Here is a 71,812-nt window from a genome sequence, read left to right as displayed (position 1 = left end):
TCCACTGTCCCCATCCCCTCCTGTCCACTGTCGTCCTGTCCCCTCCTGTCGTCCCATCCCCTCGTGTCCACTGTCGTCCCATCCCCTCCTGTCATCCTGTCCCCTCCTGTCCACTGTCGTCCCATCCCCTCCTGTCCACTGTCGTCCCCTCCTGTCCACTTTCGTCCCGTCCCCTCCTGTCCACTGTCCCGTCCCCTCCTGTCCACTGTCCCGTCCCCTCCTGTCCACTGTCCCGTCCCCTCCTGTCCACTGTCCCGTCCCCTCCTGTCCACTGTCCTCATCCCCTCCTGTCCACTGTCCCCATCCCCTCCTGTCCACTGTCCCCGTCCCCTCCTGTCCACTGTCCCCGTCCCCTCCTGTCCACTGTCCCCGTCCCCTCCTGTCCACTGTCCCCGTCCCCTCCTGTCCACAGTCCCTGTCCCCTCCTGGCCACTGTCCCCCTCTCCTCTCCACTGTCCCCCCTCCTGTTCACTGTCCCCCCTCCTGTCTACTGTCTACCCGTCCTGTCCACTGTCCCCCCCTCCTGTTCACTGCCCCCCCCCTCCTGTCCAATGTCCACTGCCCCCCCTCCTGTCCACTGTCCCCCCCCTCCTGTCCACTGTCCCCGCCCCCTCCTGTCCACTGTCCCCCCCTCCTGTCCACTGTCCCCCCCCTCCTGTCCAATGTCCACTGCCCCCCCTCCTGTCCACTGTCCCCCCCCTCCTGTCCACTGTCCCCGCCCCCTCCTGTCCACTGCCCCTGTCCCCTCTTGTCCACTGTCCCCGTCCCCTCCTGTCCACTGTCCCCTTCCCCTCATGTCCACTGTCCCTGTCCCCTCCTGTCCACTGTCTCCCCCCTCTTGTCCACTGTCCTCCCCTCCTGTCCACTGCCCCCCTCCTGTGCACTTTCCCCCCTCCTGTCCACTGTCCCCCCCTCTTGTCCAGTGTCCCCCCTTTCTGTCCACTGCCCCCCTCCTGTCCACTGTCCCCCCCTCCTGTCCACTGTTTCCCCCTCCTGTCCACTGTCACCCCCTCCTGTCCACGGTCGTCCCCCTCCTGTCCACTGTCCCGTCTCCCTCCTGTCCACTGTCCCGTCCCCCTCCTGTCCACTGTCCTGTCCCCCTCCTGTCCACTGTCCTGTCCCCCTCCTGTCCACTGTCCCGTCCCCCTCCTGTCCACTGTCCCATCCCCTCCTGTCCACTGTCCCGTCCCCTCCTTTCTACTGTCCCGTCCCCTCCTGTCCACTGTCCCCATCCCCTCCTGTCCACTGTCCCCCCCTCCTGTCCACTGTCCCCCCTCCTGTCCACTGTCCCCCCTCCTGTCCACTGTCCCCCCCTCCTGTCCACTGTCCCCCCCCTCCTGTCCACTGCCCCCCCTCCTGTCCACTGTCCCCCCCCTCCTGTCCACTGTCCCCGCCCCCTCCTGTCCACTGTCCCCCCCTCCTGTCCACTGTCCCCCCCCTCCTGTCCAATGTCCACTGCCCCCCCTCCTGTCCACTGTCCCCCCCCTCCTGTCCACTGTCCCCGCCCCCTCCTGTCCACTGCCCCTGTCCCCTCTTGTCCACTGTCCCCGTCCCCTCCTGTCCACTGTCCCCTTCCCCTCATGTCCACTGTCCCTGTCCCCTCCTGTCCACTGTCTCCCCCCTCTTGTCCACTGTCCTCCCCTCCTGTCCACTGCCCCCCTCCTGTGCACTTTCCCCCCTCCTGTCCACTGTCCCCCCCTCTTGTCCAGTGTCCCCCCTTTCTGTCCACTGCCCCCCTCCTGTCCACTGTCCCCCCCTCCTGTCCACTGTTTCCCCCTCCTGTCCACTGTCACCCCCTCCTGTCCACGGTCGTCCCCCTCCTGTCCACTGTCCCGTCTCCCTCCTGTCCACTGTCCCGTCCCCCTCCTGTCCACTGTCCTGTCCCCCTCCTGTCCACTGTCCTGTCCCCCTCCTGTCCACTGTCCCGTCCCCCTCCTGTCCACTGTCCCATCCCCTCCTGTCCACTGTCCCGTCCCCTCCTTTCTACTGTCCCGTCCCCTCCTGTCCACTGTCCCCATCCCCTCCTGTCCACTGTCCCCCCCTCCTGTCCACTGTCCCCCCTCCTGTCCACTGTCCCCCCTCCTGTCCACTGTCCCCCCCTCCTGTCCACTGTCCCCCCCCTCCTGTCCACTGCCCCCCCTCCTGTCCACTGTCCCCCCCTCCTGTCCACTGTCCCCCCTCCTTTCCACTGTCCCCCCCTCCTGTCCAATGTCCACTGCCCCCTCCTGTCCACTGTCCCCCCCTCCTGTCCACTGTCCCCCCCTACTGTCCACTGTCACCCCTTACTGTCCACTGTCGTCCCCCTCCTGTCCACTGTCCTGTCCCCCATCTGTCCACTGTCCCGTCCCCCTCCTGTCCACTGTCCCATCCCCCTCCTGTCCACTGTCCCATCCCCCTCCTGTCCACTGTCCCATCCCCTCCTGTCCACTGTCGTCCTGTCCCCTCCTGTCCACTGTCCCCATCCCCTCCTGTCCACTGTCGTCCTGTCCCCTCCTGTCGTCCCGTCCCCTCCTGTCCACTGTCGTCCCATCCCCTCCTGTCATCCCGTCCCCTCCTGTCCACTGTCGTCCCGTCCCCTCCTGTCCACTGTCGTCCCCTCCTGTCCACTTTCGTCCCGTCCCCTCCTGTCCACTGTCCCGTCCCCTCCTGTCCACTGTCCCATCCCCTCCTGTCCACTGTCCATTCCCCTCCTGTCCACTGTCCTCATCTCCTCCTGTCCACTGTCCCCATCCCCTCCTGTCCACTGTCCCCGTCCCCTCCTGTCCACTGTCCCCGTCCCCTCCTGTCCACTGTCCCCATCCCCTCCTGTCCACAGTCCCCGTCCCCTCCTGTCCACTGTCCCCCTCTCCTCTCCACTGTCCCCCCTCCTGTTCACTGTCCCCCCTCCTGTCTACTGTCCCACCGTCCTGTCCACTGTCCCCCCCTCCTGTTCACTGCCCCCCCTCCTGTTCACTGCCCCCCCCCTCCTGTCCATGGTCCCATCCTGTCCACTGTCCCACCCTCCTGTCCACTGTCCCCCCCCTCCTGTCCACTGTCCCCCCCTCCTGTCCACTGTCCCCCCCTCCTGTCCAATGTCCAATGCCCCCCCCTCCTGTCCACTGTCCCCCCCCCTCCTGTCCACTGTCCCCGCCCCCTCCTGTCCACTGTCCCTGTCCCCTCTTGTCCACTGTCCCCGTCCCCTCCTGTCCACTGTCCCCATCCCCTCCTGTCTACTGTCCCTGTCCCCTCCTGTCCACTGTCTCCCCCCTCTTGTCCAAGGTCCCCCCCTCCTGTCCACTGCCCCCCCTCCTGTCCACTTTCCCCCCCTCCTGTCCACTGTCCCCCCTCCTGTCCACTGTCCCCCCCCTCCTGTCCACTGTCCCCCCCTCCTGTCCACTGTCCCCCCCTCCTGTCCACTGTCCCCCACTCCTGTCCACTGTCCCCCCCCTCCTGTCCACTGTCCCCCCTTCCTGTCCAATGTCCACTGCCCCCCTCCTGTCCACTGTCCCCCCCTCCTGTCCACTGTCACCCCCTCCTGTCCACGGTCATCCCCCTCCTGTCCACTGTCCCGTCTCCCTCCTGTCCACTGTCCCGTCCCCCTCCTGTCCACTGTCCCGTCCCCTCCTGCCAATGTACCGTCCCCTCCTGTCCACTGTCCCCATCCCCTCCTGTCCACTGTCGTCCCGTCCCCTCCTGTCGTCCTGTCCCCTCCTGTCTTCTGTCGTCCCATCCCCTCCTGTCATCCCGTCCCCTCCTGTCCACTGTCATCCCCTCCTGTCCACTGTCCCGTCCCCTCCTGTCAACTGTTCTGTCCCCTCCTGTCCACTGTCCCATCCACTCCTGTCCACTGTCCCGTCCCCTCCTGTCCACTGTCCCCGTCCCCTCCTGTCCACTGTCCCTGTCCCCTCCTGTCCACTGTCCCCATCCCCTCCTGTCCACTGTCGTCCTGTCCCCTCCTGTCATCCCGTCCCCTCGTGTCCACTGTCGTCCCATCCCCTCCTGTCATCCTGTCCCCTCCTGTCCACTGTCGTCCCATCCCCTCCTGACCACTGTCGTCCCCTCCTGTCCACTTTCGTCCCGTCCCCTCCTGTCCACTGTCCCGTCCCCTCCTGTCCACTGTCCCGTCCCCTCCTGTCCACTGTCCCGTCCCCTCCTGTCCACTGTCCCGTCCCCTCCTGTCCACTGTCCTCATCCCCTCCTGTCCACTGTCCCCATCCCCTCCTGTCCATTGTCCCCGTCCCCTCCTGTCCACTGTCCCCGTCCCCTCCTGTCCACTGTCCCCGTCCCCTCCTGTCCACAGTCCCTGTCCCCTCCTGGCCACTGTCCCCCTCTCCTCTCCACTGTCCCCCCTCCTGTTCACTGCCCCCCCTCCTGTCCAATGTCCTCTGCCCCCCCTCCTGTCCACTGTCCCCCCCCTCCTGTCCACTGTCCCCGCCCCCTCCTGTCCACTGTCCCCGCCCCCTCCTGTCCACTGCCCCTGTCCCCTCTTGTCCACTGTCCCCGTCCCCTCCTGTCCACTGTCCCCTTCCCCTCATGTCCACTGTCCCTGTCCCCTCCTGTCCACTGTCTCCCCCCTCTTGTCCACTGTCCTCCCCTCCTGTCCACTGCCCCCCCTCCTGTGCACTTTCCCCCTCCTGTCCTCTGTCCCCCCCTCTTGTCCAGTGTCCCCCCTTTCTGTCCACTGCCCCCCTCCTGTCCACTGTCCCCCCCTCCTGTCCACTGTTTCCCCCTCCTGTTCCCTGCCCCCCCTCCTGTCCATGGTCCCCCCTCCTGTCCACTGTCCCCCCCTCCTGTCCACTGTCCCCCCTCCTGTCCACTGTCCCCCCTCCTGTCCACTGTCCCCCCCTCTGTCCACTGTCCCCGCCCCCTCCTGTCCACTGTCGTCGTCCTCCTGTCCACTGTCCCGTCCCCCTCCTATCCACTATCCCGTCCCCCTCCTGTCCACTGTCCCATCCCCTCCTGTCCACTGTCCCGTCCCCTCCTGTCCACTGTCCCGTCCCCTTCTGTCCACTGTCCCCATCCCCTCCTGTCCACTGTCCCCATCCCCTCCTGTCCACTGTCCCCATCCCATCCTGTCCACTGTCCCCGTCCCCTCCTGTCCACTGTCCCCGTCCCCTCCAGTCTACTGTCCCCGTCCCCTCCTGTCCACTGTCCCCGTCCCCTCCTGTCCACTGTCCCCATCCCCTCCTGTCCACTGTCCCATCCCCTCCTGTCCACTGTCGTCCCCCCCCCCTGTCCACTGTCCCATCCCCCTCCTGTCCACTGCCCCCCCCCTCCTGTCCACTGTCCCCCCCCTCCTGTCCACTGCCCCTCCCCTCCTGTCCACTGCCCCCCCTCCTATCCACTGTAGCCCCATCCTGTCCACCCCTCCTGTCCACTGTCCCCCCCTCCTGTCCACTGTCCCCCCCCTCCTGTCCACTGTCCCCCCTCCTGTCCACTGTCCCTCCTCCTGTCCACTGCCCCCCTCCTGTCCACTGTCCCCCCCTCCTGTCCACTGTCCCCCCCTCCTGTCCACTGTCCCCCCCTCCTTTCCACTGTCCCCCCCTCCTGTACACTGTCCCCCCTCCTGTCCACTGTCCCCCCCTCCTGTCCACTGTCCCCCCCTCCTGTCCAATGTCCCCCCCTCCTGTCTACTGTCCCCCCTCCTGTCCAATGTCCACTGCCCCCCCCTCCTGTCCACTGTCCCGGTCCCTCCTGTCCCCTGCCCCCCCCCCCCACTGTCCCCCCTTCCCCACTGTCCCCCTCCTCCTCCCCACTGTCCCCGTCCCCTCCTATCCACCGCCCCCCTCCTCCCCACTGAACCCCCCTCCTGTCTACTGTCCCCCCCGTCCTGTCCACTGTCCCCCCCCTCCGCTCCACTGTCTCCCCCCTCCTGTCCTCTGTCCCCCCTCCTGTCCACTGTCCCATACCCCTCCTGTCCACTGTCCCGTCCCCCTCCTGTCCACTGTCCCATCCACCTCCTGTCCACTGTCCTGTCCCCCTCCTGTCCACTGTCCCACCCCCCTCCTGTCCACTGTACCGTCCCCCTCCTTTCCACTGTCCCGTCCCCTCCTGTCCACTGTCCCGTCCCCTCCTGTCCACTGTCCCCATCCCCTTCTGTCCACTGTCCCCCCGTCCTGTCCACTGTCCCCCCGTCCTGTCCACTGTCCCCCCCTCCTGTCCACTGCCCCCCCTCCTGTCCACTGTCCCCCCTCCTGTCCACTGTCCCCCCCCCTCCTGTCCACTGCCCCTCCCTCCTGTCCACTGTCCCCCCCTCCTGTTCACTGTCCCCCCCCTCCTGTCCACTGTCCCCCCTCCTATCCACTGTCCCCCCTCCTGTCCACTGTCCCCCCCTCCTGTCCACTGTCCCCCCCTCCTGTCCACTGTCATCCCCCTCCAGTCCACTGTCCCGTCCCCCTCCTATCCACTGTCCCATCCCCCTCCTGTCCACTGTCCCGTCCACTCCTGTCCACTGTCCCGTCCCCTCCTGTCCACTGTCCCCATCCCCTCCTGTCCACTGTCACCCCCTCCTGTCCACTGTCCCCCCCTCCTGTCCACTGTCCCCCCCTCCTGTCCACTGTCCCATCCCCCTCCTGTCCACTGTCCCGTCCCCCTCCTGTCCACTGTCCCACCCCCCTCCTGTCCACTGTCCCATCCCCCTCCTTTCCACTGTCCCGTCCCCTCCTGTCCACTGTCCCGTCCCCTCCTGTCCACTGTCCCCATCCCCTGCTGTCCACTGTCCCCCCCTCCTGTCCACAGTCCCCCCCTCCTGTCCACTGCCCCCCCTCCTGTCCACTGTCCCCCCCTCCTGTCCACTGTCCCCCCCCCTCCTGTCCACTGCCCCACCCTCCTGTCCACTGTCCCCCCCTCCTGTCCACTGTCCCCCCTCCTGTCCACTGTCCCCCCCTCCTGTCCACTGTCCCCCCCTCCTGTCCACTGTCGTCCCCCTCCTGTCCACTCTCCCGTCCCCCTCCTATCCACTGTCCCATCCCCCTCCTGTCCACTGTCCCGTCCCCCTCCTGTCCACTGTCCCGTCCACTCCTGTCCACTGTCCCGTCCCCTCCTGTCCACTGTCCCCATCCCCTCCTGTCCACTGTCCCCGTCTCCTCCTGTCCACTGTCCCCGTCCCCTCCTGTCCACTGTCCCGTCCCCTCCTGTCCACTGTCCCCATCCCCTCCTGTCCACTGTCCCCGTCCCCTCCTGTCCACTGTCCCCGTCCCCTCCTGTCCACTGTCCCATCCCCTTCCTGTCCACTGTCCTGTCCCCTCCTGTCCACTGTCCCGCCCCCCTCCTGTCCACTGCCCCCACTCCTGTCCACTGTCCCCCGCCCTCCTGTCCACTGCCCCTCCCCTCCTGTCCACTGTCCCCCCTCCTGTCCAATGTCCCCCCATCCTGTCAAACCCTCCTGTCCACTGTCCCCCCCTCCTGTCCACTGTCCCCCCCCTCCTCTCCACTGTCCCCCCTCCTGTCCACTGTCCCCCCTCCTGTCCACTGCCCCCCCTCCTGTCCACTGTCCCCCTCTCCTGTCCACTGTCCCCCCCTCCTGTCCACTGTCCCCCCCTTCCTGTCCACTGTCCCCCCTCCTGTCCACTGTCCCCCTCCTGTCCACTGTCCCCCCTCCTGTCCACTGTCCCCCCCTCCTGTCCACTGTCCCCCCCTCCTGTCCAATGTCCACTGCCCCCCCTCCTGTCCACTGTCCCCCCCTCCTGTCCACTGTCCCCCCCTCCTGTCCAATGTCCACTGCCCCCCCTCCTGTCGACTGTCCCCCCCTCCTGTCCACTGTCCCCCCCTCCTGTCCACTGTCCCCCCCTCCTGTCCAATGTCCACTGCCCCCCTCTCCTGTCCACTGTCCCCCCTCCTGTCCACTGTCCCCCCTCTCCTGTCCACTGTCCCCCCTCCTGTCCACTGTCCCCCCTCCTTTCCACTGTCACCCCCCTCCTGTACACTGTCCCCCCTCCTGTCCACTGTCCCCCCTCCTGTCCACTGTCCCCCCCCTCCTGTCCACTGTCCCCCCCTCCTGTCCACTGTCCCCCCTCCTGTCCAATGTCCACTGCCCCCCTCCTGTCCACTGTCCCCCCCTCCTGTCCACTGTCCCTGTCCCTCCTGTCCCTCCCCTCCCCACTGTCCCCCCTTCCCCACTGTCCCCCCCTTCCTTCCCACTGTCCCCCCTCCTCCTGTCCACCGTCCCCCCCTCCTCCCCACTGTCCCCCCCTCCTGTCTACTGCCCCCCCCTCCTGTCCACTGTCCCCCCTCCTGTCCACTGTCCCCCCCCTCCTGTCCACTGTCCCCGTCCCCTCCTGTCCACCGCCCCCCTCCCCCCCACTGTCCCCCCTCCTGTCTACTGTCCCCCCGTCCTGTCCACTGTCCCCCCCTCCGCTCCACTGTCTCCCCCCTCCTGTCCACTGTCCCCCCTCCTGTCCACTGTCCCATACCCCTCCTGTCCACTGTCCCGTCCCCCTCCTGTCCACTGTCCCATCCACCTCCTGTCCACTGTCCCGTCACCCTCCTGTCCACTGTCCCACCCCCCTCCTGTCCACTGTCCCGTCCCCCTCCTTTCCACTGTCCCGTCCCCTCCTGTCCACTGTCCCGTCCCCTCCTGTCCACTGTCCCCATCCCCTTCTGTCCACTGTCCCCCCGTCCTGTCCACTGTCCCCCCGTCCTGTCCACTGTCCCCCCCTCCTGTCCACTGCCCCCCCTCCTGTCCACTGTCCCCCCCTCCTGTCCACTGTCCCCCCCCTCCTGTCCACTGTCCCCCCCTCCTGTCCACTGTCCCCCCCCTCCTGTCCACTGTCCCCCCTCCTGTCCACTGTCCCCCCCTCCTGTCCACTGTCATCCCCCTCCAGTCCACTGTCCCGTCCCCCTCCTATCCACTGTCCCATCCCCCTCCTGTCCACTGTCCCGTCCACTCCTGTCCACTGTCCCGTCCCCTCCTGTCCACTGTCCCCATCCCCTCCTGTCCACTGTCACCCCCTCCTGTCCACTGTCCCCCCCTCCTGACCACTGTCCCCCCCTCCTGTCCACTGTCCCATCCCCCTCCTGTCCACTGTCCCGTCCCCCTCCTGTCCACTGTCCCACCCCCCTCCTGTCCACTGTCCCATCCCCCTCCTTTCCACTGTCCTGTCCCCTCCTGTCCACTGTCCCGTCCCCTCCTGTCCACTGTCCCCATCCCCTTCTGTCCACTGTCCCCCCCTCCTGTCCACTGTCCCCCCCTCCTGTCCACTGCCCCCCCTCCTGTCCACTGTCCCCCCCTCCTGTCCACTGTCCCCCCCCCCCTCCTGTCCACTGCCCCACCCTCCTGTCCACTGTCCCCCCCTCCTGTCCACTGTCCCCCCTCCTGTCCACTGTCCCCCCCTCCTGTCCACTGTCCCCCCCTCCTGTCCACTGTCGTCCCCCTACTGTCCACTGTCCCGTCCCCCTCCTATCCACTGTCCCATCCCCCTCCTGTCCACTGTCCCACCCCCCTCCTGTCCACTGTCCCATCCCCCTCCTTTCCACTGTCCTGTCCCCTCCTGTCCACTGTCCCGTCCCCTCCTGTCCACTGTCCCCATCCCCTGCTGTCCACTGTCAAACCCCTCCTGTCCACTGTCCCCCCCTCCTGTCCACTGCCCCCCCTCCTGTCCACTGTCCCCCCTCCTGTCCACTGTCCCCCCCTCCTGTCCACTGCCCCCCCCCCTCCTGTCCACTGCCCCACCCTCCTGTCCACTGTCCCCCCCTCCTGTCCACTGTCCCCGTCCCCTCCTGTCCACTGTCCCCATCCCCTCCTGTCCACTGTCGTCCTGTCCCCTCCTGTCGTCCCGTCCCCTCGTGTCCACTATCGTCCCATCCCCTCCTGTCCACTGTCGTCCCCTCCTGTCCACTTTCGTCCCGTCCCCTCCTGTCCACTGTCCCGTCCCCTCCTGTCCACTGTCCCGTCCCCTCCTGTCCACTGTCCCGTCCCCTCCTGTCCACTGTCCCGTCCCCTCCTGTCCACTGTCCTCATCCCCTCCTGTCCACTGTCCCCATCCCCTCCTGTCCACTGTCCCCGTCCTCTCCTGTCCACTGTCCCCGTCCCCTCCTGTCCACTGTCCCCGTCCCCTCCTGTCCACTGTCCCCGTCCCCTCCTGTCCACAGTCCCTGTCCCCTCCTGGCCACTGTCCCCCTCTCCTCTCCACTGTCCCCCCTCCTGTTCACTGTCCCCCCTCCTGTCTACTGTCTACCCGTCCTGTCCACTGTCCCCCCCTCCTGTTCACTGCCCCCCCCTCCTGTCCAATGTCCACTGCCCCCCCCCTCCTGTCCACTGTCCCCGTCCCCTCCTGTCCACTGTCCCCGTCCCCTCCTGTCCACTGTCCCCGTCCCCTCCTGTCCACTGTCCCCGTCCCCTCCTGTCCACAGTCCCTGTCCCCTCCTGGCCACTGTCCCCCTCTCCTCTCCACTGTCCCCCCTCCTGTTCACTGTCCCCCCTCCTGTCTACTGTCTACCCGTCCTGTCCACTGTCCCCCCCTCCTGTTCACTGCCCCCCCCTCCTGTCCAATGTCCACTGCCCCCCCCTCCTGTCCACTGTCCCCCCCCTCCTGTCCACTGTCCCCGCCCCCTCCTGTCCACTGTCCCCCCCTCCTGTCCACTGTCCCCCCCCTCCTGTCCAATGTCCACTGCCCCCCCCTCCTGTCCACTGTCCCCCCCCTCCTGTCCACTGTCCCTGCCCCCTCCTGTCCACTGCCCCTGTCCCCTCTTGTCCACTGTCCCCGTCCCCTCCTGTCCACTGTCCCCTTCCCCTCATGTCCACTGTCCCTGTCCCCTCCTGTCCACTGTCTCCCCCCTCTAGTCCACTGTCCTCCCCTCCTGTCAACTGCCGCCCTCCTGTGCACTTTCCCCCCTCCTGTCCACTGTCCCCCCCTCTTGTCCAGTGTCCCCCCTTTCTGTCCACTGCCCCCCTCCTGTCCACTGTCCCCCCCTCCTGTCCACTGTTTCCCCCTCCTGTCCACTGTCACCCCCTCCTGTCCACGGTCGTCCCCCTCCTGTCCACTGTCCCGTCTCCCTCCTGTCCACTGTCCCGTCCCCCTCCTGTCCACTGTCCTGTCCCCCTCCTGTCCACTGTCCTGTCCCCCTCCTGTCCACTGTCCCGTCCCCCTCCTGTCCACTGTCCCATCCCCTCCTGTCCACTGTCCCGTCCCCTCCTTTCCACTGTCCCCATCCCCTCCTGTCCACTGTCGTCCCGTCCCCTCCTGTCATCCTGTCCCCTCCTGTCCACTGTCATCCCATCCCCTCCTGTCAACCCGTCCCCTCCTGTCCACTGACGTCCCATCCCCTCTTGTCCACTGTCATCCCCTCCTGTCCACTGTCCCATCCCCTCCTGTCAACTGTACCGTCCCCTCCTGTCCACTGACCCATCCACTCCTGTCCACTGTCCCGTCCCCTCCTGTCCACTGTCCCCGTCCCCTCCTGTCCACTGTCCCCGTCCCCTCCTGTCCACTTTCCCCATCCCCTCCTGTCCACTGTCCCTGTACCCTCCTGTCCACTGTCTCCGTCCCCTCCTGTCCACTGTCCCCGTCCCCTCCTGTCCACTGTCCCCGTCCCCTCCTGTCCACTGTCCCCCCCTCCTGTCCACTGTCCCCCCTCCTGTTCACTGTCCCCCCCTCCTGTCCACTGTCCCCCTGTCCTGTCCACTGTCCCCCTCCTGTTCCCTGCCCCCCTCCTGTCCATGGTCCCCCCTCCTGTCCACTGTCCCCCCCTCCTGTCCACTGTCCCCCCTCCTGTCCACTGTCCCCCCTCCTGTCCACTGTCCCCCCCTCTGTCCATTGTCCCCGCCCCCTCCTGTCCACTGTCGTCGTCCTCCTGTCCACTGTCCCGTCCCCCTCCTATCCACTATCCCGTCCCCCTCCTGTCCACTGTCCCGTCCCCTCCTGTCCACTGTCCCGTCCCCTCCTGTCCACTGTCCAGTCCCCTTCTGTCCACTGTCCCCATCCCCTCCTGTCCACTGTCCCCATCCCCTCCTGTCCACTGTCCCCATCCCATCCTGTCCACTGTCCCCGTCCCCTCCTGTCCACTGTCCCCGTCCCCTCCAGTCTACTGTCCCCGTCCCCTCCTGTCCACTGTCCCCGTCCCCTCCTGTCCACTGTCCCCATCCCCTCCTGTCCACTGTCCCATCCCCTCCTGTCCACTGTTGTCCCCCCCCCCCTCCTGTCCACTGTCCCATCCCCCTCCTGTCCACTGCCCCCCCCTCCTGTCCACTGTCCCCCCCCCCTCCTGTCCACTGCCCCTCCCCTCCTGTCCACTGCCCCCCCTCCTATCCACTATAGCCCCATCCTGTCCACCCCTCCTGTCCACTGTCCCCCCCTCCTGTCCACTGTCCCCCCCCTCCTGTCCACTGTCCCCCCTCCTGTCCACTGTCCCTCCTCCTGTCCACTGCCCCCCTCCTGTCCACTGTCCCCCCCTCCTGTCCACTGTCCCCCCCTCCTGTCCACTGTCCCCCCCTCCTTTCCACTGTCCCCCCCTCCTGTACACTGTCCCCCCTCCTGTCCACTGTCCCCCCCTCCTGTCCACTGTCCCCCCCTCCTGTCCAATGTCCCCCCCTCCTGTCTACTGTCCCCCCTCCTGTCCAATGTCCACTGCCCCCCCCCTCCTGTCCACTGTCGTCCCCCTCCTGTCCACTGTCCCGTCCCCCTCCTATCCACTGTCCCATCCCCCTCCTGTCCACTGTCCCGTCCCCCTCCTGTCCACTGTCCCGTCCACTCCTGTCCACTGTCCCGTCCCCTCCTGTCCACTGTCCCCATCCCCTCCTGTCCACTGTCCCCGTCTCCTCCTGTCCACTGTCCCCGTCCCCTCCTGTCCACTGTCCCGTCCCCTCCTGTCCACTGTCCCCATCCCCTCCTGTCCACTGTCCCCGTCCCCTCCTGTCCACTGTCCCCGTCCCCTCCTGTCCACTGTCCCATCCCCTTCCTGTCCACTGTCCTGTCCCCTCCTGTCCACTGTCCCGCCCCCCTCCTGTCCACTGCCCCCACTCCTGTCCACTGTCCCCCGCCCTCCTGTCCACTGCCCCTCCCCTCCTGTCCACTGTCCCCCCTCCTGTCCAATGTCCCCCCATCCTGTCAAACCCTCCTGTCCACTGTCCCCCCCTCCTGTCCACTGTCCCCCCCCTCCTCTCCACTGTCCCCCCTCCTGTCCACTGTCCCCCCTCCTGTCCACTGCCCCCCCTCCTGTCCACTGTCCCCCTCTCCTGTCCACTGTCCCCCCCTCCTGTCCACTGTCCCCCCCTTCCTGTCCACTGTCCCCCCTCCTGTCCACTGTCCCCCCTCCTGTCCACTGTCCCCCCTCCTGTCCACTGTCCCCCCCCTGTCCACTGTCCCCCCCTCCTGTTCAATGTCCACTGCCCCCCCTCCTGTCCACTGTCCCCCCCTCCTGTCCACTGTCCCCCCCTCCTGTCCAATGTCCACTGCCCCCCCTCCTGTTGACTGTCCCCCCCTCCTGTCCACTGTCCCCCCCTCCTGTCCACTGTCCCCCCCTCCTGTCCAATGTCCACTGCCCCCCTCTCCTGTCCACTGTCCCCCCTCCTGTCCACTGTCCCCCCTCCTTTCCACTGTCACCCCCCTCCTGTACACTGTCCCCCCTCCTGTCCACTGTCCCCCCTCCTGTCCACTGTCCCCCCCCTCCTGTCCACTGTCCCCCCCTCCTGTCCACTGTCCCCCCTCCTGTCCAATGTCCACTGCCCCCCTCCTGTCCACTGTCCCCCCCTCCTGTCCACTGTCCCTGTCCCTCCTGTCCCCTGTCCCTCCCCTCCCCACTGTCCCCCCTTCCCCGCTGTCCCCCCCTTCCTCCCCACTGTCCCCCCCTCCTCCTGTCCACCGTCCCCCCCTCCTCCCCACTGTCCCCCCCTCCTGTCTACTGCCCCCCCCTCCTGTCCACTGTCCCCCCTCCTGTCCACTGTCCCCCCCCTCCTGTCCACTGTCCCCCTCCCCCCCACTGTCCCCCCCTCCTGTCTACTGTCCCCCCGTCCTGTCCACTGTCCCCCCCTCCGCTCCACTGTCTCCCCCCTCCTGTCCACTGTCCCCCCTCCTGTCCACTGTCCCATACCCCTCCTGTCCACTGTCCCGTCCCCCTCCTGTCCACTGTCCCATCCACCTCCTGTCCACTGTCCCGTCCCCCTCCTGTCCACTGTCCCACCCCCCTCCTGTCCACTGTCCCGTCCCCCTCCTTTCCACTGTCCCGTCCCCTCCTGTCCACTGTCCCGTCCCCTCCTGTCCACTGTCCACATCCCCTTCTGTCCACTGTCCCCATCCCCTTCTGTCCACTGTCCCCCCGTCCTGTCCACTGTCCCCCCCTCCTGTCCACTGCCCCCCCTCCTGTCCACTGTCCCCCCCTCCTGTCCACTGTCCCCCCCTCCTGTCCACTGTCCCCCCCTCCTGTCCACTGTCCCCCCCTCCTGTCCACTGTCCCCCCCTCCTGTCCACTGTCCCCCCCTCCTGTCCACTGTCCCCCCCTCCTGTCCACTGTCATCTCCCTCCAGTCCACTGTCCCGTCCCCCTCCTATCCACTGTCCCATCCCCCTCCTGTCCACTGTCCCGTCCACTCCTGTCCACTGTCCCGTCCCCTCCTGTCCACTGTCCCCATCCCCTCCTGTCCACTGTCCCACCCCCCTCCTGTCCACTGTCCCATCCCCCTCCTTTCCACTGTCCTGTCCCCTCCTGTCCACTGTCCCGTCCCCTCCTGTCCACTGTCCCCATCCCCTGCTGTCCACTGTCAAACCCCTCCTGTCCACTGTCCCCCCCTCCTGTCCACTGCCCCCCCTCCTGTCCACTGTCCCCCCTCCTGTCCACTGTCCCCCCCTCCTGTCCACTGCCCCCCCCCCTCCTGTCCACTGCCCCACCCTCCTGTCCACTGTCCCCCCCTCCTGTCCACTGTCCCCGTCCCCTCCTGTCCACTGTCCCCGTCCCCTCCTGTCCACTGTCCCCATCCCCTCCTGTCCACTGTCGTCCTGTTCCCTCCTGTCGTCCCGTCCCCTCGTGTCCACTATCGTCCCATCCCCTCCTGTCCACTGTCGTCCCCTCCTGTCCACTTTCGTCCCGTCCCCTCCTGTCCACTGTCCCGTCCCCTCCTGTCCACTGTCCCGTCCCCCACTGTCCCGTCCCCTCCTGTCCACTGTCCCGTCCCCTCCTGTCCACTGTCCTCATCCCCTCCTGTCCACTGTCCCCATCCCCTCCTGTCCACTGTCCCCGTCCTCTCCTGTCCACTGTCCCCGTCCCCTCCTGTCCACTGTCCCCGTCCCCTCCTGTCCACTGTCCCCGTCCCCTCCTGTCCACAGTCCCTGTCCCCTCCTGGCCACTGTCCCCCTCTCCTCTCCACTGTCCCCCCTCCTGTTCACTGTCCCCCCTCCTGTCTACTGTCTACCCGTCCTGTCCACTGTCCCCCCCTCCTGTTCACTGCCCCCCCCTCCTGTCCAATGTCCACTGCCCCCCCCCTCCTGTCCACTGTCCCCGTCCCCTCCTGTCCACTGTCCCCGTCCCCTCCTGTCCACTGTCCCCGTCCCCTCCTGTCCACTGTCCCCGTCCCCTCCTGTCCACAGTCCCTGTCCCCTCCTGGCCACTGTCCCCCTCTCCTCTCCACTGTCCCCCCTCCTGTTCACTGTCCCCCCTCCTGTCTACTGTCTACCCGTCCTGTCCACTGTCCCCCCCTCCTGTTCACTGCCCCCCCCTCCTGTCCAATGTCCACTGCCCCCCCCTCCTGTCCACTGTCCCCCCCCTCCTGTCCACTGTCCCCGCCCCCTCCTGTCCACTGTCCCCCCCTCCTGTCCACTGTCCCCCCCCTCCTGTCCAATGTCCACTGCCCCCCCCTCCTGTCCACTGTCCCCCCCCTCCTGTCCACTGTCCCTGCCCCCTCCTGTCCACTGCCCCTGTCCCCTCTTGTCCACTGTCCCCGTCCCCTCCTGTCCACTGTCCCCTTCCCCTCATGTCCACTGTCCCTGTCCCCTCCTGTCCACTGTCTCCCCCCTCTAGTCCACTGTCCTCCCCTCCTGTCAACTGCCCCCCTCCTGTGCACTTTCCCCCCTCCTGTCCACTGTCCCCCCCTCTTGTCCAGTGTCCCCCCTTTCTGTCCACTGCCCCCCTCCTGTCCACTGTCCCCCCCTCCTGTCCACTGTTTCCCCCTCCTGTCCACTGTCACCCCCTCCTGTCCACGGTCGTCCCCCTCCTGTCCACTGTCCCGTCTCCCTCCTGTCCACTGTCCCGTCCCCCTCCTGTCCACTGTCCTGTCCCCCTCCTGTCCACTGTCCTGTCCCCCTCCTGTCCACTGTCCCGTCCCCCTCCTGTCCACTGTCCCATCCCCTCCTGTCCACTGTCCCGTCCCCTCCTTTCCACTGTCCCCATCCCCTCCTGTCCACTGTCGTCCCGTCCCCTCCTGTCGTCCTGTCCCCTCCTGTCCACTGTCATCCCATCCCCTCCTGTCAACCCGTCCCCTCCTGTCCACTGACGTCCCATCCCCTCTTGTCCACTGTCATCCCCTCCTGTCCACTGTCCCATCCCCTCCTGTCAACTGTACCGTCCCCTCCTGTCCACTGACCCATCCACTCCTGTCCACTGTCCCGTCCCCTCCTGTCCACTGTCCCCGTCCCCTCCTGTCCACTGTCCCCGTCCCCTCCTGTCCACTTTCCCCATCCCCTCCTGTCCACTGTCCCTGTCCCCTCCTGTCCACTGTCTCCGTCCCCTCCTGTCCACTGTCCCCGTCCCCTCCTGTCCACTGTCCCCGTCCCCTCCTGTCCACTGTCCCCCCCTCCTGTCCACTGTCCCCCCTCCTGTTCACTGTCCCCCCCTCCTGTCCACTGTCCCCCTGTCCTGTCCACTGTCCCCCTCCTGTTCCCTGCCCCCCTCCTGTCCATGGTCCCCCCTCCTGTCCACTGTCCCCCCCTCCTGTCCACTGTCCCCCCTCCTGTCCACTGTCCCCCCTCCTGTCCACTGTCCCCCCCTCTGTCCACTGTCCCCGCCCCCTCCTGTCCACTGTCGTCGTCCTCCTGTCCACTGTCCCGTCCCCCTCCTATCCACTATCCCGTCCCCCTCCTGTCCACTGTCCCGTCCCCTCCTGTCCACTGTCCCGTCCCCTCCTGTCCACTGTCCAGTCCCCTTCTGTCCACTGTCCCCATCCCCTCCTGTCCACTGTCCCCATCCCCTCCTGTCCACTGTCCCCATCCCATCCTGTCCACTGTCCCCGTCCCCTCCTGTCCATTGTCCCCGTCCCCTCCAGTCTACTGTCCCCGTCCCCTCCTGTCCACTGTCCCCGTCCCCTCCTGTCCACTGTCCCCATCCCCTCCTGTCCACTGTCCCATCCCCTCCTGTCCACTGTTGTCCCCCCCCCTCCTGTCCACTGTCCCATCCCCCTCCTGTCCACTGCCCCCCCCTCCTGTCCACTGTCCCCCCCCTCCTGTCCACTGCCCCTCCCCTCCTGTCCACTGCCCCCCCTCCTATCCACTATAGCCCCATCCTGTCCACCCCTCCTGTCCACTGTCCCCCCCTCCTGTCCACTGTCCCCCCCCTCCTGTCCACTGTCCCCCCTCCTGTCCACTGTCCCTCCTCCTGTCCACTGCCCCCCTCCTGTCCACTGTCCCCCCCTCCTGTCCACTGTCCCCCCCTCCTGTCCACTGTCCCCCCCTCCTTTCCACTGTCCCCCCCTCCTGTACACTGTCCCCCCTCCTGTCCACTGTCCCCCCCTCCTGTCCACTGTCCCCCCCTCCTGTCCAATGTCCCCCCCTCCTGTCTACTGTCCCCCCTCCTGTCCAATGTCCACTGCCCCCCCCTCCTGTCCACTGTCGTCCCCCTCCTGTCCACTGTCCCGTCCCCCTCCTATCCACTGTCCCATCCCCCTCCTGTCCACTGTCCCGTCCCCCTCCTGTCCACTGTCCCGTCCACTCCTGTCCACTGTCCCGTCCCCTCCTGTCCACTGTCCCCATCCCCTCCTGTCCACTGTCCCCGTCTCCTCCTGTCCACTGTCCCCGTCCCCTCCTGTCCACTGTCCCGTCCCCTCCTGTCCACTGTCCCCATCCCCTCCTGTCCACTGTCCCCGTCCCCTCCTGTCCACTGTCCCCGTCCCCTCCTGTCCACTGTCCCATCCCCTTCCTGTCCACTGTCCTGTCCCCTCCTGTCCACTGTCCCGCCCCCCTCCTGTCCACTGCCCCCACTCCTGTCCACTGTCCCCCGCCCTCCTGTCCACTGCCCCTCCCCTCCTGTCCAATGTCCCCCCATCCTGTCAAACCCTCCTGTCCACTGTCCCCCCCTCCTGTCCACTGTCCCCCCCCTCCTCTCCACTGTCCCCCCTCCTGTCCACTGTCCCCCCTCCTGTCCACTGCCCCCCCTCCTGTCCACTGTCCCCCTCTTCTGTCCACTGTCCCCCCCTCCTGTCCACTGTCCCCCCTTCCTGTCCACTGTCCCCCCTCCTGTCCACTGTCCCCCCTCCTGTCCACTGTCCCCCCTCCTGTCCACTGTCCCCCCCCTGTCCACTGTCCCCCCCTCCTGTTCAATGTCCACTGCCCCCCCTCCTGTCCACTGTCCCCCCCTCCTGTCCACTGTCCCCCCCTCCTGTCCAATGTCCACTGCCCCCCCTCCTGTTGACTGTCCCCCCCTCCTGTCCACTGTCCCCCCCTCCTGTCCACTGTCCCCCCCTCCTGTCCAATGTCCACTGCCCCCCTCTCCTGTCCACTGTCCCCCCTCCTGTCCACTGTCCCCCCTCCTTTCCACTGTCACCCCCCTCCTGTACACTGTCCCCCCTCCTGTCCACTGTCCCCCCTCCTGTCCACTGTCCCCCCCCTCCTGTCCACTGTCCCCCCCTCCTGTCCACTGTCCCCCCTCCTGTCCAATGTCCACTGCCCCCCTCCTGTCCACTGTCCCCCCCTCCTGTCCACTGTCCCTGTCCCTCCTGTCCCCTGTCCCTCCCCTCCCCACTGTCCCCCCTTCCCCACTGTCCCCCCCTTCCTCCCCACTGTCCCCCCCTCCTCCTGTCCACCGTCCCCCCCTCCTCCCCACTGTCCCCCCCTCCTGTCTACTGCCCCCCCCTCCTGTCCACTGTCCCCCCTCCTGTCCACTGTCCCCCCCCTCCTGTCCACTGTCCCCGTCCCCTCCTGTCCACCGCCCCCCTCCCCCCCACTGTCCCCCCCTCCTGTCTACTGTCCCCCCGTCCTGTCCACTGTCCCCCCCTCCGCTCCACTGTCTCCCCCCTCCTGTCCACTGTCCCCCCTCCTGTCCACTGTCCCATACCCCTCCTGTCCACTGTCCCGTCCCCCTCCTGTCCACTGTCCCATCCACCTCCTGTCCACTGTCCCGTCCCCCTCCTGTCCACTGTCCCACCCCCCTCCTGTCCACTGTCCCGTCCCCCTCCTTTCCACTGTCCCGTCCCCTCCTGTCCACTGTCCCGTCCCCTCCTGTCCACTGTCCCCATCCCCTTCTGTCCACTGTCCCCCCGTCCTGTCCACTGTCCCCCCCTCCTGTCCACTGCCCCCCCTCCTGTCCACTGTCCCCCCCTCCTGTCCACTGTCCCCCCCTCCTGTCCACTGCCCCTCCCTCCTGTCCACTGTCCCCCCCTCCTGTCCACTGTCCCCCCCTCCTGTCCACTGTCCCCCCCTCCTGTCCACTGTCCCCCCCTCCTGTCCACTGTCCCCCCCTCCTGTCCACTGTCATCCCCCTCCAGTCCACTGTCCCGTCCCCCTCCTATCCACTGTCCCATCCCCCTCCTGTCCACTGTCCCGTCCACTCCTGTCCACTGTCCCGTCCCCTCCTGTCCACTGTCCCCATCCCCTCCTGTCCACTGTCACCCCCTCCTGTCCACTGTCCCCCCCCATGACCACTGTCCCCCCCTCCTGTCCACTGTCCCATCCCCCTCCTGTCCACTGTCCCATCCCCCTCCTGTCCACTGTCCCACCCCCCTCCTGTCCACTGTCCCATCCCCCTCCTTTCCACTGTCCTGTCCCCTCCTGTCCACTGTCCCGTCCCCTCCTGTCCACTGTCCCCATCCCCTGCTGTCCACTGTCCCCCCCTCCTGTCCACTGTCCCCCCCTCCTGTCCACTGCCCCCCTCCTGTCCACTGTCCCCCCCTCCTGTCCACTGTCCCCCCCCCTCCTGTCCACTGCCCCACCCTCCTGTCCACTGTCCCCCCCTCCTGTCCACTGTCCCCCCTCCTGTCCACTGTCCCCCCCTCCTGTCCACTGTCCCCCCCTCCTGTCCACTGTCGTCCCCCTCCTGTCCACTGTCCCGTCCCCCTCCTATCCACTGTCCCATCCCCCTCCTGTCCACTGTCCCGTCCCCCTCCTGTCCACTGTCCGTCCACTCCTGTCCACTGTCCCATCCCCTCCTGTCCACTGTCCCCATCCCCTCCTGTCCACTGTCCCCATCCCCTCCTGTTCACTGTCCCCGTCCCCTCCTGTCCACTGTCCCCGTCCCCTCCTGTCCACTGTCCCCATCCCCTCCTGTCCACTGTCCCTGTCCCCTCCTGTCCACTGTCCCCGTCCCCTCCTGTCCACTGTCCCATCCCCTTCCTGTCCACTGTCCTGTCCCCTCCTGTCCACTGTCCCGCCCCCCTCCTGTCCACTGCCCCCCCTCCTGTCCACTGTCCCCCGCCCTCCTGTCCACTGCCCCTCCCCTCCTGTCCACTGTCCCCCCTCCTGTCCAATGTCCCCCCATCCTGTCAAACCCTCCTGTCCACTGTCCCCCCCTCCTGTCCACTGTCCCGTCCCCTCCTGTCCATTGTCCCGTCCCCTCCTGTCCACTGTCCCGTCCCCTCCTGTCCACTGTCATCCCCCCCTCCTGTCCACTGTCCCCCCCCTCCTGTCCACTGTCCCCACCCTCCTGTCCACCCCTCCTGTCCACTGTCCCCCCCTCCCCCTGTCCACTGTCCCCCCTCTCCCTCCCCTTTCCCCCCCTCTCTCCCCCCCCCCCTTTTCCTAGCGGGAAATTTAACTCACGGGCAACGCCGGGTCTCTCAGCTAGTAATAATATAAATGTGTACTTAAATAAATAAAAATAAATAAAAAACTGGCAGCCTGGCAAATACTGACAGTACAGTCAGACAATAGAACATAGAAAAAAAGAATTACCGGCACCTAACAAGTCCATTGAATAAATGTTAATCAGATAAAATCCAAACCATTCAGTGAAGAGTCCCAAAAGTGTCCTTAGGTGAACAGGCAGTGAAGGAGTGAACAGACGACTCTCACCATACAGCAGTGCAATATGTGAAAAAAAGAAGCAAAAAACAAATTATGGTGCAGTATGCCAAATAATGTTGACATAAAAGCATACAGGACTAACAACACACAACAGACATGACACACAAATACAACAACACTAGCAAGGCTATAGACTTAAAACAAAGCTATTTATTAACAACAACTAATGCTGGGTTCCGGAGGGTACAGAGAATAGCACCGAGGTCCAGAGGGGTAAAAGTGAAACCCTACTTACAGGACAATGGATGTAAACAGGCAGTACAGATGGAAATCGCACCGATGCTCCTTAGAGATGGTAACCGGAGCTCCTTTCCAAACGTTCACAAAATGCGGAACTTCCGGGCGGATGTGACGTCACACACCGCGGGGTTTCCAATACCGATGCTCCTCTCTCTCTCTTCTCCCCTTACGGCCTGATCAGCTGCTATACAATGTCCTCCGAAACCAAAAAGCAGCTCTAAAACACAAGAATAACTTCCCAACGCGTTTCATGTGCATGCGCGCACTTCTTCAGGGGTGTGACTACCCCTGACACTCGATAGTATATATACACTTTATCCGTGATTTTAATTGTCTAATTGCATAATTAAAATTTATTTAACACTGCAATTGCCATGGTCATGGTTGCTCAAAAACAAGCCTTACTACACATATAATACAAACATAACAATGAAACAATAAACATAAAACATTAAAACATTTAAAAAATAAGTTAAAACAATAAATAAACAATGGGGCTTACAGAGAATGAACTCAATATATCACATCATAAAAAGGCCTTTAGTTCGAAGTCTATATTCAGCCCTCTTGGAGAGAGTGTTTTTAATTCATAAATCCAGTATGCTTCACGCATACTGGCCTGTTTTAATCTACTCCCACCTCTCGAATTGGCCTGAACCACCTCGATAGCCTGACAGCGTAAACCTTTAGGGTTTTTATTATGACACAAAAGAAAATGGTGAGAGGCACTATGTGTGACCAATCCCTTTTTGATGTTATAAATGTGCTCTTAAATACGTCTCTGGAAAGTTCTCTGAGTTCTGCCAATATACTGCAAGCCACATGGGCATTGAAGCAAGTATATTACAAAAATTGAATGGCAATTTATAAATGTCTTAATGGGATAACTTCTAGAGGTTATATTTGATGTAAATTGTTTGGTATTCACACTATAAGAGCAAGCCGCACATTTCGAACAAGTTAAAAAACCTTTTAAACCCCCTGTCTGTTTCTGTTTTTGTTGCTTAACCGGACAACTCGGGGCTAATTTAGATTTTAAATTATTAGCCTTTGAGAATATGATGTGTGTTTTTTTTTGGGAGAATGTCAGCCAAAACATCATCTTTCAACAGGATGGGCCAATAATGGTTTATAATCTGTTTTATTTTTGGTGCCATCTCATTGTATTGAGTAATAAAAGCAACTTGATTATTACACCTTTCTATTGTGTCCTTTTTCTTATTGTTATATTTGAGTAAAGTATCTCTTTGTATATTATTAACTTGTTCGAATGCCTCATCTAAGAGACTCTCCGAATACTTTCTCTCAATAAATTTACTTTTTAGGTCTTTAGCCTGAATCTTAAAGTCTCATCTTCAGAGCAGTTGCGTTTAAGATGCACCAACTGACCCTTAGGAATATTTCGTAGCTACTGTGGGTTATGCTGACTATCTGCCCGCACGTAATTATTAGCTTGTACTGGCTTGAAAAAAGTTTTAGTGTGAAGTGTATTTTGACTAATATAAATGTGAAGATCCAAAAAATCAATGTGCTCAGTGCTATAATTACAAGTGAATTTAAGATTGTGATGATTACAATTTAAGTAAGTGCAAAAGTCATCCAGTGAGGCTTGACTGCCTGACCAAACAAAAACCACATCATCAATATAGCACCGCCAGAGCACCAGGTTTGCTCCTAGAGGACAGTTGTTCCAAATAAACTCTTCCTCCTAACTGTCCATAAATAAATTAGCATAACTAGGAGCAAACCTCGCGCCCATAGCGGTACCACATTTCTGAATATAATAATGTGAATTAAACGTGAAATAATTGTGCGTCAAAATAAACCAAATGCTATCCACCAAGAAATTCCTTTTAATTAATGAATGATTACTTATATTTTCCAATTTACGAGACATGGCTTGGCAGCCTAGTTGATGATCAATCACAGTATATAAAGATGTAACATCAGCCATAGCCAATATATACCCAGGCTGCCATTTAAGATCTTTCAAAATTTGTAATATATGTGTCGTGTCTCGCAAATAGGATTTAACACCGGTGACTATGGGTTGGAGGTGATGATCAATAAATTGAGAAAGATTAGAAGTGAGTGAAGAAATACCAGAAATAATAGGTCTACCAGGAGGTGAAGTGAGACTTTTATGAATTTTCGGTATAAAATAAAATAAAGGAGTGCGGGGAAACTGAATTAACAAAAAATCAAACTCATCTTGACATATAGCCCCACTATTCAAGCCAGTAGTCAGCAAATCCCCCAGTTCAGCCTTAAAATGCACCAAAGGGTCACCTGTAAGGGGTAGGTATGTGGTGCTATCTCCCAATAATCTCATGGACTCTTGTATATAATAATCCTTGTCCATCACCACTATACCTCCACACTTATCTGCAGATTTAATGACTATTGAGTCATTGTTTTCCAAACTCTGAACAGCCTCCTTCTCTTGAACATTAAAATTGTCATGCCTAATTTTATAAGTTCGACATGAATTTTCCAGTTCCATATTAACCATCTCCACGAAGGAGTTAACCAAATGTCCCTGTGAAAATGTAGGGTAAAAGGTTGATGTTTTCTTAAAGCTCCTATGTGGAGGACTATCTGGGCTGTGTACCTCTCTAAGTAAATTTATTTGGTTGGATACAGCATCCCGTGCAAAGTATTTCTTCAGAGCTAGTTTGCGGGCAAATTTGTGAACATCTATAAACAAATTAAAACTATTTGGCCCGCAAACCGGAGCAAATGTTAGACCCTTATTCAGTACATACTGACTGATATTGAATATGTTCGGATATTCTATCTTTTTCCTTATTCGATTTCTAGCACCTAGCACCTCCTCTTCTCCTTCTGACCCTGTGTTTCTTTTCTTGTAGTTTGGAGGAGGTCGAGGTTCTAGTGGTGGTTTTACAATTTCCACTTCTGGAAAAATATGCTCTCTTTCCTTCCTCCATTCTAAAAAAGAAAAGTTGGTTTTAGTGACCGGTGTAGGGAGAGGTGTATAGGAGATACTCTCTGCATCACTCTCAGACCCTATATCGGACAGCAACGTATATCTGTTGCTGACCGCAATAGGCACTGACTGAGGTAATACCAATGCATCATAGCGTTCTTTCGCTCTCCTTTGTTATAAATAGAGGTTCTTATCATGCAAAGGCAATTTGGCAGGTATAAATGGTGTAGGAACCAACACATTACTATTTGCTTTCTTTGGGCCATTTCTCATTTCTTTATGTATAAATTTACTCCTAATGACCCTAGAATTTTTAGTTCCTGCTGTTGGATTGGAATTCTTATGTTCCACTTTATTCATATGACTCTCTTTAGATTTCTTAGCCCAATCCCTTTGACAGCCTGTGTCATAATCCTGTTTATCTCTGAAGAACTTTTGTTGTTTAGTTTGAACTATTTCTAGTTCTGCCTGATCCAACCTTTTTTTAATAGTCGGTTCCAATGTGAGCAGCTCGTTATTATCCTTATATGGATCTAGCTGAATTTTCATCTCTAAAATCTGATCATCCAATTCAGCCAGGGTCTTTCTTCGCTGATTCACCAATAACTTCATGAGAGCGAATGAGCACTGGTCAAGTATCTCATTCCACTCTTTCATGAAAGTTTCATTGTGTGCATCTGCGGTAGGCTTTTTGCGAACTCTAAGACCCCTTGGAATGTGGTGATTTTCCAAATACTTGCTCAGTGTAGTGGCCTCCCACCATTGTTTGCTTTCTAGCATGAGGGTCTTCTCCAACCGAGCAAGTATTGGGTGAAAATCTTCTGTCGCATTTTCAATAAATTGAACTGAATTGGGATCATTAAAAATATGGTCAACATTGACATTTATACGAGATCTCAGGTGAAATAGAGAACTCATATTAAACCAGTCTCTTGGCATACAAATAATAGACAATAATATAAAAAGCAGCTAACACCAAATTGTACAAAACAAAAACCAACAACGAAAAAAGACGTTGAATATATAGAATAATAATATAAATGTGTACTTAAATAAATAAAAATCTGGCAACCTGGCAAATACTGACAGTACAGTCAGACAATAGAACATAGAAAAAAAGAATTACCGGCGCCTAAAAAGTCCATTGAATAAATGTTAATCAGATAAAATCCAAACCATTCAGTGAAGAGTTCCAAAAGTGTCTTTAGGTGAACAGGCAGTGAAGGGGTGAACAGACGACTCTCACCATACAGCAGTGCAATATGTGAAAAAAAGAAACAAAAAACTAATTATGGTGCAGTATGCCAAATAATGTTGACATAAAAGCATACAGGACTAACAACACACAACAGACATGACACACAAATACAACAAGACTAGCAAGGCTATAGACAACACAAAGCTATTTATTAACAGCAACTAATGCTGGGTTCCGGAGGGTACAGAGAATAGCACCCAGGTCCAGAGGGGTAAAAGTGAAACCCTACTTACAGGACAATGGATGTAAACAGGCAGTACAGATGGAAATCGCACCGATGCTCCTTAGAGATGGTAACCGGAGCATGCACGCACTTCTTCAGGGGTGTGACTACCCCTGACACTCGATAGTATATATACACTTTATCCGTGATTTTAATTGGCTAATTGCATAATTAAAATTTATTTAACACAGCAATTGCCATGGTCAGGGTTGCACAAAAACAAGCCTTACTACACATATAATACAAACATAACAATGAAACAATAAACATAAAACATTAAAACATTTAAAAAATAAGTTAAAACAATTAATAAATGATGGGGCTTACAGAGAATGAACTCAATATATCACATCATAAAAAGGCCTTTAGTTCGAAGTCTATATTCAGCCCTCTTGGAGAGAGTGTTTTTAATTCATAAATCCAGTATGCTTCACGCATACTGGCCTGTTTTAATCCACTCCCACCTCTCGAATTGGCCTGAACCACCTCGATAGCCTGATAGCGTAAACCTTTAGGGTTTTTATTATGACACAAAAGAAAATGGTGAGAGACACTATGTGTGACCAATCCCCAACTACTCGGAAGTGGCAGCCCCTTTAACGGGCCTCACAAAAGTGTGCCCCTACACAAGTGGTATGGTCAAAGGAGTGTCAGAGAGCCTTTGAGGACATAAAAAGGTGTCTATCAGAGGGTCCCGACTTTAGAAGCCCAGACTTCAACATGCCTTTTGTAGTGCAAACGGATGCATCAGAGATAGGGCTAGGGGCAGTGTTGTCACAACAGTTTGAGGGAGTTGAACACCCTATCCTTTTCCTGAGTAGGAAAAAAAACTACTCAGTGATTGAGAAGGAGTGCCTCGCAGTAAAGTGGGCAATCGAGGCTTTAAGGCATTACCTGGCAGGAGTCCATTTTACTCTCGTGACGGACCATGCTCCACTGAAGTGGTTAAATAGTATGAAAGATTCCAATGCTAGGTTAACTAGGTGGTATATGGCCCTCCAACCCTTCTCACTTGAGATTCAGCACAGGCCGGGAAAAGAGAACGCAAATGCTGATTTCTTATCTAGAGAAGGGGTGGATGGTCGGGCTTCAGCCGTGCATAGCCCCAGCCACACACTAACAGGGGAGGAATGTGACAGGGTAAATAAAAGCCACCAGCTATATGCCTGGCAGACATATGTTTGGTCTGCAGTGCGGCAGTGATGAGGTTAACTTCAGCTGGGAAGCTCATGGCAATTAGTTGAATCTCAGCTGCCTAATCAAGGTGTGTTAAAAACTCCAGGATGTGCACACATGCAGCCTAGCTGGTCAGGAGACAGGAGTGAAGTACTGAAGTAGATTACTGCTATAAGGTCTGTCTTTTTGTATGCTGTCTGAAGCAGGGAAATACCCTGAAACTCTGGAGAGAGAACAGCTTGATTTAAGGACTGTTTTGCAAAGTACATGTTTTATGAACTGTTGTGTTTGCCATGCTGAAGAGAAGCTATTTTGTTTGCCATGCTGAAGACACGGAATTTTGTTTTGTCTGCTGAAGAAAAGCTATTTTTGTTTTGGGTGCTGTATGTTTTTAAGGCTAAATAAATAAGCCTTGTCAAGAGACCCCGCGTGTGTAGTTGCATGTACCCTGCAACAGTCGCCTTTTTATTCTTGCATCCCAAATGCATAACCTTACATTTATCTGTATTAAACCTCATCTGCCATTTACCTGCCCACGTTTCCAGTCTCTCCAAGTGCTTCTGAAGAGAAATTACATCCTGCTCTGATTCTATTACCTTACACAATTTAGTATCATCAGCAAAGATGGAGACTTTGCTCTCGATCCCAACCTCAAAGTCATTAATAAGCAAGTTTAAAAGCAGGGGTCCCAGTACCGATCCCTGAGGTACTCCACTCACGACTTTAGCCCAACCTGAAAAAGTTCCATTTATGACAACCCTCTGTTATCTGTCCTTTAACCAGTTTTCAATCAAGGTGCATATATTATTACTGAGTCCAATTTGCTTTATTTTGTACACCAACCTCTTGTGTGAAACCGTATCAAAAGCCTTTGCAAAATCTAAGTAGACCACATCAACTGCATTACCCTGGTCTAAATTCCTACTGACCTCCTCAAAGAAACAAATAAGGTTAGTTTGGCAAGATCTATCCTTCATAAATCCATGCTGACTATTACTAATAATTTTGTTTTCCATTAGGTATTCCTGAATATTATCCCGTATTAAACCTTCACGCAGTTTCCCTACTATTGAAGTCAGGCTTACAGGTCTGTAATTTCCCGGTTGTGATCTAGCTCCCTTTTTAAATATAGGCACCACATCTGCTTTACGCCAATCTTGTGGTAATGAGCCTGTGGAAATGGAGTCCTTGAATATTAAATATAATGGTTTGGCTATTACTGAGCTTAACTCCTTCAGAACTCTTGGATGTATGCCATCGGGGCCAGGTGCCTTATTTACTTAAATTTTTTCAAGTCGCTTATGAACTTCTTCCTCAGTTAACCAATTGTTCATTAATATGGAGGTTGTGGCTTCCTCCTGCGGCACTACTATTGAACTTGATTCTTCCCTGGTAAACACAGAGGCAAAGAATTTGTTTAATACCTCAGCTTTTTCCTTATCTCCAATAGTCTGCCTACCCATCTCACACTGAAAGGGTCCTATATTTTCTTTTCTCATTTTTTTGTTATTAAGGTACTTAAAGAACTTTTTAGGGTTGACCTTACTTTCTATTGCAATCCTTTTTTCCTTATCCATTTTTGCTAATTTGATTGCCCTTTTGCAATTTTTGTTACATTCCTTATAATTCTGATACGATGTCTCTGTCCCTTCTGACTTAAAGAATCTAAACGCCTTCCTCTTCTTGTCCATTTCCTCCCCTACCTGTTTATTTAGCCACATTAGTTTTGACTTATTTCTTTTATACTTATTACCCAAGGGTATACACTGATAAGTGTGCTTTTCTAACAATGTTTTAAAGACTGCCCATTTATCTTCTACATTTTTCCCTGCAAAAACATCATCCCATTGTATTACTACTAGATTATACCTCAGTTTATTAAAATCTGCCTTTCTAAAGTTTAAGGTCTTTGTTGAACCCAAGAAATCTATTTTTTGATCATTTATTTCAAATGAGACCATGTTATGATCACTGTTACCCAAATGTTCCAGGACTTGAATATTTGTTATTACTTCTACATTGTTTGATGTGACCAGATCCAGTATTGCCCCTCTCCTGGTTGGTTCCTCAATAATTTGGGTCATATAATTGTCTTTAAGCACCCCCAAAAACCTGTTTCCTTTTGTTATAATGCTAATCTCATTGCCCCAGTCTATGTCTGGATAATTAAAATCCCCCATTATGCAAACATGACCCAGTTTTGATGCCTTCTCCATTTGCAAAAATATTTTTGGGTTAATAACTGGGTTACTTATATACTCCTATCTTAATCCCAAACGATTGAGGCCAATTGAAAAGGGGTGTGTTAATTTTTTCAATCAGCCTCAATCATTTGGGATTAAGATAGAGGTATATAAGTAACCCAGTTTGCTCCATGCCCTATACTTCTTGAAAAGGGACCTACCCGTCCGAAACGCGTAGGAGATTTTTGTTCCCCTCCTGGGGTGATGTTTTTATCCATGATGTACTGAAATAAATAGAATTTACTTTTTTCACCACGTGACTCCCTGGCAGTGCGCTATTTGCTCCTTTTTCTCTTTACCCCTGCTAGTATACCCAGTACTTTCCTTTCCTTCTGGTTCTAACTGCACACACTTTAAACAACCAGCACTTCAAACCTGTGATTGGGACACGGTAATTGTTCACCAATAACTGAACTGCCATGTTAGGAATGTGGTCCTGCATTTATATAATTGCTTGCACCCCTCATTCCTGTGCTTGTCGTGACCGTAACAACTAATGAGCTGCTATTCGACTGAATATCTCATTATCCAACCCCAGTATGTGTAAATATTTCTGTAATGTTATTTGCTTGATGTATTGTCTGTTCTGCTCATAATAAATAAACTCATTCAGTTTACTATATCCTAATCTTGTTCAATCTGGCCCGGTTATTATATATAAATTCTGTTCTTTCGTGACATCTGGGTTCTCACAGAAATCTAATTCAGAACATAGTTGGCTTAGGTTCTCTTGGGCACAGGATGATGTTCCAGAAGATATGTGGAAACAAGAAAACAAAGAACATATAGTGTACTGTAATATGTTCAAGAAAAACACAGCTTGCTGATACCCCTATAGAGTTTAAATGCACACTTTGGTCATCTTGGGTGTGAAAAACGGGCTGGTGCAGGGGTGGGGGTGTGAAAAACGGGCTGGTGCAGGGGTGGGGGAGTGGGTGTGAAAAACGGGCTGGTGCAGGGGTGGGGGGGGGTGTTTGTGAAAAACGGGCTGGTGCAGGGGTGGGGGGAGGGGGGTGGGTGTGAAAAACGGGCTGGTGCAGGGGTTGGTTGGGGGGGGGTGGGTGTGAAAAACGGGCTGGTGCAGGAGTGGAGGGGTGGGTGTGAAAAACGGGCTGGTGCATTGTGAAAAAAATGCTGGTGGGGGGGTGGGTGTGATAAACGGGCTGGTGCAGGGGTGGGGGGGTTGGTGTGAAAAACGGGCTGGTACATTGTGAAAAACGGGCTGGTGCAGGGGTGGGGGGGTGGGTATGAAAAACGGGCTGGTGCATTGTGAAAAATGGGCTGGGGCAGGGGTGGGGGGGGGGGGGGGGGTGGGTGTGATAAACGGGCTGGTGCAGGGGTGGGGGGGTTGGTGTGAAAAACGGGCTGATGCATTTGTGAAAAACGGGCTGCTGGTGGGGGGGGCAAACGGAGTGGTGTGGGGAGAAGGGGTGGGGAGAGAGAGAAGGCAGAAGGGGGAGAAGGGAGAGAGAGGGGGGGAGAAGGGAGAGAGGGGGGCAGAAGAGGGAGAGAGGGGGGAGAAGGGAGAGAGGGGGAGAAGTGAGAGTGGGGGGGCAGAAGGGAGAGAGGGGGAGAAGGGAGAGAGAGGGGGGAGAAGGGAGAGAGGAGGGGGGGCAGAAGGGAGAGAGGGGGGGAGAAGGGAGGGGGGGGAGAAGGGAGAGAGGGGGGGCAGAAGGGAGAGAGGGGGGGCAGAAGGGAGAGAGAGGGGGGAGAAGGGAGAGAGAGGGGGGGCAGAAGGGAGAGAGAGGGGGCAGAAGGGAGAGAGAGGGGGGGCAGAAGGGAGAGAGGGAGAGAAGGGAGAGAGGGGGGGCAGAAGGGAGAGAGGGGGGGGGTGAAGGGAGAGAGTGGGGGAGAAGGGATAGAGGGGGGGAAAGGAGAGAGAGGGGGGTGGGTGTGAAAAATGGGCTGGTGCAGGGGTGGGGGGGGGGGGGGGGGTGGGAAAAATGGGCTGCTGTTGGGGGGGGCAAACGGAGTGGTGTGGTGGGGGGAGAAGGGGTGGGGGGAGAGAGAGGAGGCAGAAGGGGGAGAAGGGAGAGAGAGTGGGGGAGAAGGGAGAGAGTGGGAGAGAAGGGAGAGAGGGGGGCAGAAGGGAGAGAGGGGGGAAAGGGAGAGAGAGTGGGGGAGAAGTGAGAGAGAGGGGGGCAGAAGGGAGAGAGAGGGGGGGCAGAAGGGAGAGAGAGGGGGGCAGAAGGGAGAGAGAGGGGGGAGAAGGGAGAGAGAGGGGGGCAGAAGGGAGAGAGGGGGGAGAAGGGAGAGAGGGGGGGGGAGAAGGGAGAGGGAGGGCGGGAGGTATGAGGAGGGGAGGGGTGAGGTATGAGGAGGGGGAGATGTAATGTTTTTTTCTGTATCACAATAAGAAAACAGTTAAGTAAAAGTTGCGCGCTAAAAGATATTTTTTCGTGGTAGGTGCGTTCGGGGGGGGGGGTGCGCTATGGGTTTGGGGGGGAGGGTGTGCTATGGGTTCGGGGGGGGCCTGCTCCTTTCATTTGTCCCGGGCCCCATGATTTCTGTTGGCGGCCCTGTGGGTGATGTGAGGTGCAGGGGGGAGAGGGTGATGGGTGATGTGAGGTGCAGGGGGGGAGGGTGATGGGAGGTGCAGGTGGGTGATTGGAGGTGCAGGGGGGGTGACTTGAGGTGCAAGGGGGGGTGATTGGAGGTACAAGGGTGGTAATTGGAGGTGCAAGGGGGGTGATTTGAGGTGCAAAGGGGGTGATTGGAGGTGCATGGGGAGTGATTTGAGGTGCAAGGGGGGTGATTTGAGGTGCAAGGGGGGTGATTTGAGGTGCAAGGTGGGAGAGTGATGTGAGGTGCAAAGGGGGAAAGTGATGTGAGGTGCAAGGGGGGAGAGTGATGTGAGGTGCAAGGGGAGAGAGTGATGTGAGGTGCAGGGGTAGAGTGATGGGAGGTGCAAGGGGGGAGAGTAATGTGAGGTGCAAGGGGGGAGAGTGATGTGAGGTGCAAGGGGGGAGAGTGATGTGAGGTGCAAGGGGGAGGGTGATGTGAGGTGCAGGGGGGGTGTGATGTGTATGCTTTGCAGGTGGGTATTGTGTGTTTGATGTGGAGGGGGAGTATTATGTGTGTGGGTGAGTGGGAGAGATGGGGGTATGAGAGATAGATGGGGAGTATCGCAAAGGTTGATATTGAGGGGTTCTGGGGGAGATATGAGGATAATGATGAAGGGTGCTGAGGGAGATATGAGGATGATGATGAGGGGTGCTAGGGGAGATATGAGGATGATGATGATGAGGTACTGGAGGAGAGATGATGGTGATGGTGATGATGATGATTTTACCCGTGCGGCCCAATTTTTTTTTCCTTGGAGCAGTTCGGCCCTTCTCAATTTACGAGTTGTGCAGGCCTGCCTTAAAGAATATATGTATCATTTCATTTTTGTTATGTGAAAGAACCTGCCCTGCCAATTGCAAAAGGGCTGGAGGCCTCTGTGACTGGATACACACAGCACTGCACCCTGCAGACTTCTCAAGAAGCTTTCCCACGCCCTGGCACTGTTGATCACCGATCTGTTAAAACGTACGAGCCCGGGAAACGAAAGAAATGAAACGAAAAGCAAGCAAGGTTTCAAATCCTTTGTCTCGTTTATTAAGCATAGGGTAAAGATTTTTATACAGAAAAAGAAAGTATTGGTTAGAAGTGTAACCTGGGCGTCACTTAGATTAGAGGCGGGATTTAGGGGCAGGACATGTTAGTGGAATGATCTTGGGGCGTAATTCTCCCAAGACAGGCACTGTCTGAAATACATAGCTTTCTCATTGTCTACGTTATCAACACCCTTGATTTCTCTAGCAACTATGTAGGGTGATGCTGCCTTTCCCCGAGAACTAGTCTATTGCTACTGATTAAAATAGCAAAAAGCTGACAGCATAAGAAAATGTATCTCAGCAAAAGGCTGACTACGTGATTTTAACAAACCAGTACAGACAAAATGGATGGTTTAACACAAATGCAGCTTCTGGCCTTACCTACTGTCCCTAACAATATGTATTACAAGATTATGTAATTTTAGTGACACGCAAGCCATCCCATAAAGGAACCTATGTTTTAGTTTTTAGGGTATAAATGTTATACCATATTACCTGTTAGAGGGCTTTTGTTGTGAAGCTGTCTCCGCTGTGTGCACACTGAATAAACTCATTTGATAACTGAATGTTTTGTTGTAACATTTTTACAGCTTTCACAGTTTTGGTAGCAGATGATGATTTCAAATATCTCGGATGCAGAGCACCTGGACAGGCCACTCCTCAGTCACTCAAACCTGAGCGCTCATATGAATCAAGGTAATGGCTGCCTATTACAAAAATGCCTGATTAAATTGTTTGAGTGATGTGTAGAGAGCTTGGTTTTAAAGGGTGTCTTCTCTGAGTGACGGAAAACCTGTAGTTTCAAGTGAGTTTATTATTCTCTGTTCCTGTATTCATTTTAAAGTGTAAGAGTTGTTAAGAGTTGTTAGGGGCTAAAGTGAGAGTCCCGCTAAAAGCTTTGGTGTTTTGGTGATGAGAAGGAGTGTTTGTATGCTTAGGGGATTGTCTTCAGACCGTCCTGGGTTGTGATTTATCTTTTGTTGTCTGAACAGGACGGGTCACTGATTGTATATTTGCTCTGTTTTGTCATTAACATACCAAGTGAGTTCATTCATGGATATCTGTTTAAAAAGGTTTTATTTGTATCTCTCTGTATCCATGTTATAAAAGTACAAGGTTTATCAGGACTCGGTTGGACCCGCTGAAGTAATTCAAGTTTTTTCTTTGGTATAGTTATGATGAGAAAATATGATTGGGGAACAGTCTTGTGACATGTCCTTAACTGCATATTTACACTTTTCAGATCAATAAAATGCCATAAGAGTTGTACGTAATCAGCTTGCGCTGATTAGTGTATCAGGAGAATTGTACATTATCAATTAAATTTGATTATTGTATCTGGAGAATTGTACATTATCAATTAAATTTGATTATTGTAACGCTGAATTGTACATTATCAATTACATTTGATTATTGTAACGCTGAATTGTACTTTATCAATTACATTTTATTATTGTAGCAGGAGAATAATGAGAAACCAAAATTCTCAAAATGTTGTATGTCTGCAGACAAAAATAATAAAGAATGAATACAGAGAACAAAAAGAGACAATAAAAATATATTTTGTTGGCCAGTGAATGGCACTGTTTGTACTATTATCAACTATTTGCGCATATGTTTAAATGAAAGAGGGGTCTTTTTCTGTGGGATTGAGAAGCTCAGGGAGCGCCGTCTCGTGTATTTTTGGATCCCACAGGGAAACATACCTTACGTTAATATGGGCCAAAATAATTCTGTTGAGGGACAGGAGGGTCCCGCTGCATTTATTTTAACCATTGCCAGGACAGAAATTAATATAATAACAAGTGAAATAGAAAGTGAATAGGAAAGAAATAGCAAGTGAATTTGCCGATAGATAATCAAGGCATATGATGGTGTTGAGGAAGTAGGTAATGAGGGTTATTTTTATGAAAGGTTTATATGCAGAAATTGGGATGCAAGTAGAGACTGTGTATATTTTTTGGAAGGGACAGAAAGTGTTATAATTGTAAAAAGACATTTTGCCAGTAATTGCAGCTCTAAGAGAGAGAATCTATAGAAGAAGAGAACGAAAAAGAATGGACATATGATTGCGTGGATTCGCCATCCTGGTGGTCACAGACCGTCTCCTCACCCCAACAAGCCTTCCATGACGGATACCCAGGATGCGCGGTTTCATGGTCCCAGTACGCACGCGCGCGGACCTTGTGCACTCTGTTCAACCGCCCGCGGGTATTCGGGTCCCGCCCCCATCGCTGTCACATGATGTGGACGTTCGTCCAGCCTCCCTGCTGACACGCGACTCAGTCTCCACCCCCTGTCTTCCGTGACATGCGCAGGTTGGCGCGCGACTGGTCCCGCTCCCTCTTGTCCCAGGAATCGGCGTGGGAGTGATGCGTGCTCTAAACTCCACCCCCTGGCCTCCGTGACGCTCGCAAGCAGTTCCACCCTCAACCCCGATTAGGCTACATCATAGGGCACAACTGTGTGCACCAGCAGCCAATCGACTCTCACTTCCTGGTTCCTCCTTGGCTGGCTATTGGAGGCTCCTCCTATTTATACCCTCAGTCTACAATCATTCATTGCTGAGCATAGTCATTGTGACGCCGTGCCTTTCAACATCCTTGTTCCTGAAACCTTGTCTTGCCTTGCCTTGTATGCTGATTAACCTCTTGTTGCCTGAACCCTGCTAGCTCCTTGGACTCCGCTTCTCTCCACTCCTGATCCGGCTTGTACGACTATTCTCCTGTCTCCAGTCCTGACCTTGGCTAAGTACTCCAAGGATCCGACATTCTCCTATCCTGAACCTGGCTACGTACCCCGACTATCCGATACTCTCCAATCCTGAACCTGGCTAAGAACTACGACGATCCGAAACTCTCCGCTCCTGGACTTGGCAAGTACCTTAACCAATCTCCAATCTATAACCCTGACCTGGCTTGAATGACTACTCTACATCCTAGGCGCGCTCGCGTGGCTGTGGGTCGGCGTTATCCAATCCCCAACCTCAGCACCGCTGTCGCGCTTCGTTTGTGGTGAGCTACGCGTTACAATGATAAAGTAGCCCTGTAACTGGTAAAAATTTAAAAAGTTTGTTTGTACTGGCCAGACGAATATGTTTTTTTAAAGAAATAGAAATGATCGATGCCGCTGCCTCTCAAAAAACAGGGACTCACCAGGAAAAAATAAAACTGAAGTTTATTCTAATCACATTAAAAATGAACACTCAGGACAAACAAAAATAGAGCAACCTCCTCCCACATGTTTCGGGCATGCACTGCCCTTTCTCAGGGAGTATAAGGTAAGTCATGGGAGGGGACTATTTAAACCCTCACACAGACTAATGAAGCAGATGGAATACACCTGATGAATTAAGTGCATAATAGGATTGCATTGGAAACTTAGAATCTACCCAGCGTGATAGAGTTCATAATCAGTATACAGCAAGACATTGTTGGATCATGTCACCTTAATTGCATAAAAATACATATGCATTGCATTTAGAAAATCGCATATAGAAAATCAATTATGTATCACCAAATAGTTGCCCATAGTGGTATATAACAACATATGGTCATAAATATTGTTTAAATGGTGATTTGTAAATTGAATGGTTACTTAGTATTGTATTGTATGTCTTTATTTATATAAATATAAATTTATTAGTATAATTGATTAACACTATAATTCTTTATATATAAATATTTATAGTGTAAACATACAGTAGGTTTAGCTATGTTATCTATATTCTGCGATACCCATCAGAGTCTAGAATTCAAGCTGAAATATAGGCTTAAATGTGGCAACCATAATGAAACAATGGATTGTTCAAAAATGATTTACAATGATATTAGTTGATAGATATAAATGATTAATATAGTATGATCATATTTTCATTATAAAAGTTATATAATTAATCCTGATAACTTGATTAAATTGAATCATAATATAAGAACCAAAACTAAATCAGATAAAAAACGAGACAGAGAGAAGGGAAGGGGGGGGGGGGCAGATGGGTTTAGGTGGGGGTTGGGGAGGAGAGAGAAGGGTGGAGGAGGAGGGAGGAAAGGGAGGGGGAGGGAAATGGGAAAGGGGGGAGGGAAATGGGAAAGGGGGGGGAAGGAAATAATGATTATAAAACATTAACGTATTACAAAAATACTTTGAGATCCCATTCCGTGTTGAGACCTTTTGGTATTATAGTGTCTATGGCAAAAATCCAAAATGTTATCTCCACCGCGAATGTGTAAATTGATTTTTTCTAGGGCAATACATTTAAAGTTTTTCAGACTGCCATTTTGGCAGTCTTTAAAATGACTGGATACCGGATGAGTGAGATCCATATTTTGTATATGTCTCATATGCTCTAGCATCCTTATTTTGAATGCTCTAGTGGTAAGGCCCACATATCTTTTGTTGCATCCGCAGGTGATTATATAGATTATATGATTGGTATTACAATTTAGAAAGGAGAGTATTTTAAATTCCTTACTGTTATTGCTATTCGTGAAGGTTTTGGATTTTTGCACATATTGGTAAACTTTGCATTTCCCACATGGGAAGCAGCCAACAAGGTTAGGAAAAAACGTCTTAAGGTTATCATTGTTATCTTTAACATTAGAAGGCAACATGCTGGGTGATATGATATTACCTGGAGAATGAGCTTTTTTAAACACAAATTTAGGATCATTTGCAGCCATCTCCTTTAGATGTATGTCTGTTTTCAAGATTCCCCAATGCTTTCTGATTATTGATTTAATGCTATATGATTGCGTACTGAACTGTGTAATAAAAAAGGGTGGTTGTGTTTTGTCAGTCTCTGTTTCGTATTTTTTATTGGTATTTTTAACCTGGGAGAATGCAGAGAGATCAGTATTGATCAACTGGTCTCTCGGCATATCTCTAGCTCTATGAAGATTATTTAAATCATAACCCCTTGTAAGAAGTCTATCTGTGAGTTCTTGGGAACTAACATCATAATCTTCCATAGTGGAACTATTCCTACGAATGCGTAGGTATTGTCCATATGGAAGTCCTTTAATAAGGTTGGGATTATGACAGCTAGAAGCATGTAACAGTGTATTTCTAGAATGTTGTTTTCTATAGATCTTGGTGTGTATTTTAGAATCCAAACCTACAAAAAGACACAAATCTAAGAAAAATATGTGGTGATGGTGAAATTGGTGAGTAAAGGTAAGATTGAGAGTGTTGGTGTGCAAGTAAGAAAAGAAGGCATGTAGTTGAATAAGAGACCCAGACCAGACCTAGATCAGGTCATCGATGTAACGGTGATAGGTGACAATGAGGTGTCGGTAGGGGTTCCCATCTCCAAACACGTGGGACTGTTCCCACCAACCCATGAATAGGTTGGCGTAGGAAGGCGCAAATGATGACCCCATGGCCGTGCCACAGGTCTGGAGATAGAAACCCCCATCAAACATGAAGTAATTGTGAGTGAGGAGGAATCTGATGCCATCCAGCAGAAAAGCAATCTGCGCCGGAGCTAGGGTGGCATCGGATTCCAAAAAGTGACGGGTAGCAGTAAGACCGTGATCATGAGAGATAATGGTGTAAAGAGAGGCCACAGCTAGGGTGACCCATAGAATGTGTGATGCCCAGGTGAAGTTAGAAAAAAGGGAGAGAACGTATGAAGTGTCTAGAAGATGTGAAGGAAGGGTGTAAACTTAAGGTTGTAAATAGTGATTGATATATTGTGAAAGGTGCTCACCCAGTGAACCAATACTGGAAATGATAGGTTTGCCAGGTGGATGTGAAAGAGATTTGGGAACTTTAGGTAGGTGGTGAAATATTGGTATGATTGGGTTAGTAGAATGTAAAAATTCATACTCTTGAACTGACAATACCTGAAGAACTCTACCCATTTGTAGAAGTTCTTGTAGTTCAGTCATAAAGCATTGGGTGGGATCTGAAAATAAAGAGACATAAGAATTCTTATCATCTTCCAAAGGTCCACAAGGGTACCAAACCTCCACCATGCAGACCAATAGTGTCTTACATCCAATGCCAGTATCTACTTAGACACTTTTTTATGCCCCTTTGTGGATGCTCTCCCCTCATATCTAAAAGATACGAAGGCGGCTCTTTTGAGATTGGAAGGTATCACTGTGGATAGCAATACCCTATTGGTGGGTATTGATGCGGAAAGCTTGTATACAAGCATACACTGGCGACACACTTTATTCGAGCTCGGCTAGTCCCACGAATTCGGGTATACCCGGGTGTATTGAGGTTTGTGACTGTTTTCTGCCCGAGTGCATTGGGTTATTTTCCAGGCAGGGATTGAAGCATTTTATTCCCGCTGGCTGCAATACTGCACAGTATATATATATATACTGCATTACAATTCATGAATTTATGCCATCTGGTAGACACGCGAAGCATTGCAGCCTATTAAATCCTAATCATTATCATTTAACAGATCAGCCGCCCATCAGCCAGGCATGAACCCAGGCTGGGAAGGCAAACGCAACGGGGCTTGTCAGAGGTGAGGAGCGGCGCATTCCAGGTATCTGCCAGGTACATACTGGGTATTTGCTCGAATAAAGTGTGTCGGTGCAGTACGTCATACTTTTGGCTTACAAGCAGTCAAACATTTCCTTCGTGCCAGGGATACTCATTCACATGCACATAATGAGTTTGTGTTACAACTGCTTAATTTTGTTCTCACCAAAAATGTCTTTTTATTTAACAATAAGATATACCATCAAGTCCAGGGAACAGCAATGGGCACCACGTGTGCCCCCATCTACGCCAACCTCTATCTTGGCTGGTAGGAGGAAACCGTGGTGTTCATGGAGGACTATTCCATGTATACAGACCATATAGATCTCTGGTCCCGGTATATTGATGATGTGCTCCTTCTTTGGAACGGCACAGAGAAACTTTTGATAGAGTTCATCAATAAACTCAACAAAAATGCACACAATTTGAAACTAACATTTGAAGTTCAAAAAGATTGTATTAATTTCCTTGACATTACGATCACCAAACAGGAGAGCGGCAAATTAGAAACTATTATTTACCGTAAACCTACTGCTACAAACAGTCTCCTCAAAGCAGACAGCCACCATCCTAAACGACTGATACACAATATTCCTACAGGCCAATTTCTAATGACAGAATTTAAGATCCAGGCAAAAGATCTTACTAAACGCTTCTTGGAAAGAGGGTACACCAAATCAGTCATTAAAAAAGCCTACCATGGGTCACTTAACACCCCAAGACCCAGTTTACTTATTGAACATCCAAGACCTGACGATGAAAAGGCACAAACCATACGCTTTATTGGCACCTTTTGTAGTCAGTGGCAATCCATCTGCCAGATTCTAATTAAACATAGGTCATCATCTTGAAGTAAGATGTGCCAATCTAAAATACTACAAAAAGCACCAAATATGGTTAGCCGTAGAGCACGTAACCTTCATGATCGTCTAGTAAAAAGCCACTTCTAGACAAAACCTACACGTACATGGCTTGGTAATAAACCCTGTGGTATATACACATGTGGACGTTGTAAGGCTTGTCCTTCAATTAAAGTCAGCAAAACGTTCACCGACCCTACATCACATATCACCTACACCACCAAAGACTTTATTAACTGTCTTACTACAGGGGTGGTGTATTTGATTCAGTGCTCTTGCGGTAAACAATACGTTGGGGAAACCCACAGAGCCTTTAAAGTACATATTTTGAAACATCTAGGTTCAGTTCGGAACAAACTCGACACACCGGTGGCTAGGCACATAAATGACATACACCAGGGAGATGCTTCTAACTTACGTTTCATGGGCATAGCGTATATACCCTGGGGCCCACGCAAGGGCAACTGGGACATCAAATTATGACAATGCGAATACAGGTGGATTTATATGTAAACACACTTTCACCGCATGGTTTGAATGAAAGATTTATTTTTCCTTCTTTTCTTTGAATTTGGATAGAGGGATCCCGGTATATAGGACCTACTATTTAATTCCAGCTTAGTAGGTTCCGTTTTGACTCTATAGGCGATAGGCGGATCCATCAGGATAGTTCATTCCTACACCTCCCTATTTTCATTCATTTATTCATTTATTAGCATCTCCCTGCTTTTGCCATTTTATTTTCTGTCATTTTTTGCTTTTGTATGCTTTTTACTTGTGGATGGTTTACTGTGTATTCTACTGATTTACTCATTCATTTGATGGGATACTATTAGCTTTTATTGGTGCTCTTCTTCCCCTCTCCCCCTCCCCTTCCCCCCCCCTCCACCTTTCCCATCCTTCCATCCTCCGCCTCTGATTCCCTCGTTTATTCGTTTGCAAAGTTATTCTAGGGTTAATGTGTATCCCTACTTTGCCATTGCTATGCACGATCATGTTAAGCAATTTGTCCGCCCCTCCCCTATTTGGCAGGGTATATTAGGTCATGCTGACTATTCCGATCCACTCCTCCCTCTTGAGAAAGCGCGCTGTGACGCGCGAAACGTACGTCGGGGTAAGCGTGACGTCATCACGTTGACGCTCACATGGTTGGTGTTTGGAGGCGAGTCCAGCTCCGGATATTTCCCAGGGCTGAAGCTGTTCACAAACATATGCACAACACACGATATCAGGTTGTATACTTACCTACTGGATGATTTATATTGTGTTTATTGGGAGTGATAAGCATTATTCTGTTGCTATACACTTTGCATAGTTCGTGCTCTTACAGCCCCACACATAGCTTGTCTGAGTGTTTATTAGTGGACAGCTTCACTACTATCTGTTTAAGCGATTTAGGCTTTAGATATATGTATGCACTGCTTATTTCTCTCACCTCTGTACACACGGGGATTTTATTTTATGCATTTTTATGCCATTTTATTGTGTTTCGTCGGGTTTTAATTTCAAATGGTTTAATAAAACTTTATTATTTTTATTTTGAGTGTGACCTTTTGCCGCTGACCCCACTGAGGGGTTTGGCTATTTTTTGGCTTCCATTGAGATGACACTATTACCTGCAGTGTTATCTACCTTGAGTGCAACTATTGGGGGCTTTATGTAATCCTTGTGATTATTTGTGTGTTTTCCCTGTATATCACCTGTGATGTCCCCTACCGTAAAAATGAAGTGTCAGTTCTGCAGCTCAGAACCTAGCTGCACTCCTGTTAATATATACTGGATGTGTAAAATGTGCCCGCTAAGCAAGGTGGGCTCCTAGCGCTGTACAAAGAGTTAATTGAATAAGCATGTCTGTGGTGAGCGGCTACATTGAAGCCCTGAATCACTTCCTAAACCACAAACCCTCTGGGAAAGACTTAACCACAAACTCAAGTGGATAAGTGGCATGTGGTCTAGTTGAAGTGGCGGAGCGCAACTATGTATCCTGCGGTCTCGTTAACCAATTAAGGTCAAATTGGGAAGTGCTTCTGTGGTTATTGATCCCAACAAGCAATGCTACATTGTATGCTGGCTTCTGACCGCACAACGATTATAAGTCAAACCGCAAACCACATCACAGAGCCTATTCAATTAAGGATCTAACTTGCGTTAGGAGGGAGCTAACACTGTAATTTTTGAAATGCAGATAGCTAAGGACTGGTCATATACATACATGTTTTTTTAATTCCACCACCTCATATAGAAATCACATATAAAAATTAACCTTGTTTTAGGTATTTTAAAATATGAAGACAGGAACCCTTTTCCTGTCAGTCCGGCAGTTAATCCATTAACATGCGCATATGTTTGGGATAAATGAGCTGAGGGATTTCCAACTCCGTACTTCAAAGGGCACCCTGCTGCGTTGGTGCCCCAATGTCTAGAGAAGACTGGAGTTGAAAGCCTCAGAGACCCTGAAGTGTTAGGGCGGGCGGGATATAGTAAAGTACCCTGTACCGGTGTGAAGTACGGGCTATTAACAAATGGTAGCCGACACCCAGACTTACTGTCGCCAGGTAAGGGGTTGGGTCCCTTATGCTAAGCAGCATAGGTGCCAAGTTAGCGCATGCTCTTAGCAGACCGGGAAGCCACCTCTGCCAGGTTTATGAACTACTGGCAAGTGTGGGATAGGCGAAAAAAGTTATTCCCACAGGGGGATTGGCTGTACAGGTTAAGGATGGGAGTCTTAATCCTATAAGAATGCCTGCAGCCCGGTCTTAGTCAGATTCACCTAAGATTCAGCTAAGAAACATCTTAAGCTTCAACCAAGGTCCGATCCAGCGTCAGCAGCGTTCCGAATTGTGACGGGTTAAAACCATCGTAACAAAGAATTGCCCCCCTCTACAAGAATTCGTTCGAGCTAAGGATTCCCGAACGAATCCTATAAGGACTTAACAAAAAGTTGTCCTTCAACGGAGATACAGGGGTTGCATTCCGCGCCCCTAGCCAAGGACTTTCGCATGTCTCTATTCGTACACCACCCCACTCCAGTGCAGTGGTGCCTTTATTTTCGAGTTACTGTATTTGTTCCGTGGACATTATATTTAGTTTCCCCATCCCAGTAAGTGCATATTAAGTGTAATTGTGAAGAAATGTGTTTTTCTTAAAAGGAAATAAATTTCAATTTATTTTGCCCTCCTTCTTGTGCTCAATCCCGAATCCTGGTATTAATGTGTTACATACACCTATGCCAATTGATGTATTTATACAGTTTATACTTCATATGTTATGTAATAAAGTGCAATATTATGACAAACAATGTAGATATACAATTTAAAAACATTATACTCAATAAAATTTTGTAATGCAGATCGAAAGTAAAACAATAATTATAGAATTGTTAATCCGTATTACATATAATTAAACTATTAATATATATATAAAGCTAAAACAACTTTAATTAAAATACAATATAAAATTTAAATAAATGTACAAAGTACATTTCATGAATAACTTTACTTACAATTTCCATGATTACAGAAAATGGATCTCCACCTCTTATATGGTGGGGGGTGGGGGGATGCACCTGCTCTAGGCCCATACATTTGAAACGGATTAATTCACAGTTATGATTTAATAAAAGATGTATTGTCAAGTTATGTAGTTTTTTTATTTTCTTTCAGATGTTTTCTTAGCATTTTTAATATTAACATATTCTTTTATTCTAATACGGAGTTCTCGTTTGGTTTTACCTATATAATTCAACCCACAGGCACATGAAATTTTGTATACTACATATTAAGATATACTGTACAGTTAATAAAGGTCTCGATTTTATTAACTTGGCCTGAATGTGAGACAAATTAGTTTTTTTGTTTCCATATACTGACATACTGTATGACACAATTATTACATTTAAAATTGCCCAATGGTTTGCTAGTTAACCAACTAGTTCCACTATTTTATTTGTGGATTTCTTTTAATAGACTAGGACGGAGGATATTTTTAAGGGATAAAGCCTTTCTAAAACCTATTTTTGGTTTATTGTTTACAACACTGCCCAATATTGGATCTTCTTTAATAATACACCAATGTTTATTGAGGGCTTTTTGTATTTTATAGTGCATTGGATTATATTTAGTTATTAAAAGTGGATTCGTATCAGTTTGATTGTAAGTATTATGTTTTTTTGCAGCGGATGTCAGGGGAAATGGGAAGCTGTTTCACTGGAGCCTTGCCCTTTACTTTACAATTCAGCACAAGAAGGGCATTGAGCACGGCAACGCCAATGGATTTTCTTGGTAGGACAATCCCAGCCTCGACAAAAGAACTTCAAGTGTCTACAGTCTTGGGGAGCCACCTGATGGGGTACCTACCCCATAACCTTCATCTTAAAGGGGTGATGTAATGGTTGAGGCAGCCAGCCTAACATAATAAAGTCTTTGTGTATTTTTATCTGTCATTCAATGGTTTCATTATTAGAAGGACCCATGGGTCTGAAGGTAAATCACTGTCTGTTATATCTTGTATTTATTTTCTTATATTTTCTCTGAGTCTGGTTATCTTTGGACATGACCACCATATATGGTGATAAGATCGCCCCTGTCCACATTCCCTCCAGCAGTTGGGAGAGTGTGCTATCTAGAAGTTGTGCATTCTGGAAGTTGTGTAATTCCACCTGTGCAGAACCGTAATGTTTACCTCCCCAATAGTACGAGTTATTGAGAATTTTGTTGTCCTCTCTAGAATGTCTCCCCAATCATCCCAGTCCAATTCTGACTCAAGGTCTTTTCCCCATTGCATCATAATTTTAGGCTTCGGCTCTCCTATGTCTTTGGAGAGGTTCCTGTAAAATAAAGCTATTGTACCTTAATTCTTTTCTGTATTGCAATAAAGTTTTTCAAATGCTGTGTGTGGTCTAGTTATTTGTTTCCCTATATTGAGTGTGTATGCAAAGTGCCTCAGTAGTAAGCAATGGTAATACAACTTATGGGGTATCCCTAATGAGTCATGAATGTCTTGGAAGGTTCTTATAGAGTTGAGCTTATAACGTTATTCATGGTATTTATCTTCTTTTTGCCTGATGAAGGCTAGCCCCTGAAACATTGTGCTTTCTTCTGTATCCATCACTCTGCAGAATAAATAATTTTCCTTTGAAATTGCCAGCAGTCTCTGCAATTTTCATTTTTTGAGTGTTGCAGGCCACCTTGCTTTCTAATTACATGTGGATTGGCCCCTTGATCACCATCCTACCTGTGCTAGCACCTCATTATATTGTTATTATCCCCTTTTTGGTAGGTGAGTGCCAACCAGCCTTTCTTTTTTGTCAAGATTTATTATTGTGGCTGCCTGCCATAATGGATAGGAGCTTATTTGAGTGCCTCATATAAATTATGGGTTCCAAAAAAGCAGAGTAAGGGGGAAAGGATCAAAGAGAGGTGTGTATATTTACAGGCTAAATCCCATACCACCTAAGAGGGTGATAGAACTGGGTGAGAGGGCTGTTAGAAGACATCTTTGCTGCCAGGACTCATACTGTCACATTGCGCTTCCTGTTTTTCAATATCTACCCGTATCTTTTTTCATTTTGGCATTGACCAATACATTAAATGGCATATTCTAGTTGCATTGTAGTATCTTAGGAGGTCTGGAACACCCAGTCCACCCTCTGTAAGGGTTTTGGTCCAGGGTTTACCTGTAACGTGCCTTTATTGCGTCTGTTGCAACTGTCTTGGTTCCTGGCAAACTGCATCCTTGAGTCAGTAATTGGCTGCACTTTTTCCAGGTCTTTAAATAGCAGCCGGCTAATTCCAGCCCCTGCCCGAGCATGGAATTCTGTTCTATATGGTCCCAGAGCCCGGTTGTCCCTGTTCCTGTGGATTCCCTGTTGCCAACCCCAGTCTGTGACCCTGACCTTGCATCTCTGCTTCTTGCCTTGACCTCTGCATGCATTATGACTACTCTATACTTAATTCAGGACTCTTGGTTCAGGTCAGTGATTTCAAATCCTACCTCTGCCCTATGGGTTGCTTCCTGTCTTGAGAAGAGCACCGATATATTATGCTCAGGCCAGACATCGACTACACTGAGGTAAGAAGGGTAATTTCTCTCCAAGTACATCTAATCAGAAATCATGAGCAGCATCTGTCTCCTCTGGACCAGCAACTGGCTAAGATTGCTACACTCTTGCAAAGCATTTCTACCCACCTTGATACTACTGTATATCCATGGTCCCGGCTCCCTTACTGCCTCTGGTGGCTCCACCTGAAGATCCCGCTTTAAAGACAAGTTTTACTCTCCTTGCTTTTCCTGTAGCATTTGATATTCCTGTTGCTGACTTTAAGGCTCTGCTTCAGTTAAGTTCCTATGTCACTGGTTCCGCTGCAGTGTTTGATGTCCTAGTCGCTGATTCTAAAGTTCCTGTTTCAAAGTTAAATTCACTAAAAGCCCTAGATTTAAAGGCAGGTCCCCCTTTCTCTGACTCTCCTGCAGTGTTTAATATCCCTACTCTTGATTCTAAGGCTCTTGCCTTAAAGTTCCCCACAATATTTGGTATACCTATTACTGATTCTCAGACTCCCACTTCAGATACAAGGATATCTAGTACTTTTGCCTTATGATTCCAACCAACCATCTGTGCTTCTTACTTTGTACTCTGGAACTGCTACGGAGAAATTTGCATCCATCTTGTGTCCTTCTGACAGGCTTATACAACCCGTGCCTGAGCCCCCAGCTTTGCTACCACTCTGCGTGTCCAAGTATTCAAACTCTCATCATGAACTGGTATCTATGTATACACAAACGGCTGAGCAGCAAGTCTTGGCATTTGTATTGACGATGCCTGTGATGTTACCTGAGTCTTCCTATAATGCATTCTGCATATAAAGACTTACAGTACCACTTGTTTCTGTCTCAGAGGTGGTACTCACTAAAAAAATGTTTTACCTCAAATCTGCAACCCCGAAGAGATGGTGTCATGGAGCGGCCTGTAGGTGAGGTCAGATAGACGCATAGACAGAGGGTGAACCGTAACTGTAGTGGTTTATTAGCCACAAACCAAATAAACATTAGATACACTATCCCTTTAAGCAAAACAAATCATTTTCCTGTTAGGGAAACTAACTACACAAGCAGATCCCTAACTAACGGCGCTGGCCAACTAACCTAGTTCCCAGCCCAAAACATATGAAACAGTTGTAACGGTTTTTCTGGACCTTTCTGACCCACCCAATCTCACATTGGCCCCTGTGGTCTAATCGGTCCCCATTACATGGTAGTGTCTGGGGGTGCACCTGTTGGCAACAGGACTTCTGAGTCTCCCGCATGATGGTGTTTGGGGAATGTCAGCCCAGACAGGCAGCTGAGGTAGTGTGCTTGAGTCCTACCTACATACAGTGTAGCGCCTCCACCTCATCAGGATCCCTGCGTCCGCAAGGAGATGGTTCTGATGAGGAACTCCTCTGTGGTGCCTTCCTCTGTGGAGTAACTTCACACTCACACATGGGGGATCTTGTGAACAAGGGCATCTTTATTGATGGTATAGGCAGACTGCCCCTCGCAGCAGACAGCTCAGCCGCTCATTCTTGTACAGAACTCTCCTTCAGAAGATCTGCTCTCCCAATGGAGTTGGATCACCTCTCCCCTCAGGGAGATCACCACCTGTGCCAGGTCCCTGGACACAGTGTAGGCCCTGCCAGCCTTATTGCTGCAGATCTGACTGCTTGCTGTAGAACCACTCTCTTGGACTCTCAGTGAACACACTTGACCTTGAACATACTGTTAACAACAACCTCTAACTTTGGGCAATGCTGTGTCTTATATACCTTAGGAACAGCCACATCTCTGATGTCACTAACAATGGACTCAGAGCATGTTACCACTCCCCTTGAATACATATGACACCTCACCAGGGTGTGAGGGCAAACCTCCATGATTGATGCTGGCAATCCTGCATACTTACCAGGCTTACTGCCAGCATGAGAGAGAACTGTATACCATTTTTAAAATATGGCTACATTCTCCCCCTGGTGAATCCCAACGAACCGTCTGGGACCTAAATTTGTCAGATCTTCCTCCAGGCAGCACTGCAAAACATAACAACACATGATACAAATTTTCATATATACAGTTCTCATGACATATTAACAGCTACAATGCTTGCTGGCCAGCAGACAGCACTGTTTCTAAAGCAGACCCCAGTATCTTCTCTTCCTAATAATAGTGCCTGGGATCTGGCTTCTTTACTTCCCGGCCAGCAATGTCCTTTACTGTCACACTGTACTCCCTGGTTAGCCCACTCTCCGGCCTATACACTACCCGGTGCATGTACACACTGCGCCCAATACTCCATACCCTCATGAGCTGATCAATCCTCTCCTCAGCTCTGCGCCCAGTACAACTGCCACCCTTGGTCAATATATATTCCTCTATGGTCTCTCTCAACCATCCATCCCTCTGGGCCTCTATCTCCTGCATTAAGGGTTCAGGGACATAAGGATACTCCAACCCGTGGGATTTTTTGTATTTGGTCACTATGGCCCTCTCAGCCCTGCTAGACCTAACCAGCCTCACGTTGCCTGGCAGCACCCATGATAAGGGTTCATCCAGTTCTATGGGGTCCCGGAACATACTTGACCCCTTGGGATCCACTACCCCCAAATCGATATCGTACCACCTCAGTCTCAGTTCCTCCAGGCGAGCCTCCTTCGTGAATTCCCCTGGTGCCCACCAGTAATCCACAACCCCTTCTTTCCTTAGGATAAACCTGGTATGGTCTAGCCAGGCCTCATACCCTTCAAATTTGGGTGCCCACCACTTGGTTTCCCTAGCTTCCTTTGGTACCGCCTCAGTACCCTCACCTTCCTCTGACTCCCCGCTAGAGGATATCCCAGAGGTGCCAGTAGATCTGGAGTTGGACCCCAACATTTTGGGCCTATGGGTGACACTGACACTGATACTACTAGGGCACTCACTTGAAACAGACACCTGCCGGGTGTACCTTCCCCCACCCGACCCATCGTCCGAGGTAAAACACTCGCCAAAGTCCAGGTTCTCCCCAGTCCGTTCTTCCGACGTGGCTCGGGACTCCCCAGACAACCCTTGGCTGGATTGGGACACGTAGGAAAAAGTGACAGGGGCAGGGGCTTTAACTATATGGCCGGGGGTTGGGCATAGGGAAGTGCTATCGGCATTCGCGGGGCTACGACCCGCATCTCTCGCTACCTTGCCCGGTGCCATCGGACTGGCCTTCTGGTTCTCCCGTCTCGCTGCTCCCAGGCTTCCGCAGGCCCTGCCAGCTCTTCCTGGATCCAGGCGATCTGGTACAGCTACTTGGTCGCAAGGACGCGGCCATCTTCCGTCCGGCTCCGCTGTGCCCACCGGAAATGATGTCATAGATCTTGCGGGACTCGCCGCCATCTTGCGTTGGGTTCCCCACCGGAACCTCTTCCTCCAGAACGACGTCCGCCGCCGGAAGTGATGGTTCTGCTCTCCGACTCAGCCCGAGCCTGGGTCAGGCCTCTCTCCGCTGTTGCCACCACCGGCGCCTGGGGAGGGCAAGGATGTCGCTTACCGCTCCGTCGGCTCGGGATGGTCCCTCCTCCGCCATCCGCTCCGCCAGTCACCACGGCCGTGGGACTCCGCCTCTCAGGTTTTTTCTGCACCGGCGACATGAGACTGCTCCGCCGCGACACAGGTAAGTGCCGGTTCTTTCCCAGTGGTCCACCGGTAGGCGCATCCCCACCGTCGTCGGGGTCGCTTGCTCCTCGTCCGAGGAGTCGAACTCCGATTCAGGGAGTGGCACTCCCCCAGGGGACCGTTGGGTAGGTTCTTGGCCCTCACCTCGCTGGTAGGTCTTTTTCTCCTCAGGCTCTGTTTTTATCATCAGGAGCGATCCCCAGGTACCAATATCAACTGGTTCTGTCCAGGCTGCACGCGGAACTTCAGCCTTCAGCATGGCTGTGTCCGCTCCCGCCTCCACGGTCTGTCCAGGGACAAAGACTGCACGGCCCACAAGTAGTGGATGCCACATTGAGGGCACCTGGCCGTTGTGCTGACCACACCACCCGGCAGCCGGCACTGCATACACAGGCACTTGACAGTCTCTGTTCCACCTGCCGTGAACACCAGGAAGCCTCCTGGTGCAGAGTAGGTGTGCGCGGAAATATCCATTTCCTTTTTGGTAGTACTGTTTACGGGAGACACTTTGCACTGTGGTCTGCTCTGTATGTCAGCTCCTCGCAACTGAAGGGCAGGGGCTGGTTTGTTAACTCCTCCCTCCTCTAACTCCATCCTCATTTGACAGAGCTGGAAACCACTCCCCCTTGTTGAGATTAGGGGAGGGTCCCACAAGTTTACAGGGTGACCCAGCACTGGGGCTGAGCTCGTCACTGTCCATGAGGGCGCGGCCACAGCTTTCGCGCCATACCTCCCAGCAGGGTGGGGTTTTCCTTTTGGCGCCACTCCCGGCCAACTTTCTGCAATTTTAGCATTTGCAGCATTTTCTGCACTCGGCCCACGCGGTCTCCCAGGGAAGCGGGAGCCACCATCTTGGTTTACATTGCCAATCACTTTAGCAACTGAGGTAGCTTTTTTTATAGTGCTCGCCAGCTGGAAAGCAGACCCTTCGTTTCCACCACACACCACCACAATGTCCTCCATTCTGTCTTCCAGGGTATCACCCCACGGTCCTAGGCCGGACCAAAACGGCGCGGCCACAGCCTTAGCGCCACTCCACAACAGGCTCGCCAAAGTCACTTCAGTAGCTTGCTCCTCAGTGGAGCGCACAACACATGCGCTCTCTCCATCTTCCTCCGTCCGCCATCTTGGACCTTCCGCACCGTGCGGATCCTCCATTCTTGCAGTCGCCTTTTGGTTACTGTATATGCGGTTATTGCACATGGAGCTCCTCTCTGCGGGGTAGCTGCCATACTGATGCAATAAAGAATGCCCTGTGCCCTACCTTGTGTACCTAATGTAGGTCTGACTCGTGTTGCACTACCTCAGGCTAGGCTCACTCTCTCAGTGTATGCTGTGTCTCTCCTCTCTCTCTCCAGTCTGGGCTGACCGTGGTAAGTGGTCTGGAATGGGCTAGAGTACTCTGGCTTCTCCATGCAGTACCGGGGCGTCTACCTACTGTTGGCCAGCCTAGCGCAGACCCTCTCCAGGATTCCTGACCCGTTAACAGGCTATCCCTTTAGGCATCCTACCAATTAGCGCTGCCTCAAGGCAACTAGAACAGCTATAGCCCTGTCTCCAGACCCCTTAACCCCTCTCAGGATCCTAGGTCGTCCCTGCGAGCTGACAATTCCATCAGGCCCCCTGACTACCCCTAGGCTCCGTCCCAAACACAGCACTGACTGGCAGCATAATACACACTCCCTGTTCCCCAGTGTGCCTAGAAAAAGCCTGTCCTGTTGACACAGATCTCAGCAGCGCCTCCAAATGTAACGGTTTTTCTGGACCTTCCTGACCCACCCAATCCCACATTGGCCTCTGTGGTCTAACCGGTCCCCATTACATGGTAGTGTCTGGTGGTGCACCTGTTGGCAACGGGACTCCTGAGTCTCCCGCATGATAGTGTTTGGGGAATGTCAGCCCAGACAGGCAGCTGAGGTAGTGTGCTTGAGTCCTACCTACATACAGTGCAGCGCCTCCACCTCATCAGGATCCCTGCGTCCGCAAGGAGATGGTTCTGATGAGGAACTCCTCTGTGGTGCCTTCCTCTGTGGAGTAACTTCACACTCACACATGGGGGATCTTGTGAACAAGGGCATCTTTATTGATGGTATAGGCAGACTGCCCCTCGCAGCAGACAGCTCAGCCGCTCATTCTTGTACAGCACTCTCCTTCAGAAGATCTGCCCTCCCAATGGAGTTGGATCACCTCTCCCCTCAGGGAGATCACCACCTGTGCGAGGTCCCTGGACACTGTGTAGGCCCTGCCAGACTTATTGCTGCAGATCTGACTGCTTGCTGTAGAACCACTCTCTTTGACTCTCAGTGAACACACTTGACCTTGAACATACTGTCAACAACAACCTCTAACTTTGGGCAGTGCTGTGTCTTATATACCTTAGGAACAGCCACATCTCTGATGTCACTAACAATGGACTCAGAGCATGTTACCACTCCCCTTGAATACATATGACACCTCACCAGGATGTGAGGGCAAACCTCAATGATTGATGCTGGCAATCGTGCATACTTACCAGGCTTACTGCCAGCATGAGAGAGAACTGTATACCATTTTTAAAACATGGCTACATAGTATTTAGAAAGACAGGGAACAATAGTGAAAGTCTTATCTGACATTGTTGCTGGTTCAGCGTCTCTGATTTCTCCAGCGCAGACTTTGAGGTCCTGCTGCTCCCAGGAAGTCTTTTTGCCCTTTTCTGCTACAGGCTTCTCTGCTGGGTGAGGCTATGGGTTCCTCATGGTTGCCAGCTAAAATCTTTTGGTCAACCAGCCTAGATCCCTGCGGGTGGGCACTCTGTGGTCTGTGATTCTCTCACAGAATGCAAACAGGGACAGTGCAAAGCAGCCACTTCCTGCTTTTTCTACCCTTTCAATGAGGAGTTTCACATACCACCTGCATGAAACCCGACACCAGCGCAGTTTGGAAAGGGAGTTAACCTCTTCACTCCCTTAAATATGGTCTCATATTAAAGCTGCTACCTTAAGTAAGCAGACTTATTTCAAGTCTGACAACCTTCGGAGACGTTTCTCCAATAATTCCAGTCGCCAAGATCCATGATCAATCCAGGTTCTGATCACCATCCCCTGAAGGGGAGGGAGGGGGGGTATCTGTAAGGGTTTTGGACCGTGGTTTTCCTGGAACTTGCCCTTATGTGGCCATTGGCTGCACCTGTTCCAGGGCTTTAAAAAGCAGCCATCTACTGTACTCCCAGCCCCCCTTTCCCGGACACCATCTGCTCCTGTGTCCTGTTCCTATGTATTCCATGTTGCCGACATCGGCCTGTGATGCTCACCCCATTTGCTAAGACATATTCTATTTGCTTATTTTCTAGGGGAGATTGTGTTCTGTGTTCCTGTGAAGCGCCAAATGAGATCTGGCTGGCTGAGGAATGGAAGAGGACCCCTCTTCTGTTCAGTCATCAGTGATGCTGTGATCACGTGATCGCTTCCGAGGAGCGGTCATGTGATCGTCAACTGCCGGAGGTCCAGTAACACGGATGCCTGATTCCATCACATTCAAAGTGTTAAGGTAAATATTAGTGCAAGGAAGAGACTATTACATGTGTGTTGCCTATTCTCTGGTTTAGGACTTAGAAGAAGCTGGGGTTTTGGAGAATATGAAGTTATCCAGGGACACATATTTGGACTAGTTGTAGTTGGACGATAGAGGCATGGAGACCCTGAAGATTTGTGAGGATTTCTTCTAGGATACATTAAAGCAAAAATTCCCACATATATTTTTTTTTAAGTATCAGACCTAGCTGGTGTCCTGTGCTGAACCTCTCTAATTTAATTAGGGAGATCCCCTGGTTCTTTAGATATTTACCTTTTCAATCAATATGGCTGTCATCCAAGCCTCAGTCTCATGGACTAAAAGAAAGCTGCAAAGTTATCAGAGTCTAACATTCCAGTTTTCCTATTGGATAACCCCAGCAGCTATCTATTTTAATTTTAATGGCACAAAGAAAAGTAAATAACTTGGAATTGCCAAATGGCACTGTAGAGGTAAACGCAAAGGTGCATATGCTCTATTAAAGATTTAACCCCTTCAAAAAATACTTTGAGACAAGAATGCAAATATTTCATGAATTGAGCACACTGTTTTTCTATTTCTTCTTATACAGACTGGATCAAATCCTTTATATTCTTTGGCAGATATATTGCCATCATGTTCCATGCCCTAAAATGTAAAAAATAAATAAATAGATGTTTATATCTCTGGAGTGCCTTATCATATTAAAAAGAGTTTACAGTCAATATATAGAAATTGAAAGGTTGATTGACAAGTAACATTAACACAAAATATGTTTATCAAAGTAGAGTAAAATATGTCAAGAAACAAAGAAGCCCAATGCTGCATCCAATGTGACAAAAATACACAGTGAAATACCTATATATCTCTTGAAAAAGGGTAATTTAATTAACCCTTTGGCTAAAGCGTATAAGCTTGCGAGGCATGACCAATTTGCAGGTCCTAACACTAACTGATTAAAATTCTTATTTACGTCTATAATTTGAGGAAGAATGGTCCTAGCCTTGAACCTGTCACAACCAGCTGCATGAAAAGAAAACCTGCTTACTTGTAAAGTGGGGAGGGGTGAATTTAAACCCTGGGAGGGAGTAAAATATGTACTATCCATCTTTTGTATGTTTTATTTATTGTTAGAAAACCTTTTAGGACCATCACTGCCAAAAAAAGGGCTTACAATGCTTTTTATTAGTCTCTTATGACAATGGACTTGTGCTTATTAGGGTGAAAAAAATTGTGATGGGAAGAAGGTGATAACAAAGTACTGCTGTCACATGATACTCATATGCTAACCAGTTAAATATTGTCTGATTTTTATTTTTTCATACTGTATAGGAGGGGTGCGCAAACTGGGGGGTGCAAGATTTTTTTGGGGGGGCACGGCTGTTACAGAGGCCCCACACTCTTACCCAAAGCATTTAAATTATATGCCGTGGACTGCACGAGGCCTCTGTAACTTGGCTTCGGATGATGCATCACCATGGCAACGCAGTGTCAAATGACGCCGTTCCCAGGAAAGGGGGGGCACCCCTAGCAATGTTAACGAAAACTAAAATAAATCAGAAATAATATTGACTGTTCCTATTTGGCAATAATGATTTCTATCACTGTTGATTTGATATATAGTTGGTGTATAGTTTACACACGCTAAAACTTATATTCTACTGCAAGTCTGGCAAATTGTTCCACAACTTTTTATTTATTGGCCAAGTTTTTCAGAACGGGTTTAATGAAATGGGAATGGGTTACAGAAAGTAAAACAAGGGTGGTGGGGAATATTGGTACATATATAGCAGTACAGGCAGTCCTCAGTTATCCAACACAATGCGTTACTCAAAATGGCATCGGATAGCGAAGCGTCGTAAAGCAAATCACATTTTCCCATAGGAACACTGTTTAAATGAAAGGTTCCATTCCTGAAGGCATTTTTAACACTAAAATACACCAAATATTTTATGCAGGCAATAAGATTATGCAGCACACACATAACTTACTGGTACTGTATGATGTAAAGATTCTATTTATTGAATCCAGAATTGTATAATAAAACTGTTAGACATGTTTAAGGGCCTAAATACACCTTCACACAGACTGATCTGGCTGATTTCCATGACTGCAGCCTTCTGATTGACATAATGTTGCAACTTTGCAAAGCGCCGTAAGAGCGTTGGATAAGCCATTTTGGCATTGTAAAACCGCCCATAGGGATTCATTGGACAGCGTCGGATAAGCCATTCATCGTTAAACGAAGCGTCGTAAAATGAGGACTTACTGTACAATTATTACATTCAGTGACACAATTCTACACAAAATATACAATTTATTTCAGGTAGTGAGATCCACCAAGTCTTTTTTTTTTAACATTTCTTTATTATCTGCGAGCACGGTTACAACATATAATAAAATGAGAAAAACATAATGAACTTTCAGGTAACCATAAGCTCACAGCATTTTATCTTTTCTTGCAAACTGTTGAACTTTAAATGATAAAAATAATGATAATGGGGAAGGAGGGGGGGGAGAAAAGGGGGTAGAGAGAAAGAAAGAGAAAGAAGAAAGGAAAGAAGGCGCTCTGCAGGTCCTCACATCTCGCCACCAACTCCTCCGCATCCAGCACCCTATAGTTCTTTTAGTCTATCCCAAGACCTGTGTAGCAGTGCAGAGGATACCCAGTCTGAATATTTAAAGGGGCCTGTAGGCGGACGCTCACAGAGGTATGCAAGGGAGACTGATTATAGTGAAATTAAATAAGCCTTTTATTGCGCCTTTTCCTTAACACCAGGAAACCATCCAAACAAGGGGTAAACAAAGCTTCTATTCACTTGGGAGTATTTCTAGTGAAATACTATGCAGTTCACAACTCCCTTAGATAAGCATGTCTCCCAGCCCCAAACATATAGCATGAAATGAACAGATATAAAAAGTCTTGTAAATAAAAGTCTTATCTGTTCCTTGTGGTTTGGAGGGAAAATCTTCTCTGTCCCTGGTTCAGCTCCCTTTTCCTCAGGGTGTGTCAGCATTCAGGTATAGAAGTTTCCCCTGTGTCTTGAAAGCAGCTCTGCTGTTTCTTCTGGCAGGGCTCAAGTTCAGCTCAGGTGTGAGCTAAGGAGTCTCTCTTCCTGTCTCAAAAGACAGGCTTTTCTGAGCCATCTAATCAGGCAGGTGGTGTTTGTTAATTGACTACTAGCAGTTAACTACCACACTGCTGGATTAGAGGTACAATACCTGAACAGGGATAACTCCCCTGTTACAGGGCCCATAACCTCTTTAAATGTGTCGGGAGGCAGTGTGTCCAAAAAGGGTTTCCACTTACTCAGGAATTTATCTGTTCTTTTCATATTGTCTCCAAATGAGTCAAAATTTTCCCTCATCATAACTGCGAACAGAGAAGATTCTAATTGTCCAATTGTTGGAGCATATGGTTTAAGCCAGTTGACCAGAATCAGCTTGCGTGCCAAAAGGAGAATCATTCCCGCCAGCTGCGGCAAACTGACCGTCAAGGTCTTCCAGCCTTCCATATATCCAAATAACATTGGTTTAAAGTCATGGGGAAGCTTTGGTTTTAGCAGTTTATTTAGAAACCTTAGGTTTTATTCCAGAATGTCTTTATTTTTCTGCAGTACCACGTGCAATGTGAGATATTGGCGCTGGTACTGCCACACTTTATACACCCAATTGGAGAAATGTGTTGAAATTTGTTTAGTTGTGCTGGGGTGAGGAATGCCCGATTCAATATCCTAATCTGCAGTTCCCTTAAATTTGCATCCAGAGTAATGGAACGGACACTCCGGTAGCCTCTGACCAGGACCTCTTGATCTATCAGATCAGGGAAGTCCACTTGCCACTTAACCAATAGAAGACTGCAGAGACCCACAGTACGGGTCTCTATAAGGGCGGTATAGATAAGTTTAGATGTAAAACCTGTTTGGATGGAGATCTCAAGACCGGACTCCAAGGCATTGTGTTCTAAAAGGGATGGATGTTCCCTCATCAAGGAAGTCACATAATGTCTCAACTGTAAGTAGGCTAATAAGTATTTTTTTAGTAATTGATATCTTTCTCGGAGTTGTTGGAAAGTTGGAAACATATGCGTCATGAACAAGTCCTCTACTGGCCCAAAACTGTGGTCTCTTGGGCTGCCGTAAAGTCGGAGTTCCCTACAATCGGTAACAACCGTGATACTCTCAGTGGTAGTTTAAAATATTTTCTTACTTTACGCCAGGCTCTTACAGTATCTCCAAACATAATGCCATTCAGAATGTTATTTGCATTATCCTTCTCCTGTAGGAAGGGCAGGAATCCCAGAGAGTGTGGGAGAGCCAGCTGTCCCTTTATTCCAGAATTCACAAATTCTGTCTTGTCAAGTAGCCAATCCTGTGGCAGGACGGCCTCGCGGAGGGGTCAGTAAGACACTAGACATGTTGGGAAACGTTAAACTATAGTGGTTTATTAGCCACAGCAAAATAAAGTACGGGTGCACTGTCCCTATAAAAAAAATACTTCCTAGAAATTAAAGCCTATTCCCGTTAGGGAAACTAACTCACTTCTTGAGCCCTTACTAACAGGACAGCCAGCTAATCGGGTTATGCCCAAAACATATGCAACACAAAGTATAACCAATAAGTGTAATAATAAAGTCTTATCTGTTGCAGCTCCAGTAGCAAACAGGAACACGGTTCCAGGGAGCAGGCTGTGTCCAGCCTCGCAGCAATCTGTATCTTTATCTTTACCCTGGGTTGGGGTCCCAGCTGGTCCCAGCAGCAAAGCTCCTTGCAGGACTGGGGGACCAGAGCAGCAGCAGCAGCTACGGCTTCCTAGCCGGGAGAAGTCTCTCCACCTTCACGTGGAGAAACAAGCTCACCTTCTGTGACCAACTTCCTGCTTTTTAAAGCACTTGTTTCACTGATGAGTTCAGCCCCTGTTTAATCAGTCTTCAGCTGTGCTTTCTCTGTCTGAGGAGATTAACACTCGGTGACCTGGCTACAGCATCTCTCCATTCACTGTCACAGCCTACTGAGTCAGTGACTCTGTCACATATCCCTCTCCTCAGCGAAACATTGTCCTGTGGAGCGGCCTGTGCACCATTCCCGTGCACCAGCATCTTTGTTGAAAATGTCTGACGTCGGCCCTTCCCTCCACCCTTTTTTTTTTCTTGCCTTCCAATTTAGGCATTTTCTTTTTGGGGTAATTACCAGGCCATCTGGGCCTGAGGACTGGTACCTCACTATCTCCTTGTGTCCAGAGTCTCCTTTACCCAGTAGAAGAGCCTTGACCTCGGTCAGCTCATTGCATACACTCGCCAGTGACTGTTTGGCCTTCTCTTGTGAAGACTGCAACTCTGTTTTAGCAGTGATGGTTTTTGGACCTTTCTCCCTCAGCGTACCTTCAGTGTTAGGTTCCACAATATTTATCCTTAGTACATCAACTGGGTCGGGATTCTTATTAACCCGAAGTGCACCCCATGGCACCTCTCTTTTACCATCAGCAGACTCATAGGCTTGGGCCTTTCTGTCTTAACTCTTTCCAGCGACTCTCTCAACAGAGTAAGTTAAAATCTGTGCGGTCTTTCTCCCCTTATGATCCCGGGCACACTTCCGTCTCATTCGCGGCTGTCTCTTCACAGTGGCTGCCCTCATGGCAAGGAATCCACTTTGTGACCCCTGGGCACTGTAGTTTGATTGAATTCTTACTGTGCCAGTGCATCGCAATTTGGCCTTCGCATTCCGTGCCTTGTGGAAAGTAGACTGTAGTTCTGAAACGGTATCACGGTCATGCTTCCTGGAGTGCCTCCCTTGTTTTATCTCTACTGCCACCTTTTCCTTGGACTGCTTCAGTGACCCAAATGTCTGTCTTGGGCTTGTAAGCTTTTCTTCCAGCTTCATCTGAGAAACCTCCTGCTGGGCAGCCGTAGAGTCCAAAGTAGCGTCTCGCTCACTATTCAGAGCCTCAAGCTCATTGACTAGGTCACACTTTTGTTTCTCCGCCATCTTGCGGCCAGCACGCTCAGACTCCTTCCAGGTCCTTCCTCAGGTCTTGAAACAGTCCTTCTGCCTTTCTTCTTTCACTCAGTGCGGCTGCTAGTTCATCTTCGTTAGAATTGAGTCGCGATTCTACATCTCGTAGCAGACTCAGAGCAAGGCTTAAATCAGTCTCTGTTTCTTTTTTCTGGACCTGCAACTGCTGGTGCTCCTCCCGGACCTTGTCTAGCTCCAGCTGTAGCCGGGCCCCCTCATTGGTCGTGTAGTCCAGCCGCTTGTGGATATCAGCCATCTCGGTTTCATGGTGCAACATCAGGCAGGCCACCTGACGGACACCTCCTCCCTCTTGGCGCGCTGCATCTCGCGCTCAGCCATCTGCATCTGCAACTCTTCAATCTGATGCTGCTAGTCCCCTCTCAGGGCCTTCACCTCTTCCCGGTGCTTACTCTCGGTTTGCATCAACGCCTCCTTCATCTTTTTGAGCTCTGCAGTTCTTGTTTCTAGGATCGCTGCTGCTTCTGTTTCCCAGGCCTCTTTCTCCTTGATATACTGACTCATTGGGATGGCACTGCTTCTCTGCTTCTCCAGCTCTTGCTTCAGTCTTTGGACCTTCTCATGTTCCCTCTCACACAGAGTCACCTGGCTTCTAAGCTCCGCCTCCAGCGATGCTCTTGTGGCGCTCAACGTGATCTTCAGCTGCTCCAGGGCGAGGCATTCTTTTTCCAGCATTTTCTCTGCATTCTGCAGAGCAGCCTGTACTTCTAATTTTTCTTGCGCCAATTGCGTCTTCACTTTCTGCGCTTGGTGAAGCTTCCCAGTCCCATCACTGACCTGACCAGCGCGCTAGCTTCTTGGTGAGAAACTTCTAAGTCTTTGATGAAGTTGTGCACATCTCTCTGGGACATCTGATAGCACAGTCTCCAGTCAGGACTTGTTCTCTCTGATTCCATGTTAGCAATTGCGGTGTTGGCCTTATCCAAACTTGTCTTCAGCTCCTCCAACTCACTCCGTAAGAGACGCTCTGTTTTCTTTAACGCCTCATACTCAAGTATAGCTGGGAGTATACACCTCTGTACTTCGGCGTTTGCTTCTCGCTCCCTATTCAATTGTTCCTGCAAGACATCATAATCACGGTGGGCAGTTTGGAGTGCAGAAATTAAGGCCTCTTTTACCTGGATCAAGGATTCAGCTTCCCTTTGCTCCTCCTTTTCCTTTGCCACCGTTCCTGTGACAATTCTGCCCATCACTCCGGTCTGCAGCACATCTCGGTGGCTTGCTGACGCCTGTTGTCCTGATACTGCAGGCTCAAGTGGTTCGGTCACTTCCTCGGTGACTTGAAAAATATTTTTCTTCTTTCTCTTTGTTTTATTAGTTCCAGAGACATCAGTGGTACTGGGCACACACACACTGGTCACTTTTGCAGCTTTCATCTGCGGGTACGTCTCTCTTCTCGGGGCCACATATGCGTCATCATCATAATCATCATATGGCCTGAAGGGACACTTTTTTGTATGGTTATGTACATTGCAAAACTGGCAAAACTGACAAATGACGACGGCCATTTTAAAACCCCGTTTTTTTTTTCACACCCGACGAGGCAGACTTTGCACAACACACGTAAGTTGTTCTTGCTTTACAATATTTGAACCTTCTGGGTTCTTCTTAGGGCAACTTCTTTGCAAAAATCCATTTTCATATTCTTTTTTACCAGACAGGGCAAACTTTACCTCACAGCACTTGCTAGCTGCAAATGCACTCACTTCAGCAAAAGGCATTAGCTTTACACAGCAATCCTTTCATACCCGACGGGGCAAAATTTACACTCAGCGCTTGCTAGCTGTAACTTCCATGCTTCAGCAAAAAATCATTTTTTTTTCTTCGCTTGAGTTCAGTTTCTAGACACATCTTCATCTACTGACCCCCAGAGGCGTAGCATCCCACTTCTGGCACCACCTGTGGCAGATAGCTATAGATAGAGACCTCGCTCGAAAACCCCTTGTTGGTAAGGGCGTGCTGCCTAGGGAGTGGGTATATGGACAGACAATGAGTGTATCTAGAGAGGTACACAGAATAGAATCCCTTTATAGGCGCACCGCAGACCGTTATGGAATAAATGTGGTCAGGGGGAAAAAATGTGTTTAGCAAAATAATAAATGTTTTAATCAAATTTGTGATTGTGCAATAAAAATAGCAAATAATAAAAAACTAGTATTTACTATATTAAAAGACACTAGTTATGTCACAGAAGTAGGGCCAGAGGAATTATTCTGGGCCCTTCAGCAGGTATAGCTAATGTTAATTCACTGTGGTGCCTTAGATGTTAAGCATATCTCAAAGGTATATCAAGGTAAATCAATGTATATCCTGTAGTGGATGTTAGCCGCTCAAATGTGACATCTGGTGGTGCTGGAGTGTATTACACCCTATGCCTTAAGCTTAATTCTTTTATGTCTCTGGACTTTAGTGTTGCCACTAGCAGTGTGTGGTCCCGCGAGTAGATGCACCGCCAGGATCAGCCATGCACATAGCCACAGTAGACGGAGGGTCCCTAGCTGTTCTGTGTGGCTGGCTGGGTGAGTATTACTTCGGTGGGGATATAGATATACCCTGATGGTGTGTTGTTACCTCTCTCTGATTATATGTATGGTGTTACGGCAATGATGGGGTTAATGCCCACTATACATATAGAGATATTGCTCTGTGTGTTTTTGCTGGTCGCGCAGGCACACTGTAGTTTTGGAACTATAGACAGACTTGTTTTAAAGGGGTCTGCGTTTACTTCGGTGAAAACTTGCCGTGTCGCCCCTTACGCCCCTTGGTTTTTGCCCCGTGGACCCCGTGCATATACACTGAAATGTCGGGGAGTACACAAATAGTGTTATTGTATCCGGCACTCTTCTGAATGTGCCTGCTGGGTATGTATCTAATTACAAAGAGTGTGGCTATATTTCAAAGAGTATGGCTATACATTTATATGCTCTGCAGTGTTTCATTCAGATCAATGATTCCTGCAGTGACCCATAATAGCGGGAGGCAGTCCCACAGTGTGATGGCTTACCAGGTCATATTGTTACATGTAGTTACATGTTAAGGGAGTCCGAGGCACATAGAGGCTAGAATAGGGCAGATATTCGGTTAGTGGTCTAAGTGAGTGTATATAGGTTGGTAGCACAGCCCTGCTAAACACAGAGCTAACACCTCTTTAACTGGGTGTATCAAGTCAAAGGTCCATATAGTGAATTACAGGCTTGTTGTGCAGCGTTGTAGTGAAACAGTGAAAACATAGAGCTATGCTCTTAACTGCTGTAGAAATATTTTAATCAATAGGTCTCTGCCGATATCTATTGATTAAAATATTTCTACAGCAGTTAAGAGCATAGCTCTATGTTTTCACTGTTTCACTACAACGCTGCACAACAAGCCTGTAATTCACTATATGGACCTTTGACTTGATACACCCAGTTAAAGAGGTGTTAGCTCTGTGTTTAGCAGGGCTGTGCTACCAACCTATATACACTCACTTAGACCACTAACCGAATATCTGCCCTATTCTAGCCTCTATGTGCCTCGGACTCCCTTAACATGTAACTACATGTAACAATATGACCTGGTAAGCCATCACACTGTGGGACTGCCTCCCGCTATTATGGGTCACTGCAGGAATCATTGATCTGAATGAAACACTGCAGAGCATATAAATGTATAGCCATACTCTTTGAAATATAGCCACACTCTTTGTAATTAGATACATACCCAGCAGGCACATTCAGAAGAGTGCCGGATACAATAACACTATTTGTGTACTCCCCGACATTTCAGTGTATATGCACGGGGTCCACGGGGCAAAAACCAAGGGGCGTAAGGGGCGACACGGCAAGTTTTCACCGAAGTAAACGCCGACCCCTTTAAAACAAGTCTGTCTATAGTTCCAAAACTACAGTGTGCCTGCGCGACCAGCAAAAACACACAGAGCAATATCTCTATATGTATAGTGGGCATTAACCCCATCATTGCCGTAACACCATACATATAATCAGAGAGAGGTAACAACACACCATCAGGGTATATCTATATCCCCACCGAAGTAATACTCACCCAGCCAGCCATACAGAACAGCTAGGGACCCTCCGTCTACTGTGGCTATGTGCATGGCTGATCCTGGCGGTGCATCTACTCGCGGGACCACACACTGCTAGTGGCAACACTAAAGTCCAGAGACATAAAAGAATTAAGCTTAAGGCATAGGGTGTAATACACTCCAGCACCACCAGATGTCACATTTGAGCGGCTAACATCCACTACAGGATATACATTGATTTACCTTGATATACCTTTGAGATATGCTTAACATCTAAGGCACCACAGTGAATTAACATTAGCTATACCTGCTGAAGGGCCCAGAATAATTCCTCTGGCCCTACTTCTGTGACATAACTAGTGTCTTTTAATATAGTAAATACTAGTTTTTTATTATTTGCTATTTTTATTGCACAATCACAAATTTGATTAAAACATTTATTATTTTGCTAAACACATTTTTTTCCCCTGACCACATTTATTCCATAACGGTCTGCGGTGCGCCTATAAAGGGATTCTATTCTGTGTACCTCTCTAGATACACTCATTGTCTGACCACCTGTGGCAGGACAGCCTCGCGGCGGGGTCAGTAAGACACTAGACACGTTGGGAAACGTTAAACTACTGTATAGTGGTTTATTAGCCACAGCAAAATAAAGTACGGGTGCACTGTCCCTTAAAAAAAGTACTTCCTAGAAATTAAAGCCTATTCCCGTTAGGGAAACTAACTCACTTCTTGAGCCCTTACTAACAGGACAGCCAGCTAATCTGGTTATGCCCAAAACATATGCAACACAAAGTATAACCAATAAGTGTAATAATAAAGTCTTATCTGTTGCAGCTCCAGTAGCAAACAGGAACACGGTTCCGGGGAGCAGGCTGTGTCCAGCCTCGCAGCAATCTGTATCTTTATCTTTACCCTGGGTTGGGGTCCCAGCTGGTCCCAGCAGCAAAGTTCCTCGCAGGACTGGGGGACCAGAGCAGCAGCAGCAGCTACGGTTTCCTAGCCGGGAGAAGTCTCTCCACCTTCACGTGGAAAAACAAGCTCACCTTCTGTGACCAACTTCCTGCTTTTTAAAGCACTTGTTTCACTGATGAGTTCAGCCCCTGTTTAATCAGTCTTCAGCTGTGCTTTCTCTGTCTGAGGAGATTAACACTCGGTGACCTGACTGCAGCATCTCTCCATTCACTGTCACAGCCTACTGAGTCAGTGACTCTGTCACAGTACCTAGTCAGTGCCACCAGGTTAAATGCTCCCACATCGGGGAGGTTCAGACCCCCCTGTTCTCTATCGGTCTGTAGCCTTTGTAGACTGATCCTGTGTTTTTTGTTGTTCCAAATAAAATTGGAAAAAACTCTATGTATTTTTGTGATATCTTTTTTTCTTATAAGCAGGGGAAGTGTCTGTATTAAATACAGAAGTTTCGGGAAAGAAACCATCTTAATTAAAGCAATCCTACCTGACATAGTTAATGGTAAATTCATCCATCCTTCCAACTTTGTCAATTTTGTTTATGAAAGGAATGTAATTCAGCTCATATAGCTTCTGTAGGTTCAGGGGAAACTGAGTACCCAGATACTTAATGGAATCCTTAGCGACTTTAAATGGTGTTGGTGGGCCTATGAAATCTAGAGTTCCCTTCCTCAGCCGGAGAACCTCAGATTTTGTAAAATGTATTTTATAGCCTGAAAAAGTTTGGTAGTTGTCAATAATTTGCATGATTAGCGGTAACTGATTAGCCGGATCTGCACAAAACAAAAGCAAATCGTCTGCATATAAAGCTAATTTTATTATTTGGTTCCCAATTTGTAACCCTTTAATTGATTCTCTCAAAACGATAGCAAGAGGTTCAATAGCCATATCAAATAGCAATGGCGAAAGTGGGCAACCCTGTCTGGTCCCTCTATAGAGTTTGAACGGTCCCGATAATTTACCACTGGAAGAGATTGAGGCACTTGATTGGGCATATATAGTTTTAAGGGATTCTGTAAAGTTCCCTCTGAGCCCGAACCTCTCCAGAGTCTGAAACAGGTGAGGCCATGTTATCATATCGAACGCTTTCTCCGCATCCAGAATTAGAACACAGGCCGGTCCGTGGTCGTCTGGGGCAGAGGAAGGTCCATTGGCCTCTCCATAATATTGAATGGCCGTCAATAGTTTCCGTATATTGGTGACTGAATGTCTACCCTTCACAAAGCCAGTTTGGTCTGGGTGAATCACCTCAGGGAGAAACTGTTTAAGGCTGTCTGCTAGAATTATGGTGAATATTTTGTAGTCAAGATTAAGGAGGTAAATTGGTCGGTAGGAAGCCGGCTCTTCCAGGTCTTTATCTTTTTGGGGATTAGTTTATTTACCGCTTAACCAAAACCCAGGGGGCTTTCTCCCATTATTCGATTATATACCTCTACCAGGTGTGGTGTTATTTCTACTGTCATATGTTTAAAATATTCTGCCGAGTAACCATCAGGTCCCGGTTCTTTAAGTGTTTTAAGCTGTTTAATGGCTCTAGAGACTTCTTCTGTGGTGATGGGGCTGTTTAGAATATTTTTTGAGCTCTCTGACAGCTGAGGGATCCTCAAATCTCTCCAGAATCTATCCTGTTGATCTAGGTTAATATCTGGATGATTATATAGGTCTGTATAGAATTTATGCAAGATATCTGCAATTTTTTTGGTACAAGTATGCCTAGTCTCAGTCTGGTCTCTCAAGGCCGCTATATGACATGTGGAGCGATTATTTGCTACTAAGTTAGCTAGCATTTTCCCAGCTTTGTTTCCGTAACGCATGAATCTTGCATTTCTATGATTTTGATTCAGCAGTTCTCTTTCATGTAGTAATACCTCCAGCTCCCTTTTTTTCCCACCAAATACTCCTCCTTGTTTTTGAGGAGTTGGTGATTCTTTGAATTTAGAGTATGTTTCAGTTCATTTTTGGTTACAATAAAGATATTTTTCAGTGTGTTTTTTTCTCTGGTAAGAGACGTACGATATTATGCCCCCTCTTTGGACTACTTTAGCTGTTTCCCAAAACAAAAAGGGGTCTCCTATATGTTCTGCATTATTTTCTTTGAATTGTGCCCATTTATTATGGACTGCAGCACCAAAGCTGCCTTGAGCTAACAATTTGGAGGGGAATGACCATGTTCTCTGGACCATCGTATCAGGGTCCAACTGTATTTGGAAGATGTTGACCTATCCAATATTGGGTATTCTACTATATTAAAATCTCCCTTAGTATGATTTGGTGATCCGTGGCTAGGGGTGCTAGGTTACCCAAGAGGACATTGAAAAAGGTTCTGTCATGAACTGTTGGCGCATATATGTTTGTCAGAGAAGTCTTAATCCCCCTTAATTTTCCCGAAATAATTATGAATCTACCCTCAGGGTCACACAGCTGATTTTCCAGTTGGAATGGTACCCCCTTCCCAATGACGATAGTGACCCCTCTCTTTTTACTATTGTAGTGTGAGGAAAAACACGATTGGACCCAGCCCTGTTTCAGTTTGTCATGTTCCGTCTGTGTCAGGTGTGTTTCCTGTAAAAAGGCTAAGTCTGTACCTAACCTCTTTAGGTGATTAAGTATATGTCTTCGTTTCATCGGGGAGTTAATACCACCCACGTTCCAGGAAGTTATCTTTGTCATCTTATCTGGTAAAGAAAGAATCGCGATAGGAACCTTTCTGTAATTGATTGAGATATAGAGATGTGGATCTGCAGCACCTGCGAGTCGAGGAGAGAGAGAGGAAGAGAGCAGAGAAAAGGGGGGAAATGGGAAAACAGAGGGGAAGAGGCAACCAAAACAATAAAGAGAACAAATTTAGATAACAAACCATGTCGTATACTAAGCATGTTAACTCAGACTGTGGCTGCTACCTGGAGACCTGGGAGTCTCCCCGCCTATCCCAGACATCTTAACGCAAAACATCTTAATCTAAGGCTACATAACAGTGTTATATTCAAGAACATTAGGCAGTGTGACCACTGCCCACCAGCAAAAGGTAAGTATACAGAGCCCACAGGAGCCCAGTGGTAATAATGCGTCCTTCAAGAGTTTGGTTCCATAGCCGTGTTTTGCGTTTCATGAATCAAATGCTCCGCCTCCTCTGGTGAATCAAAGGATTGAACCCCATCATCTCGGAAAACTTTGAGGATCGCCAGGTATATTAGGGCGAACTTGATTCCCCTTTTGAAAAGAGCAGAACAAATAGGGGTGAACTCCCTTCCTCTCTTACTGAGGTTTACTGAAAAGTCCTGGAAGAGGAAAATTTTGTTTCCCTTAAACAAGAGTTCACGGGTTTTTCTATAGGCTCTCAGCATGGCCACCTTATCTTGAAAGTCCAGCATCTTAATCAGTTCTGGTCTGGGTCTTGTAGTATTGCAGCGGTTATCTCTTTCTGGGCCCATCCTCTGTGCTCTCTCGATTTTGAGTGGGATGTGTTGGTCGTCCATCTTTACAAGTCTGGGGAGATCCTCGGAGGCGAATGCCAGGAGATCTGTTGTTTTGACCTCCTCAGAGATGCCTACAATTCTTATGTTGTTTCTCCTTGACCTGTTCTCCAAGTCATCTATCTTGATGGTCAATTTGGAGTTTTGTCTCTTTAGCTCATCCATGAGCAGCATAAGAGAGGTAGTTTGGTCCTCTATGTCTGAGACTCTTATTTCAACATTATTGATTCTAGATGTGTGGTCATTGATTTGCTTAGTTATTGTGGCAATCGCTCTTTTAAACTCTTTAAACCTCTGGTTGATAGTTCTGGTCATCTCACCCTTGACCTCTGCGAACAGCCTGTTCGTATTAGTGACCGTCTGTTCCCTGAACTCTGCAAACTGCTGGGCCGCATTAGTGGCCATCTCATCCCTGAGCTCTGCAAACAACCTCCTCATATCAGCGCTGTTCTGCCTCATATTAGAATCAATGGTCTGTGTGATGGATTCATATGTCTCACTAGACTTTGATTTGTCCAGCTGGTCTGGTTCCAGTTGAGAGGTACAGGTAGGGTCAGTGGATTTTGCTGTTTCTTTTTTTCTCTCTTTCGCCGCTTTTTGAGCCTTTTGCGACATGTTTGTGCCTAGTGGGGAAATAAATCTTTCCATATGGCAGTGCAGAGTAAACTAGCAGCCTTTGAGGCGTTAAATATCCAAACGATGTGTACAGTGACTTGTTTAGCTGTTACATTCTGAGTAGATGAGAATTTACATTTGTGCTTTGCTGGCAATAGGGAGCGGGGGAGACATGTGCCCTCACCTTACATCTTAATTTCTCTGTCCATTAAGCCACAGTTCAGCTGCCCGGTCAGAAAAGAGTGAAAATGCAGCTGTGCCTGCCTTGTTTTTGTGAGGAAGTCTTTGTACTATAGGAGTAATGTTGTGTCCGGCCCTTTAAATGGGACTCCTCCTATAGACTGCAGTGCTGTGTGGTATATTTGCAGCTCCCCTTTAAATGCAGCAGGCTTCTCAGGGCCTTGTGTTGGGATCAGGCCTCCCAGGGCCCTGTGATAGGATCAGGCCTCTCAGGGCCTTGTGATGGGATCAGGCTTCTCAGGGCCTTGTGATGGGATCAGGCCTCTCAGGGCCTTGTGATTGGATCAGGCCTCTCAGGGCCTTGTGATTGGATCAAGCCTCTCAGGGCCCTGTGATGGGATCAGGCTTCCCAGGGCCTTGTGATGGGATAAGGCCTCTCACTCACCTCCCAGCAGCCGCACGCAGCCAGGGATGCTCCCAGCGATGTCTCCTCTCAGCCTCCCTGTTCCCAGGCCGCGCTGCCAGCACTCCTCCCGCCACACGGATACCGGAGCTACCGTGTGGAAGCGACCAGCGCTGTTCCCTGCAGTCACTCACCTCCCAGCAGCAGGTAGGGGAGATGGATCCTCTGACTGTGTCAGGGATGTGTTAGTGCGGTAAGGGAGCTTCTGCCTTACCCCTGGAGTTAGGCCTCACGGGATGTCAGGCCTCAGCCTCTTTATCTTATATTTCTCAGGGACTTCCCGGGCGAGGGGTCACAGTGACAATACACCCCTCGTTGTAGAGCCCCCGGTCTGGGCTAGCCACCGCTATGATTCTTTTAGCTTTTTAAGCCAATTCGTGCTGGGATAGCTGCAGATTCTGCAAAGGCCCAGAGGGAGCTCTAGGTGAAAGCGGCCATCTTGGATAACTGTAACCAGGAAGTCCCCACATTTTATTTTTAAAGGGTCAGGTGGTGTGTTTTTTCCCAGGTAAACATGGTTATGGAATCTTTTAACAGTAGAAGTTTTTCAGACTAGGGTTAAGGGAAAATGTTGCCACTGGCAACAAATAATAGATTTAATTTGTTTCTAAATTAATCAGTGAGCAGAACAATATGGTTATTTTGCTGCAGATTATGTGTAGCATGTATATGTTCAGAAAAAGTAACTACAGCCGTGGTCGCTTTTATTTTAACACTTCTCGGTTATTTTCCGGTGAATTTTTCAGAATGCCACACGCTTCACCGCATTCATGCCACATTCATGCCGTATTCATGCCGGCCGTCACCCGCTCTTGATCTGTTTAATGATAATAGTTCAGATTTAATTGGGTGCAATTCTTTGCGTATCCGCCAGGTGGCACATATTCATGGATTGTAATGAATTCTAATGTGTACACTACAGTACTGTACATGTGCTTCAGTACTGTGTCGACTTGCAGGTGTTTAAAAAATACCACAGTGGTCCATTGTGAATTGACCTTGGTGCTGAAGAAGTTACAATACTGTATCAATTTAGGGGTTTCATATTAAAAACTCAATGCACAGTGTCTGGTGTTCTATTGTCCAGGGATTTCCGAGATGAGTACACCACTGCAGTATGTGTTCATAAAGGCCGACATAACGTATGCTTATTTAATATGGTCCGCAATTAATGCAGCAGATGATAAGATGGCCACAGTTCGTCAAATGTATCAATATTTTATCGAAAATTATGACTTTTACAAATTTTCACCAGATTCTCGTGTGTGGAAGCGTGCAATAAGGAAAAAGTTATGTATCAATCCGTGTTTTTTTAGTATTGATCCCGCACCCGGAGTTAGAGGAGGGTATTGGTGTGTTGCGCCAGATTTTTCCAGTATCTTTGATCATGGAGACTTCAAAAGGCGAAAGGTCATGGTAAAACCAACTAAGAATCGTCAGTCCCAGGCAAGCAATGCGCCAGCGCCAGTGCCAGCACCGGCTTCCAATAACGGTCCGACCGTCAGTGAAAACCTGGTGACCGGCAACCCTTGCTGTCTGTCCCCGTCTGGATACTTGCAGCCTGAGCAAGATTTCACGTAGAGATACCAGCAAGCTTGCATGTACCAAAAAGATTTCCAGCTTCATCAGCTGTCAACTACAGGTGTAGCAGGCCCGCTGTCACCAGTCAACTACGTGTATAATCAAGAATACGGGACTGGTGGCAGTGGCTCAGCGCCAACTGATTGGCAAAGTCTATGGTGAGTACGGCTGCCGTATTTTATTCTTTTTTTAAATATCAATATCAATGCACAGTCAAGCGATTCTCTTGTAATCAATAGCTTTGCTTATAGTTATTTAGTTCTATTATTTTAGTCAGAATTCGCGAAAATGTAGTCTTGCAATATCATTTGCTGAGCAGCTTCTACAGTAGATACTGAACAATTGGTGGACAGCTAGGCGCATGCGCCTACTGTATGTCTCATTGGGACCTTCTTGAAACGCTTATGCGTGTCATCACATCTAGGCGCATGTGTGTATGTGAACAAGAAACGCCCCCCGAGAAAATTATTGTTGGGACTGACCGAGGGGACTATGGGGACTGACTGTGGGAACTTCTTTAGGGGACTGACTAATTTGAATCAACCATTACAGTAATACTTTTATTTTTCCTCAGAAAAGAAACTTTGTCATCAGCCGGAGAACGTCAAATGGAGGGATTTCGATGAATAATGTCGCTTTTTGTAACGATGCTTGAACATTGCTGAATCTGATTTAAAAATACACATACCGGAGGCAACAATCTAGTGGCAGTGCCATTTTTATGGCTTAGGATAGAATAACTGTGAGCTTTATAGAAAACCTGAAACAGTATGCTGTTTTTTTCATACAGTATACAATACTTTTTTACGTACTGTACTGTATAATAAACCCCAAAAATAAAAAGTATGCATTTATTCTACATGTTTTACAGTATGTGTATTCTATACCCGTACAGTATGTATTGTTTTAATACTGTTAAAAACATTTATTTATTAATACAATTTAAAACAATCAACATTTTTTTTATTGGTGGAGTACTGTAAGTCAAAAATGAATCAACATTTGAATAGACGACCAATCACGCAGCGAATTCGATCCTCACCAGTCTGTCCTTCCAGGGATTCCATTTATGGAGTCTCTCACGATTTTCAT

At 50.5% G+C, this 71,812-nt stretch overlaps 1 long non-coding RNA gene across 1 annotated transcript; it reads left to right on the top strand.

Moving 5' to 3' along the window:
• Window positions 1–33,396: 33,396 nt before the first annotated feature.
• LOC142494540 (uncharacterized) lies at window positions 33,397–45,064 on the top strand. The gene is made up of 2 exons (XR_012801519.1): window positions 33,397–33,512; window positions 44,352–45,064. It is a non-coding gene; the product is annotated as an uncharacterized LOC142494540 (long non-coding RNA).
• Window positions 45,065–71,812: the final 26,748 nt, after the last annotated feature.

This window comes from Ascaphus truei, chromosome 5 (genome assembly GCF_040206685.1).
Source record: "Ascaphus truei isolate aAscTru1 chromosome 5, aAscTru1.hap1, whole genome shotgun sequence".
Lineage (NCBI taxonomy): Eukaryota > Metazoa > Chordata > Amphibia > Anura > Ascaphidae > Ascaphus > Ascaphus truei.
This window is presented reverse-complemented; position numbering and strand designations above follow the sequence as displayed.